General features: G+C 38.0%; 1 protein-coding gene and 1 long non-coding RNA gene across 2 annotated transcripts; both read right to left on the bottom strand.

The window, feature by feature from the left end:
• Positions 1 to 40,788: 40,788 nt before the first annotated feature.
• On the bottom strand, positions 40,789 to 50,597 carry LOC133784871 (uncharacterized). The gene is made up of 8 exons (XM_062224143.1): positions 50,541 to 50,597; positions 49,508 to 49,586; positions 49,061 to 49,137; positions 48,346 to 48,896; positions 47,495 to 48,193; positions 46,908 to 47,423; positions 42,311 to 43,505; positions 40,789 to 41,832 (listed from the first exon to the last, which is right to left on the bottom strand). Exons 1-8 carry the CDS (start codon positions 50,595 to 50,597, stop codon positions 40,939 to 40,941), a joined length of 4,068 nt encoding a protein of 1,355 aa, XP_062080127.1. The 3' UTR covers positions 40,789 to 40,938.
• An 8,500-nt stretch (positions 50,598 to 59,097) lies between these two features.
• On the bottom strand, positions 59,098 to 60,274 carry LOC133783911 (uncharacterized). The gene is made up of 3 exons (XR_009871018.1): positions 59,982 to 60,274; positions 59,872 to 59,898; positions 59,098 to 59,768 (listed from the first exon to the last, which is right to left on the bottom strand). It is a non-coding gene; the product is annotated as an uncharacterized LOC133783911 (long non-coding RNA).
• Positions 60,275 to 72,089: the final 11,815 nt, after the last annotated feature.

Below are 72,089 nucleotides of genomic sequence, written 5' to 3'. Positions count from 1 at the left end.
TTTGATGTGTTCTTGCTAATCCCTTGCCAATCTTCAAGTCTAGCTTAGGATCCTTGATGCTCAGTTTACCCTAGCTCACCACTGAGCTTAGCTCCAAGAAAAAATGAAGGGAAATGGTGGAAGAACCACAAACCGTTCCTTTGAAACAAAAACCCCTCTGTTTTCTCTCTTTTCCTTTTTCTTCCTTCTTCTTTCTTTTCTACAACCTTATAACTCTTTTTCTACCAAATCCACTAAGTATAAAGCTCCCTTTAGCTTATCTCTAAAAAGCCTAAAGACCAAAATGCCCTCCCTATTAATTCTAAACCTTTTTGTCCATGTAGGGCCATGTTAGTCATTTTACCCAATTCCCACTAATTCCTCGAGTGTCTCTAATAATTTCCCGTTTGCTACCCAATACCTGATTAATCATCAAGATTAACCTCAATATATTTTCCAAATTCCCATTTAAACTCCCCAGGCTTAACCCAAGCCGGGTATAAATTCCCGCTTTGACTTTTCCGCTAACCCGCTCATTCTAGGATCGTCTCGAGTCACAGATCACAGATATCAACACAGTCATGCCCAAAATGGCCAAATTACAATTATGCTCTTTCTAAGACAATCAGGTCTACATGCATACTAATACACATAGTCATGCATCTCAAATAGTCATATAACATGCATTAAATCATAATCATGCATTTAACTCATTAAAGTCACACACAAAATCCCATTATGCCCTCCAGGCACACTATTCAAGGCCATCAAGCCTTAATAGCGAATTTGGGTCGTTACAACTATCCCCTCCTCATGAAAATTTCGTCCTCGAAATTTACCTGAACAACTCGGGGTACTGCTCCCGCATATCTGACTCCAGTTCCCACGTCACCTCTTCCACCTTGCTATTCCTCCACAATATTTTAACCAAGGCGATGGTCTTGTTCCTCAAGACTTTGTCCTTTCTATCAAGGATCTGAACATGCTTTTCTTCGTATGATAAATCCCGATCCAACTCCAAGTTCTCATAGCTCAACACATGAGTAGTATCCGATACATACTTCCGGAGCATGGATACATGAAACACGTCATGAACCCCTGATAGAGCTGGAGGCATTGCTAACCTGTAAGCCACCTCCCCAACTCGTTCTAGAACCTCAAAGGGGCCAACAAACTTGGGACTCAGCTTGCCCCGAACGCCGAATCATTTTACTCCTCTCAGGGGTGAAACCCTGAGGAATACATGATCACCGACTTGAAATTCCACGCTCCTGCGTCTCTGATCTGAATAACTCTTCTGGCGACTCTGGGAGGCGAGCATACGAGCTCTAATTTTCTCAAGTGCCTCATTGGTCCTCTGAACCATCTCAGGACCTAAATACCTTCTCTCACCTGCCTCATCCCAGTGAATCAGTGATCTGCACTTTCTTCCATACAGCATCTCATACGGAGCCACTCCGATAGTCGCTTGATAACTATTATTGTACGAGAACTCAATTAGAGGGAGATACCTACTCCAAGATCCCCCAAAATCCAACACACAAGCTCGTAACATGTCCTCCAGTATCTGGATTGTCCTCTCAGACTGTCCATCCGTCTGAGGATGATAAGCAATACTAAACTGAAGTTGTGTGCCTATTGCCTTCTGTAGGCTCTTCCAAAACTTGGAAGTGAAAGTGGGGTCTCTGTCGGACACTATCGACCTCGGAGCCCCATGAAGTCGAACAATCTCCTTCACATAAAGCTCTGCATACTGCTCCACAGTATAAGTTGTCCTCACAGGCAAGAAGTGGGCGGACTTAGTATACCTGTCCACAATCACCCACGCCGAGTCATGCTGACCCACGGTCCTTGGCAACCTAACCACAAAGTCCATGGCAATATCTTCCCATTTCCACTCGGGAATCCCTAGAGGCTGTAATAATCCTGCTGGCCTCTGGTGTTCAGCCTTAATCTACTGACAGGTTAAGCATCTAGCCACATAGTCCACCACGTCCCTCTTCATGCCTGACCACCAATACCAAACTTTCAAGTCATGGTACATCTTCGTAGAACCTGGGTGCAAGGAGTAGGGAGTGGTATGAGACTTGTCCATAATCTCTCTCCGAATGTCTGGATCAATTGGAACACAAATCTGTCCTTTGTACTTCAATAAACCCATCTCAGAAATAGAGAAGTCCTTAGCTGCTCCAGTTAGGACATTCTCTCTACGTTCAACTAACTGGGGATCCATTCCTTGTGCTTCCTTAATCCTCTCGAGGAGAGTTGACTGAAGAGTGATGTTGGCTAACCTACCAACCACTAACTCTATACCTGCTCTGGTCATCTCTCCAGCTAGTCTGTCAGATATCTGCCTCGAACTATACAGCTGTCCTGGGCCCCTCCGGCTCAATGCATCAGCCACTACATTAGCCTTCCCAGGATGGTATAGGATATCGCAATCGTAATCCTTTACCAACTCCAGCCACCGCCTCTGGCGCATATTCAAGTCCTTCTAGGTAAAGAAATACTTTAAACTTTTGTGATCAGTGTATATCTCGCATCTCTCACCATACAGATAGTGTCTCCAAACCTTAAGTGCGAATACCACTGCAGCTAACTCCAGGTCATGCGTGGGATATCTCTGCTCGTACTCCTTTAATTGCCTTGATGCATACGCTATCACTTTCCCAGCCTGCATAAACACGCATCCCAGACCCTGTCTAGAAGCGTCACAGTAGACCACAAACTTCTCATCATCTGTTGGCAGGCTCAGCACTGGTGCAGTAATCAATCGTCGCTTCAACTCTTTAAAGCTGTTCTCACATCGATCTGTCCACACATACTTGGTCTTCTTCCTTGTCAATTCTGTCAATGGAGTAGCAATTCTGGAGAACCCCTTAACAAACCGCCGGTAGTAACCTACTAGTCCAAGGAAACTTCTAACTTCAGGAACACTGCTTGGTCTAGGCCAATCTCTTATCGCTTCCGTCTTGCTTGGGTCGACCAGTAACCCATCCTTACTGATAATATGGCCCAGAAATGAAACTTGCGTTAACCAGAACTCGCATTTGCTAAACTTAGCATATAGCTTATGCTCTCTTAGCCGCTGCAACACTAGGAGTAGATGATGCTCATGCTCTGTCTCTGACTGGGAGTACACTAGGATATCATCAATAAATACAATCACAAACTTATCCAGATAATCTTTGAAAATTCTGTTCATCAAATCCATAAATGCTGCTGGGGCATTGGTTAATCCAAAGGATATAACTAGAAATTCATAATGCCCATACCGTGTTCGAAAAGCAATCCTTGGTACGTCCTCTTCTCTGATCCTCAACTGATAATAGCCTGATCGGAGATCAATCTTTGAAAACACTATACTCCCTTAAAGCTGATCAAATAAATCGTCGATCCTAGGCAATGGATACTTGTTCTTGATGGTCAACTTATTCAACTCCCTGTAGTCAATGCACATCCTAAGCGATCCATCCTTTTTCTTAACAAATAATACTGGAGCACCCCATGGCGAGAAACTCGGTCTGACAAACCCCAAATCCAGTAGTTCCTGCAACTGAATCTTCAATTCCTTTAATTCTGCCAGAGCCATTATGTAGGGTGCCTTGGACACTGGCTCTGCTCCCGGAACCAACTCTATGACGAACTCAATCTCCCGCTGTGGCGGCAATCCTGGCAGATCTGCTGGAAACAAGTCTGGAAACTCACAGACCACTCTGGTTTCATTCGGTCCCACTGCCGCCACCTTGGAGGAATCTACAATACTCGCTAGGAATCCTATGCAACCCTCCTGCTGAGATCATAGGCACCCGCGGTCCATTCACCACTCCCACAAACACAAAGGGTACCTCGCCTTCTGGTTCAAAGGTCACCATTCGTCGCTTACAGTCAATTGTTGCTCCATACCGCGTTAACCAATCCATTCCTAGTATTATATCAAAATCATCCATATCTAGTTCAACCAGGTCAACAAATAATTCCCTACCGCCTATTACTACTGGTAATGCTCTAACCCACCTCCTAGAGACTACCAGTTCTCCTGTTGGCAATAAAGTCTGAAAACCCCTAGCATACAAAATACTAGGTCTACAAAGCTGATCAATCACCCTAGCAGATACAAATGAGTGAGTAGCACCCGAATCAATCAATGCAGTATACAAAGAACCGGCGCTAAAAATCTGACCTGTCACAACTGAGGGACTGGCCTCCGCCTTAGTCTGAGTCAAAGTGAAAACCCTAGTAGGAGCGAGGCTGTCTCCCTGCTTTGGCTCCTCTTTCTTAGCTTGTGGGCAGTCTTTCTTCAAGTGATTGGTGCTCCCACAAATAAAACATGCCCTGGTCCGGCACTCGCCCTGATGCCGTCGCCTGCATCGAGGACACATCGGAAAGCTCCTCCAGTTGTCATTTCTGCCCTGACGGCCACCAACAGAACCGCGAACCCTCCTATCAGAACCATAAGGAACAAATGAATCTGGTACTCTTCTTTTCTGCTCACTGGGGTCGCTACCCCGACTAGGCCCAGAAGAAGGAGGCACTGTCCTCCTGGTATCGCGCCTAGCAGCGCTATCCTTCCAGATCTGATCCTCAGCCCTCTCAGCAGTAAGGGCCTTATCCACCACTTGCGCATAAGTAGTCTCTGAAGCCAATGTAATACTCACATCACGGGCGATCATCACATTCAATCCCCGTATAAACCTATCTCTCCTGGCCGCATCAGTCGGCACTAGCTCTGGCGCAAACTTCGCCAATCTGTCAAATATCAGGGCGTACTCGGTGACGAATAACCTGCTCTGAGTCAGGTTGATAAACTCATCAGCCTTCGCAGCTCGAACTGCTACACTGTAGTATTTCTCATTAAAAATGCTCTTGAATTCTTCCCAAGTCATAGTTGCAGTATCCCTTCGCTGCCTTACTACATCGCACCATATTCGTGCATCATCTCTAAGCATATAGCTGGCACAATCAACCATTTCCTTTCCTTCAACCCTCATGAAATCCAAGATTACAGAAATCATATTCATCCACTGCTCAGCCCGCAGTGGGTCTGTTCCACCCTCAAAGGTAGGAGGTTGCTGTTTTCTGAATCTTTCATACAGAGGTTCCAACCTGTTCTCAACCATAGGCTGAATCGGAGCTGGTGCTACACTCGGCTGTAGTGGTAACCCGGTGACTGGTGGAGGAGCCTGTTGCCTTAACTGACTAAGTTCTTCCTTTGTTTTCTTCAATCTAGCCTCCATTTCGGCTAATATCTGCTGCCAGTTCTGAGGAGCAGGTGGAGGGTCCTGACCCTGATTGTCATCCTCGGCCCGAATGCCGCGGAGTCTCGATGATTGCCGAGGCATTACAACTAAAGGCCTACAATCAGTGACACCGCTCATCAGGCATGATAACAAGATCCAATTCCACCTCTCAATCTCAACAACAACCAAGATCAACAATCCAAATAACATACAAATATCATACAGCACACAACGGGCCTTGCCCTGGCATCATGCATATGTTATTTCACTCATCATGCTCATAATAACCTAAGCAGGCACACAAGGCATTCAAACACATAATCAGATATATTAATCAACCATACCAATCAACCCTGAGTCGAGCTTTTCAATGGCAGCATGCGTACATGTTTGGTCAATCTCGAGAACCAATAAACCTTGGCTCGCTCTGATACCAAGTTGTAACGCCCTACTACCTTAGAGCCGTTACTAAGTGAGTTTAAAACGGAAATTGTGCATTTAACTGACTCTACGAGGTTTCTAAAACCAAAAGTGTGACTTGATTAGAAATTAAGGCTGTAGTCTTTGAAAATGTTTAGTTTCATTGAAAACATTAAGTATCAAACATCTGGGATCCCAAAAATAAGGTTTACAAAATATTTACAACTCAAAAATAGATTTACACCAGGTTAACTATCAAAAGAATAAGTTAATACAGCCATATACAAAATGCCCCCAACCAAAGCAGTCGGGAAGGCCGAACATGTACGCGCTGCCCCCACGCTCTCCATACTCATGGCCGGTTGACTGACTCTTTGCTTTTACCTGCCACACAGAGCACCCGTGAGCCGAAGCCCAGCAAGAAAACTCATACAGTATATAACATATGCATAGAATATAGCTGACATATAATCCATTGATAAATAGGAAAACCATCAGACTGAACAAGCATGGCCATGCCGCCCCAGAGGCCTTACCAAAGCCTGGGGTCTCGGTCCTTACCGTAAGGATAACTCATGTATCCATTGGGTCCACCCTGGCTATAAGCACTCCATGTGCTAAGTGTTACTTCCGGCCCCAAGGTCGTTCTCGGCCTTCGCCGCTCTCGGCCTTAGCCGTTCATTTCATTATAATCACACATATAGTACATTTCGAAATAATCATTCAAACATATAATAATTCATTTAAGGTTATACATTCGCACGAAATACAATCTAGGGCCATGCCCTGCAATAACACTGTGGGCGCATGCCCTGTTCTCGGGTACTACGGTTTTCTTACCTTTCAATTCGATAGCTTTGATCACCAGACTCCTCGAGCCCTAGCGCTCACCTAAACAAAATCCATAAGTCAAAGTCATTACCAAACCTCAAGTCCAAAACCTAGCCTCGGGACCAATCCCGAGCCCTCGGGAAGTCCTAGATCCACAAAACAAGGTGGTGGAATCGAGCCCCGAACCCTAGGTCAAAATCCCTCAACAAAAGCCCAAAAACCCCTTTCTGTGAACAGCGCAGTGCTACAACGCTCTTAAGAGGGCACTGTAGCGCTACAAGCAGAACCACACATCCCCAGAAACAGGGCCTAGCGCTACAGCGCCCAAAGACTAGCGCTGTAGCGCTAGTTGCAGACTGGCATCACCAAAAATCGTTTTCTGCGATTTCTTTCAACCATTTCAACCCCAAACTTGTCCAAATCTTTCCCAAACCTAAAAACAAACTTATCAACACCTCACACTCATCCCAAGCATCCCAAGAACTCATAACCCAAGCTCAAGCAACCCAAAACTCAAGATCTACCATAATGAACCTTAAACCCAGAAATTCAGTCAAACATCAAAGTTAAAGACTTAGAAATCATACCGTGGATGGAAATTCGACCTTGAGTTGAACCCTAGACCTCCTTAGCTTGCTCCTTCTCAACCTTGGCCTGATTTCCCCAAAAATCCCCATCTATTTAGCTTAAATACACAGCTCAAACCAGTCAAACCCTAAAACTGAAATTTCTAAAACTTACCTCAATGTTTGATGTGTTCCTGCTAATCCCTTGCCAATCTTCAAGTCTAGCTTAGGATCCTTGATGCTCAGCTTACCCTAGCTCACCACTGAACTTAGCTCCAAGAAAAAATGAAGGGAAATGGTGGGAGAACCACAAACCGTTCCTTTGAAACAAAAACCCCTCTGTTTTCTCTCTTTTCCTTTTTCTTCCTTCTTCTTTCTTTTCTACAGCCTTATAACTCTTCTTCTACCAAATCCACTAAGTATAAAGCTCCCTTTAGCTTATCTCTAAAAAGCCTAAAGACCAAAATGCCCTCCCTATTAATTCTAAACCTTTTTGTCCATGTAGGGCCATGTTAGTCATTTTACCCAATTCCCACTAATTCCTCGAGTGTCTCTAATAATTTCCCGCTTGCTACCCAATACCTGATTAATCACCAAATATCTATCCCTCATCATCAAGATTAACCTCAATATATTTTCCAAATTCCCATTTAAACTCCCCAGGCTTAACCCAAGCCGGGTATAAATTCCCGCTTTGACTTTTCCGCTAACCCGCTCATTCTAGGATCATCTCGAGTCACAGATCACAGATATCAACACAGTCATGCCCAAAATGGCCAAATTACAATTATGCTCTTTCTAAGACAATCAGGTCTACATGCATACTAAAACACATAGTCATGCATCTCAAATAGTCAAATAGTCATATAACATGCATTAAATCATAATCATGCATTTAACTCATTAAAGTCACACACAAAATCCCATTATGCCCTCCAGGCACCCTATTCAAGGCCTTCAAGCCTTATTCGCGAATTTGGGTCGTTACACAATATATCGATATAGTGGATACATTCTCTTTGATTAGGGGTATCTCTATCAATAGATCCCTTAACCATTCGGCACCTTTGTCGGTAGCAGCTAGAGCTATAAACTCTGCTTCCAAAGTGGAATGAGATATACATGTTTGTTTCTTGGAACCCCAAGAAATTGCACCCCCACCAAGTTTAAATACCCAACCAGTTGTGGACAAGTTGTCTCCAAGATTGGATATCCAACTTGCATCTGTATATCCTTCTAAGATTGAAGGAAATTTGGAGTAGTGAAGGCTTAGTCCTTTGGTTTTCTTGAGATTACCTAGGACTCTTCCAATAGCCTTCCAGTGATCCACACTTGGATTACTTGTAAACCTACTAAGTTTACTCACCGCAAATGCTATATCAGGTCTAGTACATTGGACAACGTACATTAGACTCCCTATAGTACTAGCGTACTCCAATTGAGACACTCTTCCTTCATTCTTCTCTAGTTTTACACTATGATCGAATGGAGTATTGGCATCTTCAACCTTGAGATGGTTAAATTTGTTCAATATTTTCTCAACATAGTGGGCTTGCCCCAACGCAAAACCCCCACTATGTTTCTTTACTTTGATACCAAGTATGGTGTCAACTTCTCCAAGATCTTTCATCTTGAAGGTTGATGATAGAAACCTCTTCGTTTCTTCTATTCCTTTCATGCTATCACTTAGAATAAGCATGTCATCCATATATAAGCAAAAAATGATCACATATCCATTACAATTTTTGGAATACAAACACGTGTCTCCATTGTTATGTCTAAACCCATTAGACATGATGGCTTGATCAAATTTCTCATGCCATTGCTTAGGAGCTTGTTTCAATCCATATAAGGATTTTACAAGTCTACATACTTTATGTTCATATTTGGTAGGACAAACCCTTCGGGTTGTTCCATATAGACCTCCTCATTGAGGTCACCATTAAGGAATGTCGTTTTGACATCCATTTGATGAACATACAAGCTGTGTATAAAGCGAACAAAATTCTTATAGAAGTTGCTCTTGCAATAGGCGCATGGGTATCGAAATAATTGATACCCTCTTTTTGCCTAAACCCTTTAGCTACTAATCTAGCTTTAAAGGTTCGGCTAGTGCCGTCAATGTGGTATTTTCTCCTAAATACCCACTTACACCCAATTGGCTTAGATCCCGGTGGGAGATCTACCGATTTCCAAGTGTTGTGGGAAAGAATGGAATCAATCTCATCATTGATCGCTTCTTTCCAAAATGCACTATCTCTTGATTGCATAGCTTCTCTATAAGTCTTAGGATCATCTTCAACGAGAAGTACAATAGGAATTTTCCTAATGACTTCCTCTCTATTTCCTTTTACCATGTAGAATGAAATTCGTCGAGAATCTATCTCATCCACTACTAGACTTTTCTCCTTTTTAAGCCTTTGACTTCTTCTAAGTTCAAAGGGTTGCTTTACATTCTTTTGAGAATTCTCCTCTTGAGAATCAACTTTGGATTCAGAAGCTTGAGAATTGTTCCCACACACAAAGCAAGGACCTTTCTCGCCCTTAAACTTGTTTGGGTTGGTTCTTGGACCCAAGGATTTCTCGTTACCCTTTTTTACTTTGTGTTTTGGGATGTTTTGGTTGTGACACCGCATTTGCTTTGGAAGTCTCACCATTAGACCCCTCCACAAGTTTATCTCTACATATTAATTCCTCCTCGATTTGAATATGTTTTTGGATTTCCTCCAAAGAACAATCCTCATTTTTATGAAGGATTCTTTTCCTATAGCTCTTCCAAGTTTGTGGTAATTTAGCCACTATAGCACCAACTTGAAAGGCCTCGGGAAGCTCAATCTTTAACACTTTAAATTTGTTAACAATTATGTGAAATTCATGTATTTGAGGAAGAATAGGTTTATCACCAAAAAATTTGAAATTAAAGTATTGAGATATCAAAAACTTTTTGGTACCTTCCTCTTCCGCCTTGAATTTTGTCTCAAGTGTGTCCCATATCTCTTTTGCCGATTTGGTCTCGGTGTAGAGGTCATAGAGTCTATCAAAAAGCGGGTTGAGGATATGACCCCTATAAAGGAGATTGTCCTCCTCCCTCTTCCTTCTTTTCTCCACCTCCTTGGGAGTGTCCTTGTCGGATGGTGTTCGGAGAGGTTCTAGAGTGGACTCTAGAATGTAGGGGATTTTGAGAGTGGTCAAAAGGAATCTCACCTTGTCTTGCCATCTAGTGAAATTTGACCCATCAAACCTATCCAATCTCACTAGGTCGTGATTCATAATCTTGATGGTCTCACCTTCCATTGAAACAAACAAAGGGTAAGCTTTTAAATGTTAGGAAAAATATATTTCCCTCAATGGAAATTGGTAAGAAAATACAACTCTAGAAAAAATATTACAAATAAATAATGATTGATTAAAAGTGTTACAACTCTATATAACTGAAAATACAAATAAATAATAGAAGAAATAGAAGAAGAGAATAGAGAAATACAATTCTAAGCAAAAGGATACAAATAAAGTAAAGTGTTTGAAACAAAAGAAATAAAGATTACAACTCTAAACAAAGATACAAGTGAATAGAACAAGAATGATGAAAAGAAAAGTAATAGAAGAAAAATAAGAACAAGAACAAAACAATAAACTCTCACTCACACAACCAAAGTGAAGAGTGTTTGGGATCACCAAATTGAACAAGGTTTGAAACCTTTGTCCAAAAGCTTATTTCCCCCTAACTCAAGCACTAAGGGATCTCTCACGGATTTTGGAAATGCTTTCTGGAATAATCAAGCATCTAGGTGTTTCTAGCCAAGTGCTCTAGTGGATAGAAAAATTGTGTCTTACAAGTGAGCAATATGCTCCTATTTATAGAGTTTGGAGACACCCTTTAAATTTCAAATTCCACCAACCCCCATGGATGTTTCCAATGATTAATTGGATGTTTATGGAATTAAAAATGAGATTTGGCAGTTATTTGGGTTTTTAGAACTGTTCAAAAAGATTGGAAAAAACTGAAAATATTTGGTCAGAAAATGCACCTGTGGCCGCAGGCAGGAACATTAGTGGCCGCTGACCATTTTCAACACATATTTTGTGTTATTTTTCCAAACGATTCCAACACCCTCCCAATTGATTTTGTAACCCCCAAAACACATTATTAGGGTTAAAATCATATCTCTAACAGCCATTTCATATATGGCTTTAAGAAATTCATCTCAATATTGTGTAACAACAAATTTACACAATAATGGGTAATATTTGGAAGTTACAAATTTGTAGCAGAATTTGTAACACCAAATATGTTACATAATTAGATATTTCTCATATATCTAAATATTGTAACTCTCTATTATATGTTACAATATGTAACATTATTTGTCACGTTTATTTAATCTACAACATTATATTATAAAATAATATAACAATAGTTATTAGTTGTCGGTGTTGGTCTCTATGCCTACAGTTATTAACTGTCGGCGTAGAGTCCCGCTAAGCAATTACGACAGCCAACTCTGTTGATTGTCATGGTTAGGTGTCGATAATGCGCCATTTTGTAGTAGTAACTAAACTTTAATTAGAATTATATTAGTAATTATAAGTTCAAAACATATAGAAAAATTATACTATATATAAATTATGTAGTTGTATATTCATTGTTACATGTTTCGATAAGAAATGTTTGATATGAGGGGCATTTATAAGTACATTCTTCATCATCGGCATACCCTAATATCCACAGTCAATATTGTTTGATTGTTTACGACACTAAAAAGATTGGCAATACATGTAAAAATCTTAGTAGTAAATATCTTAAACATCTTTATGTACACATAAACCCATATACAAACCGAAAAATACGTTGGTTGGAAATACAGTACTCTCGCTAGGCGTTTGTTGATCTTTTTACATGCTTTAATTCTTTTCATGAAATACTTCTCATATGCATATGGATGGTCTCCTTGATGGCAATCTTGCTATCTAATTTAGCATTGAGAGGATCGAGAAAACAACAATAATGCCAATTGGGATATAATAAAATAACATCCAATGCTTCTTGTTAAAAGAACAAGTGTTACAAAGTTTTTAACTTTAGATTCTATTTTTTGGTATCAATGAAAAGCATACTAATTAAACTTACCCATCGTTATAAGGCATAACTATCCAATCATAATTTTTAGACGTGTATTATATCATCCTATCACATAAAAGCTCGAGATTGACTATTTCTGCGAGTCATAGAAGTAGAAACCTTGTTTGGATTCATAAACAACAACGATCATCTGTTTTTCTCGTCTAATAACAGCTACTGGTACAAAATCCTAACAACAAATATCATTAATTAAAAAGGAAAGTTACACTACTTCAAAACTGGGCTTTCCTGACACCCAACCACGACAGTCAACTGTGTTGATTGTCATAATTGCTTCGCTTGACTCTACGGTGACAGTTAAAAACTGTAGGCATATAAACCAACGCCGACAGTCAATAACTGTCATTGTTGTTTTTGACTGTTGATATTGACCCCAACATCGACAGTTAATTTGAGACTAATAATGCTGATAGTTAAAAACTGTTGTAGTTGACCCCAACGTCGACAGTTAATAAAAGCTCAATAACGACAGTTATAAAATGTCGTCGAAATTCAAATAAAAAATTATCTAAAATTATAATTAATGAACAATATAATTTAAAAAATAAACAAAATTATGTAAATATATTTATAAAAATTATTTATTGATTAAAAACTTTAAAAGCTAGATTTTCTTTTGTTTCTCAATTTTTAATATTATATTAACTTTTCATTTATAATAATTTATATATCAAAAGTTAAATCATTATGATATAATGAATAATATTGTTTACCCAAAAACGGCTGCTTATGACGTGGCAGGTATTTCTCACATGTGGATGACACAAGGGAATTGAAATAAGGCAGTGTTATTCGGTTATCGACCAGCTACACATTGCTTCATCAAGACTGACTATTAGGTACGACCAGGCTGGTCGTATGATTCAGTTTATTCCCTTATAAGATTGTGATCTTGTAATAATTATATTTATTATTTCATATTTATTACCTTGATACACGGATATTAAGGAGAGTTAAGGCCCAATGGCCCATGTAACCCCCACCGAGCATATAAATATGCATGAAATAGCTCAATGAGGGGACTTTTGATCTTTGAATCTTTTTCCGGAATATTGAGAGAGAGAGAGCTTATAGTGCGATTATCCATCGTCTTATTGTAATTCTCCCAAGGTTTGTGAAACTCAAGAACCCTAGTTCCTTGATCATGACATTGGGATTCAATATCAATAATAGCACTAAGTGGACGTAGGTCATTACCATTCATTGTGGCCGAACCACTATAAATCGTTGGTGTTTTCTTCTTTACCATTAGATTAAACTCTTAATTGTCGTCTCATTTCCTGTTGTATATTTGACTCTGTGTCGTTGGCCAAATCGAGGGTCAACATTCTGGTGCTTTCATTGAGAGATTGATAAAAAAAAAACTGTGAGAAAATCTAATGGTGAAGACATCCAAGAGAGGTGGACAGACCGTTGGCGCTGCATCATCCCAACCTCCTCCCCCAAACGTGGCTGAGAATGAACCACATATAGAGTTCGAAGAGGAGGAGTTAGATTCAGAAATGTTGAGGGCAACATTGGGGGTGTTGCAGGACGAGTTGGCTAATTTGAGGGCCAATTAGGAGAATGCTGCGGAGACCATGGCACTGCAGTAGAGAGAAATAGAACACCAGTGCCAAGAGCTGAGTGAGCGGCAAGCAGACATGGACCGTCAGAGGGATGCCATGGCCACTCTTGAAGCAGTAATCCAATTGGCTCGGAGTTAGACTGTGCCAGCCTATAAGCCAGATCAGCCACCAAATGCGCCACCTCAGAGGGCTCCCAATCCTAGCCCTCCGCTCCAGCCAGCAAGCCCTCAAAGGCCGGAGCAGCCACCTGTGGCTCAGGATTATGTCCCAGCTATGGGATCTTGAGTAACAACTTCCATCTTAGGCTGGTTGAGGCAATCCCCAGCGCCCGAGGCAGAATAGGACTGGGCAGCCGACCCGCAGCCCTAGACGCCCAGGGGACGAATAGCCGAATTCACCAAGCAAGGGACAACTTCCTTCTACCAACAGAAGGAACATCGAGTCAGGGTCTGCAATCAAGGGCCCCCCACGGCATAACAATGCACGGGGACCCAACGACCAGCGCAGGCCTCCCTCTGACGCTCGGGAAATTCCAGCCTTAGGAGGAAATAGCGTGAACAATAGGTCATGCCGTAGCCGGCCCCAGTTTAGAGACAGCCACGATTATAATGAAGCTGACTCTGGAAGAGGAAATGCTGGTCGGAGGAATGAGGAAAGAGGCGGAGGCAGAAGCCCACTGCCTAGAGAAAATAGGCCAGCTAGCCATAATGTTGGGGGGCAACCCAGGTAGCAGAACGTCTTTGATCAACTAGGAGTTAGTAAGCAAAGACGCAGGGATGATGATTTAAGGGACATACTCAATGACCATTGAGAAAGGCATGATAAGTACGCTCCCCCGGCTCAGGTCGCCCCTACGGTATCAAAAGCGGTTCAGGCCCTGATTGATGCTCTAAACCAGGTAGTACAAGAGCTGGTCGGGGGACAGACGTCACACATAGAGTACGATAGGAGGAGGAGCACTCCATTTGTACAAAGGATTGCTGCGGCTGAAACCCCCAGTAAATTCAAGATGCCAACACTGTCGAACTTTGATGGGTACGGAGACCCAATATCTCACGTTAACAATTTTGAGATGAGAATGGATATACAAAAAGTGTCAGAAGACGCCTGCTGCCGGATCTTCCCCGCAACACTGTCTGACACTGCCTAGGAGTGGTTCTTTAAGTTCCCTCCTGCTAGTATAGTATCTTGGGAGATGTTCGTAAATGAATTTTATGGACAATTCTATGTGGGTCGCGTACACCCCACAGAGGCCAACCAGCTAGTCGAGATACGCCAGAAGGAGGGAGAGCCCTTAAAAGAATATGTCCAATGCTTCATGCGAGCAGCAACTAGAGCCAAGATACTGGGTGATGAAGGCAAGATGGTGGCCCTAACTGCTGGGGTTAGGCGTCATTCACACCTCTGGAGTAGCCTAAGAAAGAATGGGTTAAGGATTACCCATGAGTTTTTGGATTGGGCTGATCGATATATCAAGCTCAAGGACGCGATTTCCAATGAGGGGAAATTGCCAACGAAAGACAAGGGGCCAAAGGAAGAACCCGCCAAGGCCTCCAACGGGTCGGAGAAACCCAAAGGCAACGGCAACGGGAATGGCAATGGTAGGAATGGTGGAAAATGGGCAAACAATGAGTCGTCAGCCTCTGACAATAAATGCTCCAAAGGAAATCGATATGAGCCAAGATTCACCAACTACACGGCCCTTGTCTAAAGCCGAGCGGAAGTCTACCAGGCGACCAGCTCCAACGTGCCTTATAAATGACCCGCACCTATAAGGAAAGATATCTCCAAGAGAGATACGATGAAGTTCTGTCGTTTTCACAACAACTACGGGCACGACAATAATGAATGCAACCAGTTGAAAGACGAAATTGAGTTCCTGATTAGGCAGGGACATCTAAGAATGTATGTGCAAGCCACAGGAGGGTCTCAGCGAAAGGCTCAAGGTGGCAACGAGCAGGCACCTGCACGCCAACGCTCGCCACCCCTACAGCCAGCTCCTGTGGCAGGCACTTTACTCACCATCTGCGGTGGCCCACACCTTGCAGGGGATAGTGGGAAGGCAAGGGAACAATACGCTCGAACCCTACGCCATGACCAGGACATTGAGATGATGAGTGTGGAGGATCGAGCACCAAAGAAGGCTCGAATAGAGGAGGAGTTAATAATCTTCTCTGAAGACGATGCCCAGCACGAACGATTCCCACACTCTGATTCGCTGGTCGTAGACGTGCAAATCGCCAACATGATGGTGAAGAGGGTGTTGGTTGACACAGGAAGTTCGGTCAACATCGTATACAAGTCTTCACTGGAGAGAATGAAGCTGTTCATCAAGGACCTAGAGCCATGCAACCAAACCATCTATGGTTTTTCCGGCGAAGGGCTCACCCCAACTGGGTCGATTAGGCTTCCAGTTACAGCAGGTAATGCACCTGCTAACAGGACATTACTCATTACTTTCATAGTAGTTGATTGTCCTTCGGCATATAACGCTGTAATTGGGAGGCCAATTCTGGTCGGCCTACGAGCTGTCACTTCAATATGGCACCTTGCCATGAAATTCCCAACGGACGTAGGAGTAGGATGCGTATTAGGAAATCAGCGGGAAGCAAGGGAATGCTACAATGCCTCGATAACCAAAGCAAAGAAAGGTATGTCAAAAGATGGCCCGGAAAAGAGTTGCAAATGGTAGTTGATGTTCAGGCCCAGTCAGGTGATAATGTCACCAAATAGGGTGTTTCCCAAAGCGAGGATAGAGACTTGGATCCTCGCTTTGGTGATTGTGAGGAAGAAATAGGACCCATCGAGGACCTTGAAGAGCTCCAACTCGATGAAGAAAATCCGACCAGGGTTGTGAAAGTCGGTAAAAACTTAGAGACAACAACAAAACAAGCACTGGTGGAGTTTTTGAGGAAGAACCAGGAAGTCTTCGCCTGGTCACACAAAGACATGGTTGGAATAAACCTTGCAGTCATTAGCCATGTCCTGAATATCGACAAGAGTTTTCTACCGGTGCAACAGAAAAGAAGGCTGCTCGACAAAGATAGATCAAAGGCCCTAAAAGAAGAAGTCGAGAAGCTGAAGGAGAATGGGTTCATCAGGGTGTTGTTTTATCCATCATGGGTCTCTAATCCCGTGTTAGTTCCCAAGCCGAATGGCAAATGGCGAACATGCGTGGATTTCACAGACCTCAATAAAGCCTGTCCCAAGGATTGTTTCCCACTCCCTAGGATCAACCAACTGGTCGATGCCACTACAGGGCATGAGATTCTCTCTTTCATGGATGCATACTTCGGGTATAATCAGATTAGTATGCATCCTCCTTATGAGGATCACACTTGCTTTCGGACTGACACTGGGCTTTACTGTTACAAAGTAATGCCCTTTGGTTTGAAAAATGCTGGTGCGACTTACCACCGACTGGTCAACCACATGTTTAGGGAGCTGATCGGCACAAACATGGAGGTTTATGTCGACGACATGCTGGTTAAGTTAAAGAAGGTAGAAGGGCATATAGAGGATTTGCAAGAGTGCTTCAACGTCATGAACAAATATCAGATGAAGCTGAATCCCTTCAAATACTCCTTCAGGGTAGGATCAGGGAAGTTCTTGGGATTTATAGTTAACTCGAGAGGAATTGAAGCCAATCCCGAGAAGATCAAAGCCCTGATCGATATGAAATCGCCAGCAAAGATTAAGGATGTTCAAAGTTTGACCGGAATAATTTTCACTCTCAGTAGATTTATTTCAAAATCAACGGACAAGTGCGTTCCATTTTTTAATCTATTTAGAGGCAATAAGAAATTCGAATGGACAGAGGAGTGCAAGCAGGCTTTTCAAGCATTGAAGACTGATATGTCACAACCACCGATCCTATCAAAACCGGTTGATAAAGAAACTTTGTTCATCTACCTAGCAATCACAGAATATGCTGCCAGTGTTATCTTAGTAAGGGAAGAAGAAGGCGTGCAGAAGGTTGTTTATTATGTAAGCAAGAGGATAATTGGAGCGGAGCTACGATATCCAACAATTCAAAAGTTAGCCTATTGCTTAATTTTGGCCTATAGGAAGCAGCGTCTTTACTTTCAAGCTCACCCAATCACGGTTTTGACCGACCAGCCTCTACAATGAGTTCTACAAAAGCCAGAGGTCGTGGGTAGATTGTTGAAATGGGCGGTCGAACTAGGGCAGTTCGATATCTCTTACTTTCCGTGAGAAGCGATAAAAGGGCAAGCCCTGGCTCACTTCATTGTAGAGTTCACTGAACTTACAGATAGCGAGTAGACCGAAGAGCCTGAGTCTCAACACCAACCTCCCTCATGGAAGTTATTTACAGACGGCTCTTCCAATGATCATCATGCAGGGGCGGGGGTGATCCTAATTACGCCTGAAGGGCATTGATTTCATTGTGCAATCAGGTTTGACTTCACTGCTTCCAACAATGAGGCCGAGTATGAAACGTTGCTCGCTGGGTTACGATTAGCCAGGGACATGAATGTAAAGGTACTTGACATCTACAGTGGCTCTCAGCTAGTGGTAAATCAAGTCATGGGAGAGTAACAAGCCCGAGGTTTAAAGATGGTTGCCTATTTAAACAAAACAAAGGATCCATTAGTGTAGTTTGACAAGTACACCCTTTAGCAAGTACCTCGCGACCAGAATTCAAACGCTAATGCTTTGGCCAAGTTAGCAAGTGCGAAGGATGCTGATACTCTGGACATAGTGCCAGTTGAACGGCTACTTGTGCCAAGCATCCAAGCAGAGGAGACCACTCTGGTGATCGAGGTGGCGGATACATGGATGGCACCATACATAGAGTATCTGACGCAAGGCGTGTTACCAACGGACAGAAACAAAGCTAGGATTCTTCAGCGACAGGCTGCTAGGTAAATCTTGGTCGATGGAATCTTGTACCGAAGGGGATACTCAATACCAATCCTTAGGTGTATTTCAAAAGAGAAGGCCAAGGAATTGATGGAAAAGGTACACGAAGGCTTTTGCAGGGACCACGCCGGGGGGCAAATCTTGTCGAAAAAGATCCTGAGGCAAGGGTATTTTTGGCCAACAATGAATGAAGACTCAATGGAATTTGTACGAAGGTGCGACAAGTGCCAGAGGTTTTCCAAAATCCATCGAGCAGCCCCTAATGAACTGAAACAGATGCAAAGTCCGTGGTTGTTTGCAGTGTGGGGTATAGATTTAATTGGATCTCTGCCCACAGGAAAAGGCGGCGTCAAGTTTGCTATGGTTGTCGTCGATTACTTCACTAAATGGGCTGAAGCCGAGCCACTCGCAACCATAACGACCAAGAAGGTGCTGGATTTTGTGGTTAAAAGCATCGTTTGTCGCTATGGGTTGCCAAGGAAAATCGTCTCAGATAACGGCACGCAGTTTGATAGTGATTTATTCACGGACTTTTGCGAACGACATGGGATTATCAAGAGCTTTTCTTCAGTCGCTCATCCCCAAGAAAATGGACAAGTCGAAGCAGTCAATAAAATGCTAAAGGATACCTTGAAGAAACGACTGGAAGAAGCTAGAGGGGGCATGGCCAGAACAATTGCCTGAAGTCCTTCGGTCATACAGAACGTCCCATCGAACAGCAACAGGCCATACTCCATTCTCTTTGGCTTATGGGTATGAGGCTATGTTTCCTGTGGAGTTAGATCCACCCTCGAATCGCAGAATAACGTACGATCAAGGCCCTAACAACCAACTATCGATGGAATCCCTAGACTTGATCGATGAGAAATGTGAGCAAGCCCATTTTCGAGTAGCTGCATACCAGAAAAAAGTCACCCGATATTTCAACTCTAAAGTATGTGAAAGAAAATTCAACGTTGGAGATTTAGTGCTTCGAAGAGTTTTCCTAAACATCCGCGACCAGACTGCTGGAGTACTTGGACCTAATTGGGAAGGGCCTTACCAGATTGAAAAAGTCCTTCATCCAGGCACCTATAAACTTGCTCGCTTAAACAGAGATCCCATTCCTCGCTATTGGAATGGAGAACACCTATGCAAGTACTATCAATAAACAATTCTTCTTAAAGGATTGGCTTGTATTAATTTTACTTTTTACAAGTTATGAAAAAGGGTTGGTCACTTTATATGACTAATCGCTTATAAGTGTAGGATCTTATTGATCGCTCGTACATACATGTTTTGTCCATTTATTACGAGAAATATAAGGGACTATGTGCAACCAGTCATTCTTGCCAAATATTGTACTTATTACAAGTATTTGCTCATTACGTGTGTTGTTTTGCTATATTATCGTTTTAATTCCTTTATTCCGAGCAGTAATGTTCGAACAGGTTTTGGTCAAGGCAAGTGACTAAGGACCTAAATCTCCTCAATCACTTGGGGGGCATATAAGGCATCTAGTAAGCAAAGCATATCGAAAGATATGTAAACACATGAGCAAAACAAGTGAAAGCATGCTAAGGTACTTAGAGTATTTTTCAAAATTTTGTAATTTGTTAAATCAATCCAAAGTACTATGCTAAGTTCGGTCATGCAAATAGATGTTATAATAAAATGCAGGTATTATAATATCAAAAGGAAACCTTTTACACCGCGAGCAGTGTTGCTCGGATGTAATTGTTCGATCAAAAGAAAAAAGTTGCCCATGCAGCAATAAAGTAAAAACATCAAATTGTTTTTACATCATGACCCGTAGGCGATGTAATTCAAAAGTAAAATAAAAAGATAAAATTATAAGGTTGCCGGGGGGTCTTGTGGCGATTTCTGCTGCTGCTGGTCGACTGCATCCCCAGCCTCTTCTCGGGCGCCTTCGATGCCGGTCGCTAAAGAAATTTCTGGAGACCGTGGAAGTGTTTCCTCTTCTAGACAAGCAATACACCTAGCTAACTCTACCTCCATGATATGGTTTGGAAGATAGGAGAAATTAGCATTGGGGTTGTTTCTCCAGAACAAGTAGAAACACTCGAACGACGCCCCTTCATAGTCTTCAAGGTTGCGGGCATTCTGTTCCTCCAGTGCAGCAACTTCCTTGCGGCTCATCTCCAACTCATCTTGAAGCTTCTAGGATTCCTGGTAATTTATAAGCAAAGTCTTCTTATATTGTTCCTTGGATGGAGTGATCTTGGCAATACTCACATCATTCCTTTTCAGCTCTTCTTCATGAGAAGCGATTTTGGCCTCGGTCACCTGCACCGCCTTGAGGTGTTTCACCTCAGCTACGTTAAAGGCCTTGGTATGCTTCGCCTCAAAATCCCTAAGCACCTCATTTTGCTTCTCCTTGACCGCCTCTAGTTGCTCGCCATTGGAAGCTTCTGCGGCCTTGAGTTGCTCGGTGTATTGAACCTCAGCAGCACTAATGTAATGCCCCGAATTCTCTGATGTGGTTTAATGGCGAGATTAGTAGGCCAGGAGGGCAATACTTGTTTAATTATGCTATTAAATGATTATGTGCATGTTTATGTGAATTATATCATAATATAATGTTATATTCATGCATGTGGGTCCACATTTGTTAATTGAACTGTTTTGGCAATTTGGCCAGTTTAGGGCATAATTGTGTATATGGGTGCAAATTGTTAATTATGAATGAGATTCCATCATTATGGAGATATATTCGAGCTAGTTGACATGATATGGTCATATATAATGGATTAGTGGTTTCGGCATAATGGGGTCAAATATGGGGTAATAAGAATTTTATTTGATGATAAATTGGGAGTATTTGAGATCAGGAGGAAATTTAAGAGGTTTTGACTATAATGTCCTCGGGGGTGTTTTCGGGGTCCTGAGCACTAGGTTTTATTTGAGGTTACTTAAGCATGAAGTAGCTTATCAGATAGAACGTACGTTAGAAAACCTCTCGTTCTCCTTCGTTAGTTCATTTTTGCGATCCGAAGCATTTTCGAAGAAATCTCGAGTTCTATGAGTCAGAATCGAGCGAGGATCAAGGCCTAGCAATCCTAGGAAAGATTAGAAGCTTCTTAACCGAAGGATTTGATGGAAAACAACCCAATCGAAGGTAATCAAAGTTTAAAGTTTTGAGTTTTTAGAGTTTCTAAGCTTTGAATTAGACTTTGTGAATCGTTGAGTTTTTGGTTCGATTGAACCTTCGGTTTTGATGGTTTTGGACCATTGGGAAGCTTGGGAACTTTGATTTGATGATTGGGGAATGTTTAGGTATGATTTTGGAGGCTTTGGGATGTTGAAACGTGTTTGGGAATGGCCCAGGGTTGGGGGCCGCGACCCTGTTCTTGGGGTGCCACGACCCTTGTTCGATGAAGCAGCTCCCTGAAATTGCACTGTCTGGGCACCGCGGCCCTTGCTTCAGGATGTGCTGAGGACCGCGGCCCAAGGTGTCAGGGCCGCTGTCCTTGGTCAGTTTTCACCTCGTTTGCATGTTTTGACCCCAGGAACATAGTTTTAGGCCTCAGGATTGTTCCTACTACTTGGATTAGTTTGGATTGATCTCTCAGAGGCTAGATAATTGTTTGAAAACCTATGATGTTCATTTTATTGATGGTATTCCTTATTTGGTTATGATTAGGTGACTGCTAAAGGACTTAAAGTCAGATCATTCTCAAGGGTCATTCTTTTACTCATTCTAGCTCGAATCTGAGGTAAGAAAACAGTGTAAGAAACTGCACCCCAAATGAGACACGCATGGTTATATTTTGATGCATGTTGAATGGTTAAATGTGGACAGTGATAGCATATTGAATGCTTAACAAGCTTGCTCATTTGCATAAAGATATCATTAAGGCATGCCATGAATATTGACTATGAAATTTTTCAGAGCTTGAGTCTCTGTGTTTGTGCATGATCATTATTATGCTAGCAACTATTAAGTAAGCATGATGAATGCCCATGTTTATATATTTGATCTATGATATATACTGGTAGCATTGCTTACTTGTGAATGGCACTGACTCATTAGTCAGGGCATTGACTCATAAGTCAAGGATGGTTTTAGCATGTTTAATGCAAGCCAACAAAGATTAGATCTAATCGACATTTGCATTGAATGACTCAAATGAGCATTAATGCCGGACCGACCTCAAGTTCGATGAATATTAAAAGTGCTTGTCTAGCCCAAGGTTATAAATCAAGAGCCAATGCCGGAAAAGGCTAAGGTGACCCACAGGTCACATGGCTAGGAGGGTATGGGACCTCCAGAGCGTGGCTCATTAGTCACCTATCCAAAGCGTGGCTCATTAGTCACCTATCCCGAGTGTGGCTCATTAGTCACCTAACCAGAGCGTGGCTCATCAGTCACCTGTCCAAAGTGTGACTCATTAGTCACCTGTTCATCTGATGGCTAGAGACTTATCCAACAATCATTCATCAGTTTTGAGCTATAAGCTCTGTGCGATGTAATTACATCATCTGATATTGTTCACATGCAATATTGTGTTTTCTTGCTGGGCTTTGGCTCATGGGTGCTATGTGGTACAGGTAAAGGGAAAGAAAAGCTCACCCAGCCTTGAGTAGAGAGCGGAGGCGACGCTGTATACATATGATGCCGCTTGACCACCACGGCCAAGGAGTTCTCAGAGGAACTAGGGGGTTTACCCTAACTTTTGCTGCTTAGGTCGGCGGGTTGTAAATTTTAAATAGTAATGGCTATTTTGAGATGTAAATAACTTGTAAATGTTCTGGTGGGCCCATGAACATTTTTTTAATAAAATATATCCTTTCCTTTTTATTGATTTTCACGCTAACCTAATAATGACATTACAAGCATGTTTTTAACCAAAGGACTCGGGCAACGAGTCAAATTTCCAGTTCACCAATCACCATCGCGTGTCCCGGGGCAGCCAGGGCGTGACAACTTGGTATCAAAGCTGTGCCAAGGTTAGGGTTCCTATAGACTGGCTGGGCATGTACACATGTCACTGAAGTCAAGCTCAACTCATGGTTTGGTAATTATTTATGTAGTTATATGTATAACTGCTTAAATATATTATAAATTCTTTACCTGTATGCATGAGACACTATGATTTACCTATGCCCTAAATATTATATTCGCAGCAACTGTGTGCAAATTTGTAACGAGATTGTTGGAACATACTCATTAGTATTGTTTGTAGTGAGTTATTATGTGATACATGTTAAGTGCTAAATGCTATAATCGTGTATCCATCTGCATATATGTATGATTGTGGAATATGTGTGATTATCTGTTTGTTCTTGGACCGTAAGGCGACAAGAGGATTAGTCATTACTACTGACTGGCCGTATTGAACATTGTTTTCAGCAAGGTGTGAAAGATAAGAATGAATCCAAATCAGACAGATATGACAACTGGCCAAAGTGGTCAAGGCCAGAATAATAACAGTCAAGGTCAAGAGAATGACCAAGGACAGATTCCACCGCCAGCTCCTGAAAACTGGCAGCAGATACTTGCAGATCTGCAGGCAACAATACTAAGACAGGGGGAAGAGCTTCGCCTCCTGCAACAACAGAAAGCACATGTTGTAGCCAGTGTGTCAGAGGCACCTCTTGTGTTAGTGCCAGAAGCTCAGCAGCAGCTTGAGGTTGGTAATAAATGGGAGCCTCTCTACGAAAGGTTCAAGAAGCAATAACCTCCTGTTTTTGAAGGTAGTGCTGATCCTGCCAAGGCTGAACAATGGATGAGTATGATTACCACCATCTTGGACTTCATGAGGGTGACTGGTAATGAGAGGGTGGCCTGTGCCACTTATATGTTTCGAGAAGATGCTCGAATCTGGTGGGAGGTTATTACCCAGACCAGAAATGTAAATGCTCTGACTTGGGAAGAGTTTCAGACTCTATTCAACGAGAAGTATTATGATGATGCTATCAGGGCGGCGAAAGCTGAGGAATTTATCAGGCTACTTCAGGGAAGTTTATCAGTGACTGAGTATGCCTTGAAATTTGATCGTTTGGCAAAGTTTGCCATGGAATTGGTACCCACTGATGGGACCAGGATGGAGAGATTCCTTTAGGGGCTACAACCTAGATTAGCCTGAGATGTTCACATCACCACCATGGCTGGAGTGACAACTTATGCACAGATGGTGGAGAAGGCACTCACTGCTGAGAGTACAGAAAACAAGATCTGGCGTGACAGTGCAGCCAGAAAGGAATTCAGGCGGACAGGTCCTCCATTTGTGGGTTCAAGTAGGGGTGGAGGCCCCAATGATCAGAAGAGGAAGGTTCCTGATTGTAACAACCCAAAATCGCTAATAAGGCTTAAGGGCCTTGATTAGTGTGCCTGGAGGGCATAATGGACTTTATGTTTGATTTTAATGAGTAAAATGCATGATTATGATTTAAAGCATGTTATATGACTATTTGACTATTTGAGATGCATGGTTATGTGTATTAGTATGCATGTAGGCCCTGATTGTGTTAGAAGGGCATAATTGTAATTTTGGCCATTTTGGGCATAACTGTATTGATATGTGATGATTGTTGAGACCGCATTGGTATGTGGATGTATCTGTGACTTGTGACTCGAGACGATCCCAGAGAGCAGATTAGCGGAAAGTCAAGGAGGAATTTATACCCGGCTTAGGTTAAGTCCGGGGATATAAGCAGGAAATTTAGAGAATATATATTGAAGTTAATTCTGATAATGAGGAATACATATTTGGTGATTTATCAGGTATTGGGAAGTAAGCGGGAAAATATTAGAGACATTTGAGGATTAGCGGGAATTGGGTAAAATGACTAAAATGGCCCTACTTGGACAAAAGGGTTTAGAATTAATAGGGAGGGCATTTTGGTCAATTGGATTTTTAGAGATAGATTAATTGAGGCTTTATATACTTAGTGGGATTGATAGAGAGAGTTATATGGCTGTGGAAAAGAAAGAAAAAGGGAGAAAAAGAAAAGAGAGAAAACAGAGGGGTTTTGTTTCAAAGGATCGGTTGGTGGTTCTCCCACCATTTCTCTTCATTTTTTCTTGGGGCAAAGCTCAGTGGAGAGCTAGGATAGGTTGATCATCAAGGATCTTAAAGTTAGACTTGAAGATTTGGCAAAGATTAGCAAGAACACATCAACTTTTGAGGTAAGTTTTTAGAATTTCAGTTTTAAGGGTTTGGCTGGTTTGAGCTGTGTTTTGAGCTGAGTTGATGGGAACTTTAGGGAATTTCTGGGCAAGCTTTGAGGAAGAGCAAGCTAAGGAGGTCTAGGAAATGAATCAAGGTCGAAATTGCATCAACGGTATGAATTCTAAGCCTTTAACTTTGTTGTTTGGCTGAATTTCTGGGTTTAGGGTTGATCATGGTAAATTTTGAGATTTGGGATGAATGTGCTTGGGTTTGAAGATTTGGGATGCTTGGGATCAGTGGAGAGTGTTTATAAGCTTGATTTTGAGTTTGGTAAAGATTTGGGGAAGTTTGGGTTGAGATTGGCTCAAAGAAATCGCAGAAAAAGAATTTGGGTTTTGCGTGCCTGCAACTAGCGCTACAACGCTAGTCTTTGGGCGCTGTAGCGCTAGGCCCTGTTTCTGGGGTGGTGTTGATTCTGCTTGTAGCGCTATAGCGCTCTATTTTGAGCGCTATAGCGCTACCCTGTGCCTAGAAAGGGGTTTTTGGGCTATTTGTGAGGGATTTTGACCTAGGGTTCGGGGTTCGATTCCACCACCTTGTTTTGTGGATCTAGGACTTCTCGGGGGGCTCGGGATTGGTCCCGAGGCAAGGTTTTGGACTCGAGGTTTGGTGTTGACTTTGACCTATGCTTGTGCTTAGGTGTGCGCTAAGGCTCGAGTGGGATCGTGCTCAAGGAGTCAAGTGTTGAAAACTATCAAATTGACAGGTAAGAAAACGATAGCACCCATAGGATAGGGCATGGGCCCATAGTGTGATTGCAGGGCACGACCCTATATTGCATTACATGTTAGGGTGAAAACTTGATTGAATTGATATATGTTCAAATGTTATTTGAGTTAGACTATCTGTGATTATAGTTGAATGAAACGGCGAGGAGCCGAGAACGGCAATGGAGCCGAGAACGGCGAAAGGCCGAGAACGGCAGTGGGGCAGGAAGTACCACTTAGCACGTGAAGTGCTTGTAGTCAGGGTGGGACCCCATGGATACATGTGATATCCTTACGGTGAGGACCGAGACCCCAGGATTTGGTAAGGCTTCTGGGGTGGCATGGCCGAGTCGCTTAAGACTAATGGTCGACCCGTTTATCTGTGGACTATCTGATATGATTAACTGTATAATTTGCATATGTTATGAACTGCATGAGTTTTCTTGCTGGGCTTCGGCTCACGGGTGCTCTGTGTTGCAGGTAAGGGCAAAGATTGAGTCGACCAGCCATGAGTACGGAGAGCATGAAGCGACGCGTACATGTTCGGCCTGCCCGACTGCTTTGGTTGGGGGTTTATTCGAGAAATGGCTGTAATAATCTGTGATTTTAATAATTAATCGACTGTAAACTTATTTTATGTTGTAAATAGTTTTCAAACCTTATTTTGGGATCCCAAATGTTAAATACTAGAAGTTTTCAAAGAAACAACGCATTTTTAAAGATTACAGCCTTAACTTTTTCTTAGCCACACTTTTGTTTTAAAAACCTCGGTTAGCGAGTTAATTGCACAAAGTTTCTTTTAAAAAACTCACTTAGTAACGGCTCTAAGGAAGTAGGGCGTTACACTGATACCTTCCCAGTTTCAGGTCCTGACAGGCGACCACGAGGTATTACAATGGGTCGTCCACGTGGGAGTGAGGCTTTGAAGACTCGTCCTGAATGCCCTAGATGTAAAAGGCGTCATTTGGGAGAGTGTAGGGAAAATGCCTGCTTTTTGTGTGGAGCAATAGGTCATTTTAAGAAAGATTGCCCTAAAGCTAGAAAAGAAGAACCCAGAAAAATGGACAGCTTGGCCCCAGCTCGAGTGTTTGCTTTGACACAAGCGGAAGCTAAGGCTTCTCCTTCACTTGTTACAGGTCAGATTCTTAGTGCTGGAACATTTTATAATGTATTGATTGATTCAGGTGCTACACACTCGTTTGTTGCTAGTAGAATCATTGATAGATTGTGTAGACCCTGTGATTTTTATGCTGTGGGGTTTGGAACCTTATTACCTAGTGGAGAATTGATAGTATCCAGGAGATGGGTTAGATCGTTGCCAGTGACAGTGGAGGGCAGAGAGTTGTCAGTGGATTTGTATAATAAAAAGAACTTGTTAAGTTTAGGAAACAAAGGCAGAGAAATTTAAAGTATAATACCCGAGCTATAATTACTGGTCGCTACACTATTTACTTTGCTAGTGCTACATTTACTCTCTGGCCTGAAGAAGTCTGAATTTAAAGCAGGAGGGTATTTAAAGTTGACATCCCCATCGAAGAGGTGACAAGGAATAGGCAGACTATCTAAAAGCGTAAAATCAGTACCATTCATATCCGACGCTCAAGAATAGGCTCTGAGGCTTTCTTCTTTCCCTTCCCTGGAGGGGCCGGTGCAACAGCAGGTCATGGGGCGTCAGTTGGTTTGTTGATGGTCACCCTAGTTGCCCTCCTTGGAGGAGATTGTGACACATGTTGTTGTTGCTCGGGGCTTCAGTGCTGGTGGCACTCCCCGCTGTAGATTCCCCCACATCCTGGTGAGGTGCCAGAAGGCTGACCAGTCTCAGATTGGCCTCCGTGACCAGCTATTTGACACTTTTCTCTATGTCAGTCATGTTGGCCAGGAGGGTTGATCGGACCTCCATGTCTGGAGTGGGATCTAGTCGCAACCAGGGGCCTGAAATGCACTAAATTTCCAAGGGAAATGCAGGAAGAATCAAAGAAAAAAATATACGACCAGTGGTGTAAAGACCTTACCTCCTAGTGTGAAGGCCAAGTTTTTTGCGACCATATCGGTAGTCAGAAAGTACTCCAGATGGTACTTCCCCACGTTCGAGATAAAAGTGGTGTCAGTCAGGAAAGTGCGATCTGTTTCCTGGTGGCAAAAATAGAAGAACCCCGTGTTTTCTTGGTTGGGGTTGGATTTTAGGTCGAATAGGTAGTTGACCTCGTGTGGCATGGGGACCGACCACTTCTTATGACTATAGAGGATATAGAGTGCAGAGAGCATTCTATATCCATTTGGGGTGATTTGAAAAGGAACGACCCCAAAATAATTAGCCACTCCTTGAAAAAAAGGATGGAGAGGCAGGATCGCTCCTGCCTCGATGTGATATCTCGACCAGGTGCTATATGCGCCTCCAGGTAGATTCGCCCTTTGGTCTCTAGTGGGTCAGACTAGCATCACCCCAGGAAGCCCGTACTTCTTGATATAATTAGCGATCATCCTAATCGTTGCTCGACTATGAGGGGCGACTTACCATTCAACATCTGGTCGAGTGGCATTTCGGAGTTGGGCTTGAGCTTGGATTCCTGGCTCGGGAGTACTCTCAGCTCTACCACTGGTCGAGGGAATTTCTGCATGTGGAGCAGGCTGGTTTGCAGGAGGTTTCGAAGGTTTCTTTTTCTGGGCAGTGGATTTTCTCTACCCATGGCTGAAGGGTTTGAATAAGGCCTGCTAGGTGGTGTTCGAGAAAAGGGAATGTCCAAAATAAGTAATGACGACTGTTCTTCGTCCACGAGTAGTTGCACGAGCAGGTCATCGTCGATTGGTCTCTCACCTCCCCACTGATCTAGCATGAAAAGCTGCAAACAGAAAAAAGGGGAAGATGAGAACTTGGCTCCTATAAACTTGTGTTGAATGTAGGAAGAACGTGGCTCGCGTATAAAAGTTAAGCTTTTATATGACCAACAACATTCTAGCAAAAACACTAAGTCTCTTACGAGCAGTTTGAGAAACGGATTAAAAAGTGGAAGTAAAAAGTTTTTCAGAGAAAACTTTTTTGACTCCGAGAGGGCGGGAAAAACCCAATTTTTCAACTAGCTTAAAAATTGAATTTTTTTACTTCGATTTTATGCCCTAAATCTGCAATCTCGACTACTAAACAGACTCCTAACTCCTATGAAGTGTTATTTCATTACCCTATCAAGCATTAGTCAACATGCCCATTTACCCCAAGACAATTTCGGTCAAGAATAGTCAAAAACTCAAATACGAAACGAATAAAAAACGACTTTGCATGGAAACTCAAACAACTGAAAGGTTCGTAAAACTTACTTGGATGAAAGGTGGATTATGAACACGGAAAACTTTGAGCATCTGAATGGAAGTTCCTAAGATCAACGATGAAAGCTCCTGGGATTTCTAGGTTCTGAAGGTTGAAGTTCTTTGGAGTTCTTGAGAAGGAGATGACGAGTGAAAAGTAAAAAGTTAAATGTGAATTCGAGGTATTATTTATAGTGATTGTGACACCATAAAAGAGGTAATCATGAATTAATGTTTTCAACGTATGGGGAAGTGTAATAGCCATTAGACAAGTTTTTGGGAAACTGAAAAGACTTGATTGGACATGATTGGTTACTTTTTCGAGAAGGCATGGGCGGCTCTGACAGATTTGGTGGGGTAAGCGAAGGGTCAGTTTCCTAAGTTTACTTTATGCTGGTCGTAGTAAAGCAAATTTGGGGGCCAAATGTTTACCCAAAAACGGCTGCTTATGACGTGGCAGGTATTTCTCACACGTGGATGACACATGGTGAAATTGAAATAAAGCGGTGCTGTTTGGTTAGCGACCAGCTACACATTGCTTCATCAAGACTAACTATTAGGTACGACCAGGCTGGTCGTATGATTCAGTTTATTCCCTTATAAGATTGTGATCTTGTAATAATTATATTTATTATTTCATCTTTATTACCTTGATACATAGATATTAAGGAGAGTTAAGGCCCAATGGCACATGTAACCCCCCTTGAGCCTATAAATATGCATGAAATAGCTCAAGGAGGGGACTTTTGATCTTTGAATCTTTTTCTTGAATATTGAGAGAGAGAGAGAGAGAGAGAGAGAGAGAGCTTATAGTGCGATTATCCATCGTCTTATTGTAATTCTCCCAAGGTTTGTGAAACTCAAGAACCCTAGTTCTTTGATCATGACATTGGGATTCAATATCAATAATAGCACTAAGTGGACGTAGGTCATTATCATTCATTGGGGCCGAACCACTATAAATAGATTAAACTCTTAATCGTCGTCTCATTTCCTGTCGTATATTTGACTCCGTGTCGTGAACCAAATCGAGGGTCAACAAATATACTTAAATTTTATTTATTTAACATATATGACAAAATTAATTAAAAAAGAGTTATTTTATTGATTGGTTAAATATTGTAAAATAATTTTAAAATTTCACTAATAATATTGGTGTTTTTATATTTTTAAATTCATGTTGAAAATATTTGAAAAAAAATAAGCAATAGTTGAAAGTAAGTTATTTATATATGGTGAAATGTTTTAATAATTTTTTAAAAAAATTATAAGTTGTTAGTTTTTAAATATAATTAGAAAATAAAAACTAATAATATATCATTAATATTTTATTGTATTCTTTTTTCTTAATATCATTATATTTTTTTATTTATATATTTCTATGATAATAACTATATTTTTTTAACAAACAATAATAATAATAACTAAACCCTATCAACCCTCAATCTCAATCTCACTCTTTCTCGTTCTTTTCCTCAAACCCAACCAGCTGTAGCAGCCAGCCCCAATTCTCTTCCTCAAACCCAACAAACCCTCCTCTATTCCTCTTTGACGGCGTGCATGGAGGTCTTCGCGCACAGGCGAGGCAGGCGACTGGTGGACGGATGACGGTGGTGGGCTTGACTCTCTCACTCCTTCGTCTTCCCATCTCTTGCACAGGTTAGTCTTAACAACGACTGGGGGTTTGAGGGCTCAACAGCGGGTGGGGGCTCAGGGGGTGGGCTTGACGGCGGGTGGGGGTTTCGGGGGGTGGGATCGATGACGCAAGGTCGGGGCTGGCTGGACAGTACACGGTAGCGCGGGTTTGCAGGCTACAACATGACAGGTAATCTCTCTATCTCTTTTGTTTTTTTACTCTCTCTGTTTCATTCTCTCTCAATGTACGTGTTTTCTAAAATTTTCTATGTAAGTGTCGTGCTTGCTGGGTTTTGTTTCTTAGTGCTGATTTGTTCAATCGAAAGTTTGGATGAACAAAATTTTGAGACGACACTGACAAAAAAAGATAAAAAGAGATGATAGGAAAATAGAGATATAATGATTCATTCGTATGACCCTTGTAATTATAGATAGCATGGTTTTATCATCAATACAAACAAGTCCAACCTATTGGTTTTGAAAAGTTAAAGTTTAGTACATATATGAGGCCTCTAGTTAAAACTCTTTCTGGGTGTAGTTATTTATATGTACCCTTGTACTTTGGCAGGCATATATATATATATATGTATATAGTTTACATACTTCGATCTATAAGGATTTTAGTGACCATCCAAATCCAACTACCTCCACTCAGACCACTCTAGTCCAATTCCACTACCACCTTTCCCCGGCCCCCTTCCTTGGCAACCACCGTGCTGTGCTTATTTCCCTCCTCCTTTTTCTCTTCCTTGGCCACCATTACCGCCCCTTTTCCCTCCTTGGCCACCCCTGCCTCCTCCTTTTCTTCCACCTTGGCCACCACCTCCACTACAACTGCCACCACTTTCTTTCCCTTCTCCTTGACCACCATTTCCACCACCTGGCCCATGCCTAAGGTCCCAATCCAAAAGAGTCAAAATAATAATAATAATAATAATAATAATAAAAGAAAAGAAAGAGTTTTACATAAAAATATCAAATGATCTAATTGATAGAATCTTTGCTCTGGCTGATAATAAGACTCGTATAGTAAGGATATAATTAGGTGCCGATTGTACCTATATAGTGGGATAACTTCAGATCCATGGCAACAAAACCAACATTTATGTACCCTCGGTGGTTACATGTCAGCTTTCTAGTGCTGGAACCTTTTATATTGTTCTTATTGATTCGGGTGCTACACATTCCTTTGTTGCTAGTAGGATTATAGATGGGTTGTGTAGACCTTTTGATTTCTATTCTATGGGATTTGGTATGATATTGCCTATTGGGGAGTTAGTGGTATCGAAGAGATGGACTAGGTCACTACTAGTTACAGTGGATGGTATGGAATTATCAGTTGACTTGGTGGAGTTGGAGATGAACAATTTTGACATAATTGTGGGTATGGATTTGCTAGAGAAGTAAGGGGCATCGATAGATTGTAGATGAAGATGGTAACCTTTGAACCGGAGGGTGAGGATCCCTTTGTTTTTGTTGGCACTGTGCATGGACCCCGTATACCTATGATATCAGTAGTTAGAGCTACAGACCTGTTGCAGGGAGGATGCATTTGGTTCTTAGCTAGTGTGTTGGATACCACTCAGGTCGTCCCAGTGGGACCAGAACAGACTCAGTTAGTCTCTGAGTTTTTGGATGTGTTTCCAAAAGACTTTCCAGGGTTACCTCCACACAAGGAGATTGATTTTGTGATTGAATTGGCGCCAAGGACAGAGCCAGTGTCTAGGGCACCTTACAGGATGGCTCCAGCAGAGCTGGAGGAATTGAAGGTTCAACTACATGAGTTACTGGACTTGGGTTTTATTAGGCCCAGTTTCTTGCCATGGGGTGCACCAGTTCTTTTTGTGAAGAAGGACGATTCTCTGAGGATGTGCATCGATTACAGAGAACTGAATAAGTTGACTATCAAGAATAGATATCCTCTGCAAAGGATTGATGAATTATTTGACCAGTTACATGGTATAACGGTATTCTCTAAGATAGATCTTCGATCTAGTTATCACCAGCCGAGGATCAAGGAGGAAGATATACCGAAAACAACTTTTTGCACTCAGTACGGGCATTATGAGTTATTGGTGATGTCATTCGAATTGACTAATGCCCAGGCGACATTTATGGATTTGATGAACAAAGTGTTCAAGGACTACCTGGACCAGTTTGTGGTCATCTTCATTGATGATATACTCATATTCTCTCGAACGAAGACAGAACATGAACATCACCTCAGATTGGTTCTACAGAGGTTGAGAGAACACAACCTGTACACGAAGTTCAAGAAGTGCATGTTTTGGTTGCCACAAGTGACTTTCTTGGGTCACATAGCCCATAAAGATGGTATCAAGGTGGATCCAGCGAAGGTTGAAGCGGTTAGAGATTGGCCAAGACTGAAGAATGCTTCAGAGATAAAGAGTTTCTTGGGTTTAGCAGGATGTTACAGGCGCTTTATGGAAGGGTTCTCCAAGATTGCGTCACCACTGACATAGTTGACATGCAAGAATCAGAATTTTGTTTGGTCGGACAAGTGTGAAGACAGTTTTCAGAAGCTCAAGAAGATTTTGATCACCGCACCAGTTTTAAGCCTTCCTACAGATCAGGGTAGTGTGTAGTTTACTGTGATGGTTCAAGGCAGGGTCTGGGTTGTGTACTTATGCAGACGGGAAAGGTGATTGCCTATGCATCACGTCAGTTGAAGGACTATGAGCAGAGATACCCCACACATGACTTAGAGCTCACATCAGTTGTTTTTGCACTGAAGTTGTGGCGGCACTACCTGTATGGTGAGAAGTGTGAGATATACACTGATCACAAGAGTCTGAAGTACTTTTTCACGCAGAAGGATCTGAACATAAGGTAGAGACATTGTTGCAAATACCTTTAACTGGAAGGGGCCGAGACAGTTTTATAGTGCCAGACATATATCGAGGTAGTTAGCTGATGAGATGACTAGACCGGCGATTGAGTTAGTGGTGGGCAGGTTGGCCAACTTAACTTTACAGTCTACTCTCTTAGAGAGAATCAAACAGAGGCAGTTAGATGACCCACAGTTGGGGCGGGTTAGAGAGGACGTTCTAGCTGGAATAGCTAAGGACTATACGATATCGAGTATGGGTTTACTGAGGTATAAGGATCAGATGTGTGTTCTGATGGGTACCGAGATTAGATGAGAGATTCTGGAATGAATCTCACACTACCCCTTATTCTCTACAATCGAGCACCACGAAGATGTATCGAGATTTGAAAGTTTTATATTGGTGGCTTGGGATGAAGAGTGATGTGACCGAGTATGTGGCAAAGTGCCTGACCTGTCAGCAGGTCAAGGCTGAGCATCAGAGGCCAGCAAGATTATTGCAGGCTCTGGATATTCCAACATGGAAGTGGGAAGATATCACGATGGATTTCGTGGTAGGCTTGCCCATGACAGTAGGCCAGCAAGATTTTATTTGGGTCATTATTGATCGATACACGAAATCAGCTCATTTTCTACCAGTAAGGATGAATTACACAGTTGACCAGTATGTAGATCTCTATGTGAGAGAGATAGTTTGCCTTCATGGGACTCTGAGGTCTATCGTGTCTGATAGGGATCCTATTTTTACTTCCAAGTCTTGGGGAAGTTTGCAGAGGGCGATGGGTACACAGCTGAAGTTCAGCACAACTTATCATCCTTAGACCGATGGTCAGTCAAAGAGGACTATCCAGATATTAGAGGACATGCTAAGAGCATGTGTGTTGGACTTTGAAGGGTCTTGGAATAAATATTTTCCTCTAATAGAATTTTCTTATAATAACAACTATCAGTCTACCATTGGGGTGGCACCTTATGAGATGCTCTATGGTAGGAAGTGCAGGTTGCCGATTCACTGGGATGAGATAGGTGAGAGGAAATATTTAGGTTCGGGTGCAGTTCAGAGGACCGCTGAGGCTATTGATAAGATTAGAGCTCGGATGCTCACTTCTCAGAATAGGCAGAAGAGTTATTCCGACCCAAGGCGGAGGAACATAGAGTTCCAGGTGGGAGACTATGTCTTCCTTAGAGTTTCACCTCTAAGAGGGGTGAATAGGTTCGGAAAGAAGGGCAAGTTGAGCCCTAAGTTTGTGGGACTCTTTGAGATCCTAGAGAGGATTGGGTAGGTGGCCTACAGGTTGGACTTGCCCCTGCACTGTCTAGTGTGCATAATGTATTCCATATTTCCTTGTTGAGGAAGTATGTGTCAGATGGAACTCATGTATTGAGTTACAAGGATCTGGAACTGGAGACAGACTTGTCTTATGAGGAACAACCAGTTCAGACTTGTCTAGTGTGCATAAGCTATACCTTTGGTTAAGGTATTATGGAGCAACAACAGGGTCGAGGAAGCGACCTGGGAGCTGGAGGTAGACATGCGAGCTCAGTTTCCTGAGCTATTCAAGTAAAATTTTGAGGACAAAATTTCTATAAGGATGGGATAGTTGTAATGTCTCAGAATTACCTAATAAGACTTAGGACCTTGATTAAGGGGCCAAGGTGGCAATATATTGAATTATGTGTTTAATTGTTATATTAATTGTAATTATGTGAATTATGTGATAATAGGACTAGTTGTGCATATTTATGGGTATTAAAATATGAGTTGACCCTCAATTTGGCCAACGACACGGAGTCAAAAATACGACAGGAAATGAGATGATAATTAAGAGTTTAATCTAATGGTAAAGAATAAACACAGATGATTTATAGTGGTTCGGCCCCAATGTATGGTAATGACCTACGTCCACTTAGTGCTATTATTAATATTGAATTCCAATGCCGTGATCAAAGAACTACGGTTCTTGAGTTTCACAAACCTTGGGAAAATTACAACAAGACGATGGATAATTGCGCTATATGCTCTCTCTCTCAATATTCAGGAAAAATATTCAAAGGTCAAAAGTCCCATCCTTGAGTTATTTCATGCATATTTATAGGGTCAAGGGGGGTTACATGGGCCAATGGGCCTTAACTATCCTTAATATCCGTGTATCAAGGCAATAAAGAGGAAATAATCAACGTAGTTATTACAAGATTACAATCTTAGAAGGAAATAAACCGAATCATTCGACCAGCCTGGTCGTATCTAATAGTCAGGCTTGATGAAGCAATGTGTAGTTGGTCGATAATCGAACATCACTGCCTTATTTTGACTCGGCCACGTGTCAACCACGTGCGAGAAATCATTGCCACGTCATCAGCAGCCGTTTTTGGGTAAACAATATGCATGTGGGCCCGCTTCTTATTAGAAGGGCGATTTTGGTAATTTTGCCCGTTGCGGGCATAATTGTATATTTATGTGCATATATGTGATATATGTGGGAGACCACATTATTATGTGGGTTTATTTGAGTTACTCGGTGCAAGGCGATCCTAGGGAGCAAGTTAGCGGGAAAGTCATAACGGGACCTAATACCCGACACGGGGAAAGTCAAGGGGTATTTTGGGTATTAGACATTTAATTGGGCTATCAGGTTATTGAAATAAATAATTGGAGATGTATTTGAAGTTAGAGAGGTAAGGAGGGAATATTGGGGAAATTTACTATTTTTCCCTCGGGGATGTTCTTGGTACCCCGAGCCTCGGGATTAGAAGTTAGATAAGCTTAATCAAATAAAAGACAAACAACACATACACTTAGAAGCTTTCTGTCTAACCGACTCTCTCTCCCTCAACTCACTCTTTTCTTTTCTCTCAAGACATTCTTCAAAGTTAACTATTAAAGCTAAGGGGATTTAGTGGCTAGAAGCCATAGAATTGAAGCTTGGGATTGGGTTTCAGATTTCTTGAGGCTAGAAGGTCTTCTTCTACAGCTAAGGTAAACATCTTAACTCTAATTTATGGTTTAATATATGATGAATCCATGGTTTCTTGAGGTTATTTTGAATCTCTTAACTCAAGGATTCAATTGAGGATTTAATGAGTTTGAGACTAGAATTTGGTTGGGTTTTGTTGATGGGAATGTGTTAGAGTGATTGGGATAATTGAATTATGTTTTGGAGTGATTTTGAGTTAGTTTGGCTTGGATTTATCTATTGAAAATGGAGGGAATTTTGGGTTCGAGGGGCCAAGTCAGGACTTTGTTCTTCATAAGTCGCGACTCAGCCTAAGCTCAGGCACCTAGGGAGGCCTCTGCCTAGGGGTGTGTTGCAACCTGTTAAGCCAAGTCGCGGCCAGTGCCCCTGGACAGAGGGGAGGATGAGGCTGCTTTGAGGAGCGCGCCGTGACCCATAGGGGGAAAATCGCAGCCCGCCTTGGCATTTTTTCCTTGGGGAGTTTGATTTGAATGGGAACTTTTCCTTAGGGATCGTGATTGTTTCCACTACCTGGTTTGGTGGAACCCGAGGCCCCGGAGGCTATGTCTTGGTCCGGAAGCCTTTGTTCGCTCGTTATTAATAGAATCCTTCTTTGTGGTTGTGACTTAGGGTATCACTAGGGGATCGGAACTGGGATTGTGCTCGAGGGTCATTCTTGTTTATGCTTACTTGGACCTGAGGTAAGAAAATTGCACCCAAAATGTGTTATATGTGATTAGGGCTTGGGTCGACTGTTATATATTAATATGATTAGGGCTTGGGCCCCAAATTTTTTTTTTATGCTAGGCTATTGTTCCAAACGCTTGTTGATAAATGTTTAAGTGCTTATATTTGTCGAATGAATTCTATGGTTAGGGCGTGGGGCCATGTTATATGAATATGTTTAGTATTGTGGAAATGGTTGTCCAAAGGGATTATATGATTAGCATTTATATGTGCTTAGTTTATCGGGATGTGCCTATTCACATCTGTTTTCTGGATCAGGGCTTGACTTATGAGTCAAGGACGGCAATAGCGCGTTGTGCGCGAGGCATAAGCCTAAATAAGTAACGTACTATTACGTTGGTCGACCTTAAGGTCGATATTGAACCAATGAGGTTGGGCTAGCTTTATGGCTAGTGAGATAAGGCTAAGGGCGAGGGCCCAAGTGATTCTACGGTCACGTGGCTAGGGCATAGGCCCCGAGAATTGGCTCTAAGGTCAATTGGTTAGGGCAGCGGCCCTAGGTTAATCCAATGATCATTTGCTTGAACGTGAATGATAATATCTATGGATTGTTATTGCTGGTTGTGTTGAATGAATGATTTAAAATTGATATTCTCTGTTGTTGCACGTTCTGTTTACTTGTTGAGCCTCGGCTCACGGGTGCTTTGTGGTGCAGATAAGGGGAAAAGAAAGCTTGACCAGCCATGAGTTGGAGAGCTTCGGTGGCAGCGTGTACATATGCGGCTTCTCGACCACCGGGGCCGGGGTTTTCTCAGAGGAACTAAGGTTATAGCCTTGTTTTGCTGCTTAGGCCGGCGGATGTAACTTTTGATGCGTATTTACCCTTTTTAACAGTTTTGTTGTAGTATTTTGGGATCCCATGTTTATGTGAAACTTATTAAATAAAAGTCAACGGTTCTTTGACCAAAGTTTTAACCCTAACCCTTGTCACTAACCTTAGTTACACTTTTTCAACCAAATGACCTGACTAGCAGGTCTGACAAAATTTTAAGTACATAGTGTAACAGTCCTGAATTAGGAGGACATTACAAAAAGTACATGAACGACCTCCACAAATTGATGCATTGATAATGAGGTCAATTTTATTTTTAAAATTATGTTTCTTAAATTTTCAAGTTCAAATTATTAAATTTTTTACATCTTTAATTTCTTAATGTAGTGCATACGAAATGGCTTCTTCAAATTCCATGCTTTGGAAGTTTACAAAGATCGTCAATATTCATTGCCCAAAACAACCAAAGAGTCATGAATGTGGTTTCTATATATTAAAATACATCTAAGATTTTGTAAGGGCATCAAATGCGGTGGGATTCCTAAAATATAAAGTATGTTTGCTTATATTTTTATAATTAATTATGGCTTATGATAAACTATAAAATAATTAGTATGCTAATTAATTTTTATCTTTCAATTTTACAGTTTAATGGGAAAAATGTATACAATGAGATCAATGACCTCCTCCCAATACAACATGAATGGTTAGCAATATTGACAACTTTTATTTATTGTTAGGTGAATTTAGTTTTATAGCTACTTATAATTATATCAATTGGTATGAATTCTATGTCTTTTTTTAGACAAAAGAATGAATGTTTAGTATATGAATGTTTTTATAAGATTATAAACTTGTTGAATTTTATTTATGCAAATGATAAATTAAATCATAATAATGCTAGTAAAGGAAATAAAACATTATTTATATTAAACTAAATAAGATTTCTAAATACTAAATCTAAAATAAATATTTGGTTATATAATATGAAACAAATATATATATTTCGGTTATTACAAAACAAAATAAAAATTTTTAAATAACCATTTAACTTCGGTTATTACATAAAAACAGAAGTATATGCATACCTTTAACTTTAACTTTTATGTAATAACCAAAATTTTATGTAATAACTGAAGTTAAAATATTAAAATATTCACGCTGGAACCCTTTAACTTCAGTTATTACATAAAAATTGAAGTTAAATGCAAGAATAGATATCGATTATAATGTAATATGCGAAGGCTATTCTTAATTTTTAATTTCAATTATTATAAGTTTTAACTTCGTATAGATAAACTTTGGTTTCTATTTCGTGAGAACCGAAGACTATTAGCCTAATAAATATAAGTTAAATGCTATTATTGTAGCAGTGCTTGTTGTTGAAGCAAATTGTAGCTTGGCATGTATGCTTTCAATTCTGACTTGTGTTTTACTTTTAACTCACATTATTGAGCAGGTTGTCACCTATTTTTTTGGTCAGGTCTTTCTTGTGCTAGGTTTGGAAGGGCATGCATGCTATAAATATGCACAACATCAGACCAGGATCGTCAATGTTGGTTTTAATATATGCAAAACGATTTTTCCTTTTTTATTTGTCTTTTACTATGTTGAAAGAAAAAAAAAAGTAATTGCTTGAATAATGCCTTCTAAAAATACTTCCACTTAGAAATCTAAAAAAGAGGAAGAAGAATGAAGTAGAAAAACAATGATAAAATACAAATGTAAGGAGAGCCTAAAATTCAAATTAGATTATTTAAAATATATATATATATGTTTCTGATCGAGCTTATTTATATAGTTTTACAAATGTTTTTTAATGAAAGTATGTTCAAGTTTAATTTATTAATTTTCAATCAATGTGCATGATTTGAAAAAGAATAAAAATTCAGTTACACTACAATTCAATATAATCATCCCCCTTTTTTTTTTTTTTTTTTTGTAGGATTGTTTTCCAATAATATATGTTAAAACGAGTTTCCCATATTTAAAGCAACTTATTTAATTAAGTAAAATCAACAAAGCTGAAAATACCATCTTTTATTCTTAATAATAACCAAACAAATGGCCCAGGAAATAAAAGTAGTGAAAACATATATAGAAACCAAGTACACATGAAACATTACAATATATATATATATATATATATATACACATGCATGGTATATATATTTAGGTGTCACATTCACGGCCAACCTCCCCAGCAGTCTTCCACATCAGTTTCAACCCCTTATTCAAGCGTTCCTTCATGGATCCCTTACTCAAAGAAAACTCACGAAATTTATTGAACTTGTCAAGTCTTTCTTTGTACTCTGTCACTTCCTTTTCTAGCTCAGCCATCTTACTATGTAGCAGTGTTGGAATGTCCATGCCAAGTAGTTTACTAACTTGTCCACAGAAGAAAACTTCTGTTATCTTCTCTAGAGATGCTTCCAAAAATTCCACTTTAAAGCCCATAATCTCTTTGGACAGTGTTATGTAGGAATACCAATCTTGAAGAAGATGTTTAGTTATGTCTGTATTCAAAGTCGAATGCATCTGTTTAAGCACTTTACATATGAAGAAAACGCCTATGCTCTTCATGGCCGGGGAGGAGGCAGAAGTCGCACCAATATCTCCATATTTTTGAAGAAGACTTCTCAGAACAGAGACCAAATTCAAAGGTATCGAATAACTTTGAAAAGGAACAATTTTCAATGATAAATCGCTGGATTTTATTTCAAACTTTGTTTTGCAGAAGCTGGAACGAAACTCATCAAAAAGTACCGACATAAATTGCTGACTCTCGGTAAATTTAGAAAATCGTAGAACTTCGTCAGCAAGCTCAAGTTGAGTGGTTTTGTTATTCGCTCCATTATCTCCTCTACTGTCCTCATTCCACTGAAAATAAGCCATTAGCGTTTCTAACTCATCTTCAGATAATTGGTATAATAAATCTTTGAAGGTGGAAAGGGAACTGCCCTGCTTTTTCTCTGGAACCCATACACTGTCTAACTCGTTGGGTGATTTCCAAATATCTTCTCCCACTATTTTCATCTTCACATCTTCATTAATTAAATTTATAATCTGATCACATTCAAAAAAATAAAAAACAGTAGAAATATAACTCAGGATCATTTATAATGTGGCTATATGCACTCAAATGATCAATATAAGCAATCAGAATCATTTTGAGATGAAAATATTAGGAAAAAAAATCTTAACAAATGTTTGGAAAAAACATCATTTGGATAATGGATAATTAATTATACTCTACTTGGGAAAGTAAAATTTAAAATGTAAAATTGTTTAGTACATTAATTTACTTTTAGAGTTGTTATAACTTATTAGAATAGAGAAGTTATTCTTATATAAATTATTCAAATGTAGAGGTTTAATGATGTATGCTCTTTTAATTGACAAACAATATAAGAATGTGTCATAATTAGTGTTCTAATTATTTATTTATGGTTAGATGAGTGTAAATAACTTTTTCTAAAGAAAACTCATAATCAACCATGGAAAATAAAACAAAACTAGAGTAATAATGAGTGATTAAGCATACCAGAGGAGTTAGACAGTGGACGTGAGCAACGAACTTGCAGTCTTGGCAAAAATATACACAGTATCGTGGATCTCTTTCACTTTCACAAATATCACAACCGTATTCTCCATGGTCATTCTCGATAGCCAAGTCAACAAGAAGAAGAGGATGTATGTGATATTCATATTTAATAGTGCTAGGTAACATACCACATAGCATGTGGACTTTGAAATTGCATTCCGCACAGCAAAATATGTATGAATTTGTATGATTGAATTCGTCGGCATCAATGAGAGCATGTCTTTTACAATAGGAATCATAGCCATCACACTGGACGAGATTAGGCTCTGCTGTTTCGAGGAAGTAAAGAGGATGCTCGTGGTAATCAAACTTTACAGTGCGCGTGATTGTAGTGGCACATTTCACACATAAAGCAAAGCTACATTGAGGACATTCATAAGTGAAGATAAAATTGTCTTTTTTGCATGACTTGCAAGCACGGAATGCACGATTAGCAGTATGAAAGAGTAAAGGGTGTTTACACGGTTGAAAAGTGCAACCATGGATTTGAGGTGGTAATTGTGCACATGATTCGTGCAAATAATACTCACAACGTTTGCAACCATAGATTTCACCTGATGATGAGCATTTCAAGCCGCGGCAGATGAAGCAATTGATATCATCAATTCCATCCCTTACAAGTGGCACCATCCGATGTTGATGAGTAAAATGTTGTATGTGCTTTCCATCAAGATTTTCGAAATCATACCAGGTTGTCGGGGGCATGATCACACATTTGACATCCATAAAGAAATCACATCCATCACTACACGTGAAATACATATCAACATTTGCATGCATTTTGTGGCAAGAGTTGCATATAAAGCTCTCTACTCCTTTCGTACGCAATATAAGTGGATGAGAGGAATGAAAAGGATGATTGACTTGATGATCTTTGCCCTTGTTGCGATAGTAATTGCAAACTTTGCACCCACCAGAAGAAGAGCCTTCGTCTTCGGAAATATCTCCATCACATATACGACATTTCTTGTTGTGTCCCCTTTGTTGTAGGTTCAATCTCTGTTCTAGCTCCAGTCTTCGTTTTCGCTCCAATCGTAGTTCTCTCTCCAATCTTTGTTCTTCCCCCCGATTTTGTTTCAACTCCCACTCCAATCTTTGGTCTTCTTCCTGTAATCTGTAATGATATAGTCCAAGGCTTCATCCAAACTTTGTTCAGGCTCGGGCTCCAGTCCTGTCGCCCTTATTTTGAACTTAGCTCTGTTTATAAATTCCAAGAATGATGGGTCTATTCCTGGTGCTTTTGTAGTCAGAATTCTAGGTCCCATTTTTTAAAAAGGCCAGCCACACGTATTTTATAAACGTCAAATTTCTTTTGGAAAAAGTTTAATGCAAGAGAGTAGCAGGAAGTAGTTTAGGGGTGAGCCAATTGATATTAAATGTCCTCTTTTTATACAGACAAATGTAGTTAACAGAAGGAAACTATGCATAAATCTATAAAGCAAGAGAATATCTTCCAAATCTAACGTCCACGAAAAGAAAGGTAGAATAATTTTTGAAAGCGGAATATATAAATCACCTACTCTACAAGCAAGGAAAATAACAAAAAGAAAGCAAAGAAAAAAAAATTAATGAAAAGATTTAATTATTTGCTATTTTTCAAACTATATGTATAAGTTTGATATTTTTCAAACTTGCTGTTGGGAATTTGCAGCTTCCAACTCCAAGATACAAATTAATACACAAATAATATTTATGGTATTTTTGCAATTAATTCATGCGTCCATGAAAAATGGCAAAATTGAAAACCCAAAAATGTTTAAGGCCCAGTCCAGCCCAATAACGATTTCACAAGCAGAACAAACACTGAGTTTTTAACTCAGAATTTCATAAATCAATAAAACCCCTTTTATCTCAAGAACACGGGCACACGCACGCAAGAATAACAAAACATTAGGGCTAGAGTTTAAGAGAAACAAACAGAGAGTGAGAGCCAAAAACACTAGAAATTGATCTCGGAGTTCACCTCAGAATGATGGGCTACGTCTCCGTCAAGCTACCTCAGAGTGCTTGAGCATTCACTAATCACAACAGGTAATACACAGTGTTTGCTTCAGATTTTGAATCACAATATTTGATTGATAATCTGATCTTTCTATCTCTCTGACTTTTCTTTCTTTCCCTCACTCTTTCTAACTCTGTTTCTATTCTTTCTTTTGCATGTACAAAACAACTGAGCTCCTCGGAGCTTCTCTCTCTAGACTCTCTCACTAGCTCAGCAAAGGAATGGACAAAAATGAAGCTTCGTATCTAGTAGTTCTTCTTTTCTAACCTGATCTTCTAAATATATAGATGTATATATATACTGAAGAGTTAGTTTAAGTTGTTGAGTTGTAATTAGTTAGGCTTTCTTGATTCTGTTTATTCTTGTTGTAACTGAAAAACTGTTGAAGTTCGAGTCTTTCTGATGAGTCTGTACTGATATTTGGCCTAAGGGTAAAATTGTAAATTTCTCTGTTGTACCTTGAACTGAGCTTATAAGGAGATTTACTTAACACTTGCTACTGAAGCGTCCAATAATTAAAGGTTTAAATAATTTTTAGTCCTGTTTTTTAATATCAATTTGGACTCTCAATTTTAAAGAATTATATACGAATCCTCATTTTTGTAAATTGGTAAAAGAATGACTAGTACTCTTAGGTTAATATATAATTTGGGTTCTTCCTTCTCATTTTGTTCTCTCCTCCCATGATTTTTAGTCCACCTCGGGAAATAGTAACAAAGATTTAGACCATTTTTAAATTTGTTGTAGAGCTAGGACATGCATTTCACCTATTCTATTATCAATTTTTTTTACTGCATGTTAATGTTTTTTGAAATCATATTTATGATCGAGTTTGTGTTGATGCAAATAAATACACGTTGGAATCTTTGATAAACAATAAAATGAATACGACAAAAAAAAAAGGAGTATGATGATTTATGTCCACCAATTGCCTACAAAAAATGGTAAGCAAGTGAAATTTTAAAATCTCACAAGGATCTTTTCTTCACAATCTTCCTCTAACCGCCAAAATCAGATTAATGGCAAAAAGAAGCCTAATTTCGCATCTAATTTATTAATATATATATAATAGTTACAAGTAAAGTGCAATGGAGATTTACTTAGTATTATTAATAACATTTATTAATTATTTTAATTAAATTTATATTATTCTCATATAAATTTTAAATAAATAAACAATATTAGTAAATAAAAGAATGATAAACATATTAAAAAAAATTAAATCAAAATATTATTTATAATTTTTTTTTAAAATATATATAATATGAAAAAAAAATTAAATATAAATGATAATTTTTTTTAATAAAAATTAAGATTATGTATTATATATTATTATTATAATGATATTTTATAATATTAAAATTTATTTTAATATAAGTATTAAATATCCAGTTTTCTATTAAATATTACTATAATAATAATATTTTATAGTATTTAAATTCATATTAATTAAAATATAAAAAATTAAGATTATATTAATATAATTATTAAATATCTAGTTTTATATTATATATTATTATAATAATGATATTTTATAATATTTAAATTTATATTAATATAATTAATAAATATCTATTTTAAATTAGTTTTAAATGTATAATACCTTAAATATTTAGAAGAGACAATATGTATATATATATAGAGAGAGAGTGTTTGATCTGTAATAAGATATCAATATTTTTAATTTTCATGATGTTTTGGTAAAGAAAGCCAAAATCTGAATCTATAATCAATATATACTTTCAATGGAAAAAGTTTAAAGAAAGAGAGTAGCAGGAAGTTTCAGGGGATGATGGGAATTGATATTAAATATAGTCTTTCTATATAGACAAATATAGTAGAAAATAGAAAACGAAGCATAAATTTATGAAAGAAGTTTCCAAATAAAAGGTATACACGAAGAAGGTAGCAAATAATACTTGAAAATGGAATATGTAATTACAGACTGACTCCGCAAGCAAGGAAAATTAGAAAGAAAAAAAATAAGGAATAAATAAAAAATATAATATTCCTTTGAAAGTCGAATCAAAATCGAATGCATCTGTTTAAGCACTTTACATATGAATAATAAGAAAACACCTATGCTTTTCATGGTTAGGGACGAAGCAGAAGTCTCACCAATATTTCCATATTTTTGAAGTAGACTTTTCAGAACAGAGCCCAAATTTAAAGGTATCGAATAACCTTTGAAAGGAACAACTTTCAATGATAAATCGCTGGACTTTTATTTCTAGCTTTGTTTTGGAAAAGCTGGAACGAAACTTGAAAGAAATCACAAGAGAAAGATAGATTGAATGAAAAACCTCATAACAATGCTATGAAAACTTAGCATTGATGTAGTGAGTAGCACTTTTATTTATATCCTTAGTTTTTCAATACAAGGACAAGAATTCTGTTATAGCATAAATTGGTTACAATCAAGTAAATGCACAGTATAAACTATGCTAAAACCAACTAACAAATATGTTGGTTATCATCCCCCTCAAACGAAAAGGGGTAGAAACCACTTGAAGTTTGTTCTTTATGTAGTGAAACCTGTCCTTTGGAAGAGGTTTTGTTAAAACATCTGCAATTTGATCCACAGAAGGGACATATCGAACAGAAACTTCATTATCCAAAGTCTGGTCTCGAACAAAATGCTGATCTATTTCAATATGCTTGCATCTAGCATGGAAAACAGGGTTTGCAGCTAAGGCAGCAACTCCTTGATTGTCCACCCCAATGATAGGTATGTCAGCAAGAGTAACTTGAAGTTTTGTTAACAGAGAAAGTAACCATTTGATTTCAGCTGTTGTGTTTGCTAAGGCTCTGAATTTAGACTCGGTAGAGGATCTGGCAACAACATGCTGCTTCTTAGCAGACCAGGAAATGAGATTAGAACCTAAGTATACTGCATAAACACTAGTGGAACGCCTGTCATCAATACAACTTGCCCAGTCAGCATCAGAATATGCTTCAAGAGACAGCCGAAGGGCAGGCCTAAGGAGAAGACCCTCTGAGAGAGTGCCTTTTAGGTACCTTAGCAAACGCTTACAAGCTTCCCAGTGTACACTGGAGCATGAATAAATTGAGAGAGCTTATTGATAATATAGGCAACATCAGGTCTAGTAAGGGTCAAATACTGTAAAGCACCAAGTGTGCTACGATACAGAGTTGGATCTTCAAATGGAGTGTCTTCTGTAAGAGCAAGTTTATGAACACTACTTGTAGGACTAGAACAACTCTTAGCACCATCCAAATGCACTTTGACTAATAAGTCAGTAATGTACTTACTCTGAGATAGGTACATTCCGTCAGAACTTCTATGAATTTCTACTCCAAGAAAGTAGTGAACTTGACCGAAATCCTTCAAGGCAAAAGCTGTGTTGAAATCAGTAATGAGTTTCGGAATTAGCAGAGTGTTGGGACCAGTAATCAAAATGTCATCTACATAAACAAGTAGAATAACAAGAGTATTAGAGGTTCCATAAACAAAGAGAGAAGTATCTGCTTTAGATGCTAAAAAACCCCAGCTAAGTAAGGTTTGTTTCAATTTGTCATTCCAAGCCCGAGGTGCCTGCTTAAGACCATAGATAGTTTTGGGAAGATGACAAACATGAGTTGGTTTTGATGGATCTTCAAAGCCTTCAGGCTGAGTCATGAAAATTATTTCTTGTAAAGTACCATTGAGGAAGGCATTTGAAACATCTAACTGTCGAACTTCCCATTTGAATGACACAACCAAGGTGAGGACCATTCTAACAGTAACAGGTTTTACAACCGGACTAAAAACGTCTTCATAATCAATACCAGGCTGTTGTAGATACCCCTTTGCAACCAACCTATATTTGAATCAGTCAAAGGCCCATCTGCCTTTAATTTCACCCTATAGACCCACTTATTGCCAATGAGGTTCATATGAGGCTCATAAGGCACAAGAGACCAAGTACATGGGGCAATCAAAGCATTGTATTCTTGCTGCATAGAGGCAAACCAGGTTGGATGTTGAAGAGCAACCTTAGTAGATTTTGGTTCACTAGGCAGAAGGGACTCAGACAATGGATGTTTAGTTGCAAAATAGGCCTTCAGTTTATAAATGCCATTTTGAGCCCTGGTGACCATAGAGTGAGTCCTTGGAAGTCGAATAAGCGCAGGAGCTGATGTAATAGAACCTGAGGAAGATGGGGATGGTGAAGCAGCATGAATGGGATAAGGTAGAGAAGAGGTATTGGTTGTTTGCTCAGTAGGTGAACTTGCAATAGTAGGAGTATAAGCTTGAGGAAGAGTGACTGTAGTTTGTGCTGAGCTTGATGCATTAGTAGTATTGGATTGGTGCTCAGGTGTAGCAACAGAGACAGCTGGGGAAGTATTTTGATTAGCACCAGATTTAGTAGTGTTGGTAAAGAATTGAGCAGAAGGATAAGAAACAGGAGTAGAAGTTACCTGAGTAGAAGATAGTTGTTGAGATGCTGGAAAATAGGTTTCATTAAACACCACATTTCGAGCAATAAACATCATGCCTGCAACATTCTCACAGAGATAGCCCTGATGTTTGGAAGAATAGCCCAAAAATATACACTGTGCAGACCTAAACTAAAGCTTGTGATGATTGTAGGGTCTGAGATGAGGAAAACAAGCACATCCAAACGGCTTGAATATAGTATACTTAGGAACATGGTGGAATAGACACTCATAAGGACTGATATTACCAAGTACTGGGGTAGGCATTCGATTGATAGATTACACAGCACATTGAAAATCATACCACCAATAAGACATGTCCAATCTAGATTGAGCAAGGAGAGTCAAACCAGTTTCAGTCACATGTCTATGCTTCCTCTCTAACTATAAAACTTGATCGCACTAATTTTCTGGTGTAGCACTTTTATTTATATCCTTAGTTTTTCAATACAAGGACAAGAATTCTGTTATAACAGAAATTGGTTACAATCAAGTAAATGCACAGTGTAAACTAAGCTAAAACCAACTAACAAATATGTTGGTTATCAAAACTCATCAAAAAGTACCCACATAAATTGCTTGCTCTCTGTAAAATTAGAAAATCGTAGAACTTCATCAATGTTTTTATGTTCAACAAAGTCAAGTTGAGTGGTCTTGTCGATGTAATAAATCCTTCAAGGTGGAAATTGAATTACCCTGCTTTTTCTTTGCAACCGGCCATACATTGTTTAATTCCTTGGGTAATTTCCAAAGATCTTCTCCCACCATTTTCATCTTCACATTAATATGATCACATTCAAAGAAACAAAAAGTTGTCTTTAGTAGAAACGAGAATAAGCATGTGATATATATATCAAAGTGGAAAGAGTCATAATCATTACTTAACAAAATGAATAAAGCAAATAATAGTGTCTATTTATTCAAACACTTATTGTCTTGGGAGAATTATTATTATTATTTATTTTATATATTATTATTATTAGAGATATTGGTTAGATATATAATTTATATTTTGTTTGTATAGTTTATATATTCTATATTTCTGTTTTAGCCACAATAAATAATACCTAAGGTTATCAACAACAATGATTTCGTTTCTAGCTTCTCTATTTTCACTGTCAATTGCTGACTCAGCAGACACGTGTCAGCTTCTTATTGATATGTGTCTCTCCGTCAGTTACAATAAGAAGTTGACACATGTCTAGTTAGTCAACAATTAATATAGAAAAACAGAAGAGGTAATAAGAAATCATTATTTATTCGAGTTACAAGGATGCTATCAATGATGTCTCATCCTTCACGGGAGTTGGTTCGAAGTGATGTGCTGCTCTTTATAGTCTCAACGTGTTGTCTAAGCTGAAATTACTTACATGGTGGGTCTATTTTGACACTTCTTTTAGTGTAATCGCTTGGGTCGAGAGGGATTTGGTTGTTTCCAAGGTACTTTAGGTGCAGAAGTGATGTCAAGGCAGCTTGTCATGCATTATTTGTGTCTCCATATTCAGTTGAACATAAATGCCACAATACGCTCCAATAGAGGTCTTATTGGCTTTGGTGTGGTGGTTCACGATGATGGGGGAGGGTAATCTTTTTTCGCACTCAATCTACTTTGTTTCAACCTCCTTTTATAGCAGAGTTGATGGCCTTCTTAGAGGCTTTAAAATGGTGTCGCTGAGAGAGGTCAAGAATCTATATATGGGAAATAATAATTGTGTAGTAGTGGATTACCTGATTGTGAGTAATGTCCCTCACTTTCTTGTTCTTTGCGATGTTGGCTTCTTCCATTTTTGTTCCTTGTTTGGGGAATAATCTGGCCCATACATTAGCAAAACTTAATATTCATGGCAATTAATTTCAAGCAAACAAAGAGAGATTCTTTTTCAATTTTGTTGTTTTGGATCCAGTCATAAGCCAACATTAAAATCAGTTACAACTTACACATAACAAACTCTCAACAGAATTTACAACAACTTTTCTACCGACTCTCTACCTATCTCTTAGACAAGTATATATATATATATAAGAAGGAGAAGAAAAAAAATATAGAGTTATACTGATAAGAAATTTACCAAGCGAGTTTCAAGAACCCAGCAAAAGCTTTCTAGTTTGTGTCCTTGTTTTAGGAGAGAGTGGGGTTTTGGTTCATGTAAAAGAAAGAAACAGAGGGAAGTGAGATTAAGAGAAAAGAAGTAAAAAGAAACAGAGTGTTGAAGAGAAAACACAAAGAGATTACCAATTGTTCTTCTGTAACTTGGAATCTCATAAATTCGATGTAAATTTCCATTGATATAGTGCAGAAGCTAGCCATTCTCTGAGGCGAGCTCCATGAGGACGTAGCCTAGTTGTTGGGTGAACCTCGATAAAACTCTTTGTGTGCCTTCTTCTTCTTCTTCTTCTTCATTTTACTGCTTTGATTGCTACCTTTGATATTGTTGTGTATATTGATTGATTGCCCTAGAACTTTCTGGTGTCGAGAACCTTTGCTGTTTTCAGAGAAAGAGTAAAGTAGTTGATTAAATACACATATAAAAAATATAAACATATTTACAAGGTCTGTCTTCTTGTGTGTATGTGTAAGGTCGATATTGACCTTGGTGACTAATATTGTGACTCAATGTTATAGATAGGGGTTATATTGTAAAATATAACAGTGGTATCAGAGCAAGGTTCCGACTAAGATAACCAGTCAGAAGTGATAAGGAAGAGGAGAAATATTGGAGGAACAAGATCCTCAAGAAGCAGAGTACAGGGCAGAGGAATTTGTGGACGTTCCATTAAATGATCCAATAGAAGACATTCAAACTCTATCTTTCTTGAATTATGATTTTTCAGTTATGAGTAATCTAAAAGTTGACATTGACAAATTTGATGGGTCTGGTGATTACAGGATATGGAGGAGAAAAATCAGGTCACTACTTGCTTAGCAAAAGTTATATAGAGTGATGGAAGAACCAATATAATGTCCATAATATACTTCAAAGATTCAACAAGAAGAGTTTCTTGAAACAGCCACAGGCATCATCATATTCAATTTGTTAGATTCAATAATTAGAGTTGTGGATAAAGAAGAGACTCTAGCCAAGATTTGGAAGAAACTTGAGTAACAATTTTAGGAAAAGTCTCTCACAAATAAAATCTTCTTGAAAGAGAGGATATTCAGATATAAAATGAGTCATTCAAAGACTTTGGAATAGAATTTGGATGAATTCATAAGGATGCATATCGAATTGGAAAATTCAGGAGGGAATGAAGCTCTAAGTGATGAAAACCAGGCTATAATAATCCTTAACTCTCTACCAGAATCCTATAGAGAGGTGAAGACTGCCATTAAATATGACAGGACTAAAATTACACTGGAAGAGGTTATTTCAGCTCTGAAATTGATGGATTTGGAGATGAAGAATGACAAACAAGGAGGCAATGGTGATCTGAATCTAAGCCGTGGAAGACCAAGTACAAAGAAACCTTGGAACAATAGAGGAAGAAGTCACAGTCGTGGACCAAATAGAGGTCACAATGGTGGGAAAGGCAAATCACAATCCAGGGGCACTAAGGATCCTAATGGTTGTTTCTATTGTGGCAAACCAGGGCATATGAAAAGGGACTACTACCTATGGCAAAGAAAGAACAAAGGCAGGAATGAAGGAAAAGATAATGAATCCTAGAACAGTGATCATCAATCAACCAACCTAAGTAGTGGTTATGACAGTAGGGAAGTCTATATGGCAGTAACATCATCCAAGGATGATTGGATTATTGACTCGGGATGTACTTTTCACATGCCAAATAATAAAAAATTTCTTGCTGATTTCAGGGAATCAAAAAGAGGAAAAGTCATGTAGGGAAACAATCAAACATGCCAAATTGAAGGCTCGGGTACTATAAGTTTCAAGATGTATGATAGAATTGTAAGGTCACTCACTGAGGTCAGGTATGTACCTAATCTTGCACGAAATCTAATTTCTATTAGTGTTTTAGATGACCTTGGTATTGTGAGTAAAGTGGAAGCAGGTACAATAAAACTTAGCAAAGGCTCAATGACCATCATGAAAGGGCAGAAATATGAAGGCCTATACTGCTTGAAGGGAGAACCTGTTACAAGCTGCTAGAATACTTCAGTAGCTATACCAGAAGATAAAAAGGCTGACTTGTGGCATAAAAGGCTTGGGCATATAAGTTAGAAAGGACTACACCTAATGAGTGAACAAAACTTACTAGGTAAGGACAAGGTTAGTAAAGTGGATTTTTGTGAATCATGTGTGTTAGGTAAACATCACAGATTGAAATTTAAAACTAGTATTCATAAAACTAAAAATATTTTAGAATATGTTCACTCAAATTTATGGGGACCTGAAAAAGTATCCACTCATGGAGATTGTTCTTACTTTATGTCTATTATTGATGATTACTCTGGAAAAGTATGGATTTTTTTGTTAAAACATAAAAATGAGGCTTTTGACAAATTTAAACAATGGAATGATTTAATGGAAAATCTTACAGACCTTAAAATTAAAACATTGAGGACTGATAATGGATTGGAATTTTGTACTGAGCAATTTGACAATTATTGTAAGGAGTATGGTATACAAAAACATAGGACAGCCTGATTAACACCACAATAAAATGGTGTTGCTGAAAGAATGAATCATACTCTCATGAACAAGGTGAGTTGTTTACTGATACATTCTGTTCTAGGAAAAGGATTTTGGGGAGAGGGTGCTCTTACTGCAGCCTATCTAATCAATCGGTGTCCTTCTAGTGCAATAGGTTGCAAGACACCTGAGGAGATGTGGTCAGGAAAACCCCCTGACTTGTCACACTTGAGAGTATTTGGTTGTGCAGCCTATGGACACCAAAGTATTGGGAAATTGGAGCCTAGAGCACTCAAATGTGTGTTCTTAGGTTATCCAGAAGGGACAAGAGGGTTTAGACTGTGGGTAAGGGAAAAACCAGGGTTTAAGACTCTTATTAGTAGAGATGTAATTTTTAATGAAGATATTTTTCCTTGTATAACTAACAGTGACTCAAGTGCAGGTACCCCTAAAGAAACTAACCCTGCAGGTACATCTGTGAGCTATATTCCTAAAGAAGATCAACATGACACCACTCTACAAGAACTAGATCAAGTCCAACACCATACTGAACATGTGGACCCTATTCAGGTGGAACCAAATCAGATGGAACAAATGTCTGATGAAGAGACCAATACAGAAGAAAATAAGCAAAGACCTGAAGGGTTGGAAGACTACCAATTGGCAAGATATAGATACCAAAGGTTTCCAAAACCAAACCAGAGATTCAATTTTAATGCTTGGGAAGAAGTTCTAGCCTATGCTTTTGTTACTTCCATGGGATTGGAAAGAAAGGAACCAGCCACCTATGAGGAAGCTATTAGTGGGAAAGAGTCAAAACAGTGGTTAAAAGCTATGAGTGAGGAGATGGGGTCCTTAACAAAGAACAAAACCTGAAAGTTGGTACCAAGGTCGAAAGGAAAGGGTGTGGTAGCTTGCAAATGGTTGTACAAACTAAAGGAAGGTACAAGAAATGAAGAGCCACCTAGGTTCAAAGCTAGACTAGTAGCTAAGGGATTCATTAAAAGAGAAGGCATTGATTTTACAGAGATTTTTTCTCCAGTAGTGAAGTATAAAACCATTCGAATAATGCATGCTTTGGCTACTATTCACAACCTAGAAGTAGATCAAATGGATGTGACTACTACATTCCTACATGGTGAATTAGAAGAGGATATCTACATGGAACAGCCAAAGGGATTTAAGGAAAAAGGGAAAGAAAAATTGGTGTGCAAACTGGTTAAGTAATTATATGGTCTCAAGCAGTCCCCTAGACAGTGGAATAAGAGGTTTGGTGCATCTATGAGTACTAGAGGGTTTACTAGGAGCTATTATGATACTTGTCTATACTTCAAAGGAACCAAAATTGAAGAGGTTATCTATCTACTCATATATGTAGATGACATGCTCATAATTAGTAAGGAGAGCTCAAACGTAGAATTAATGAAGAGATGCTGAAAACAGAATTTGAAATGAAAGACCTAGGTGTTGCTACTAAGATATTGGGAATTAAAATTTAGAGGGATAGAGAAAAAAGTATACTTACTCTAACTCAGAAATAATATACTGAAAAGATTATTGAGAAGTTTTCTATGAAAGGTGCTAAGAGTACAAAGCAACCTATGACTAACCAGTACCACTTACGCAAGGAACAATGCCCCAAAATCCAAGAAGAAATAGAAGCTATGTGTAAGATACCTTATTCTAATGCTGTAGGGTCTATTATATACCTAATGGTCTGTACAAGACCAGATCTAGCCTTTGCAATCAGTGTTCTCAGTAAGTACATGTCTAATCCTTGGAAGGAGCATTGGAATGTCCTGAAGTGGGTGTTCACGTATCTTATAAGGTCAATAGATGTTGGCCTAATGTTTAAAAGACAAGGTTCTAGTCATATTATAGAAGGATACAGTGATGCGGATTATGCAGGGGATGAAGACAATAGAAAATCTACTTCTGCCTACTACTTCTTAATTGGGGGAAACTACATTAGCTAGAGGGTTCAACTACAACTTGTAATTGCTCTATCTACTATAGAATCAGAATATGTAGCAATAACTGAGGCTATTAAGGAAGCTGTATGGATCAAGGGTATCATGGAAGAGCTTAAACTACACCAAGGTACTCCTATAGTGTATTCAGACAGCCAAAGTGGTATACACCTGTGCAAAAATTATGTCTTTCACGACAGGACTAAACATGTGGAATTAAAGTATCACTTCATCAGAGACAAAGTAACACAAGGCATTGTAAAGATCAAAAAGATACCCACTGATGAGAATCCTACAGATATGGGTACCAAAGTTGTATCCCTTAACAAGTTCACTCACTGCATGGACTTGTTAGGGATCGATAATGGTGGATGACCATTACACAACTAGAGTTAGGATCCTCAGAGACTCTGGCACTATACTAAATGGATTATGAATGAATCCAGGTGGAAATTGTTGTTTTGGATCTAGTCATAAGCCAAGATTAAAATCAGTTACAATTTACACATAACAAACTCTCAATAGAATTTACAATAACTTTTCTACCGACTCTTTACCAATCTCAGAGACAAGTATATATATATATATATAAAAAGGAGAAGAAAAAAAAAGAACGAGATATACTGATTAGAAATTTACCAAGCGGCTTTCATAAACCCAGCAAAAGCTTTCTAGTTTGTGTCCTTGTTCCAAGAGAGAGACGGGTTTTGGTTCATGTAATAGAAAGAAACAGAGGGAAGTGAGAATGAGAGAGAAAAAGTAAAAAGAAATAGAGTGTTTAAGAGAAAATACAAAGAGATTACTAGTTGTTCTTCTGTAACATGGAATCTCAGAAATTTGGTGTAAATCTCCATTGATATAGTGCAGAAGCTAGCCATTCTCTGAGGCGAGCTCGACGAGGACGTGGCCCAGTTGTTGGGTGAACCTCGATAAAACTCTCTGTTTGCCTTCTTCTTCTCCTTCTTCTTCATTTTACTGCTTGATTGCTACCTTTAATATTGTTGTGTATATTGATTGAATGCCCTATAACTTTCTGGTGTCGAGAACCTTTGCTGTTTTCAGAGAAAGAGTAAAGTAGTTGATTAAATACACATATAAACAATATAAACATATATACAAGGTCTGTCCTCTTGTGTGTGTGTGTAAGGTCGATATTGACCTTGGTGACTAATATTGTGACTCAGTGTTTTAGATAGGGGTCATATTGTAAAATATAACAAATTTCATTATAGTGTTTCCTCCAACCAAACATGATTTAATAGTATATGGAAAATCCAACATTACGTTAAAATTAAATTTATTTTCAAAAGTAGGACGCCACTTAAAAAAAAAGGTGAACTCTGTTTCTTCTCTCACTCCTCTTTTCCTTCTTTCTTCCTTTGTTTATCTTCTTGTCTAACTTAGATCAAACACTAGCCAAAATTCTATTGTCGACACACATCAGAGTTATAGCACCACTGGACGAGGACGGTCTTTCTGTCAAAGTGTCGTGGCCATCTAACAAAGTACACGTCTGTACGCTAGCTTCAAAGTTTTTTCCCTCAAACTTTTAATGCACTTTCTAACCAACTTCGACCACCATTTGAGGAGTGTCTAGTATCATTGAAATTTACATTGTGGGAGGAACAAAGCCCAACCATCCACTCTGACGAACTCATTGCCTCTTTGTGACAAATTCATGAGTATCTTTGCCTTTTTAGGAGCTTTTCTTGATGGCACAATGGTCGTTTGGACTCTTGGATAACACTAACTGCTGGGAATATATGACTTTACTCTTTGCAAATCAACAATGAATTATGATAATAATACAATATTCCAAACCCTAAATGTTGATCAAGATTCAAATTCAAGGTATCACTACAAGAAAAAACAGTATTCATGACACTTAAAAACTGCTAACTGGAAGTATCCATAACACTTCTCAAAATGCTAACGTATCCCCTGTTATTAAAAGTACCGTCTTTTCTATAACAGTTTTCGAATGTTATGTTCGATGTTATCTTAAAGTATTCAATAATACATTTTTAGTTGTTATCATATTAAAATAATAACATTTAGTTAGAGTAATTGGTTATAAATTTGAAATTTAATCTTAAACTTTTTGTATAACACTTTTTCAACTGTTATAATTGGTTATTTTTATAGCATTTTTAATTTGTTATGTTATATAAATAATAACGTTTTGTTACACATATTAAAGGTCCAGTAATAAATTTTTTTATTTTAGTCTAGTAATAGATTTTTAATTGTGTTGTGTAAAGATAAGTATATGTTTTTTTTTTAAATTAAAAAGTTTTTATTATAGTATTTTGATAAAAAATTATCAAAATTAATCACAAAAGGTAACATTAAATAGATTGATAAATCATAAGTATTACATTAAACAAGAACTAATTCAAACCATGACTGTGGCTACTTCATGAGATCTTGGTTCTAACTTAAGTTTGAAAGCATACATAACAAAGTTCTATAATCTTGAACATCTTTTACTTCAAAAATGAAAAACAAATACATAGCAAGATATACAAAAAGTAAACCATAAAAGTTGCTCCAAATTATTAGTATATTTGTTGATCAGAACCAATCACAATCACATATGCCTTTCGTGAACATTGAGTCATTTGTGATTCCTCATTTTATTCTTTATCCTTGTTCCCCTTGAAAATATAGATTCCATGATCCAATATCTGCAAGACAAATTTACAAATCAAATACTAGTCAAGCTCCAAATCTATAGAAAAACCCCCATCAATGACATTAAAAATGCAGTCTCGTTCTCTTTTCTTGTTCCACTTATAGTTACACATACACAGACCAAAACTCTTATACTAAATTGAAGACACTGAAACTGGTTATGACTTTAGATAATATTGGGTGCCTATAACCAGTAAATACCAATCACCATAAATTAAATTTATGTCAAAGTTAAACTATTCTAGTCACTAAATTTAAAGAGAAACCATGTGAAAAGAATGATGATAACAATATTGCTCAATGCAAGAATCAAAGTAAGAACCAAAGTATAAAAAAATTCAGGTCACTCGACTCCTAGACAAAACAATTGATAATTAAATAATAGAAGATGAATCGTGCATCCAAATCATTTATACTATATATACTTTAAACCAAATATAGTATCACCTTCATCTACAATTCCATGTCTCCAAAGTTGCGTTATGCATTCAAATCTTTGTTGTTAAATGATCTTTTGCCTTATTTTATATACAAATGTTCTTATGCATTAAAAAACCATCTTATTTATTCATATGACATAAGTGGTCCCTTATTTTGATCAGCCCTATATTGAATTGGAAAATAGCATAAAATTCGTGAAACTTCAAATTTCTAAGTAAACAGAACAATAAAAAATGATCTACATATGCACTTTTGAGTTTGTACTGGCATATAATCATGGACGATTATGGATGAGTGCATGCATATCAGCTCATGAACACATGTTAGAGAAAAGAGAAGAAGCATTCTACAATAAGAATAAAAAACTAGCCATTTCTAATATGGTATTGTCCACAAATAACTACTAAATGATATACTACGAAAAATACAAAGGTATGAAATTTTTAAAGCCATTAAAATTAAATATATTTTTTCCCCTCTCATTCATGAGCAAAGTGCAACTAAAAGTTATTCTCCATGATACTCAAATTAACCATACAGTAACATGAATAGTTAAGGAACTAGCACAATAATGTGGCTTGGAACCTTTCAAAAAGAAAAATGCGTGTTGGGAAAATCCATAGAAAAAAACATCAGATTTTAGAAATGTTGAGAATGTCACTTCTCTCCACTTTTTCCACATTCACCTTAAAATTATAATGCAAGACAAAAGATCAATATTATAAGACAATTGAGATACCTAAATCTAATTGAGCTTGAGCCTTGACAATCTCAAATATCAACCAAGCGTACAAAGAAATTGAGATAATTCAAGATGGCAGAAGATATACAGAATAATGTCATTGCTAAATATAATCTAACTTAAGCCATTCTAAACAGATCCATAAAAAAAAAAAAAGAGATCATTAACACATTTTTTTCTCAAACTGAGATGTTTCAAAATAAAAAAGAAAAGGAGAAAGAGAGAGAACATAAATGCAAGAATAACTAGAATAATCTCCTTTCTTACTTCCAAAAATAAAATGGCCAGTTTTAAGAATTGAATAACATGTTGTTATTAATATAAGACTCAATACAAGGAAAAATAAGCCATAATAATACCATGAATTATATCTAAGTAATCAGACCCATCTTCCCACACAAACCAACAAAAAAAAAATCGGAGAAAGGTCAACATGGCAAGTAACAAAATGTACCTCTGTGATTGGAGTATCAAGAACTCTGTCAGGGCCATACTTGTCCAAAAGACCTTTGAATATCTATGCAAAAGCATAGGGGAAATGGGCAGCATTAGAGAAGAATTTGTAAAGAATATTACATAAGAAAAAAAATTCATCTTTTCAATAAATAAAAAAATCAAACCTTGTATGCTTCTTGGTATTCCCCAACCTGGAATGAAAAACATTTTGAAGAAAAATGAAAAACAAAAAGAATGAAAGAGCACTAAGAAAAAATAAATACAAATTTCCCACCTCTTCTCCAATCAAGAGGACCTTAAGATCAACAACATTTCCTCATCAAGTACACAATCGTCTCTCACTGTCAGCTGCTTATATTATTATTTCAAGAAAAAAAAATTAATTGTTAGCTTTCCTTGAAATGCACAGTATATCATTTAGTAGAATGATGAATAATAAAAAAACATACAATTTTCTAGTTCAAGAAAACAGCACCTACTAGAAAGAAGAGTATTGCAAACTCTCAAAATATAATTAGATTAGCAGATTAATATCAATCACTTGAAACTTTAAACAATGACCCAGTAGCCTTGCCCAAAGACATGTTTCATTTTCCATTAGTTCTATCTTTCTTTTATTGTATTTGGAAGAGCGGGGATGGTATTACTTGCCTCAATCTTCCAAATAAAAAGAGGTACTATAATTAATGTGCTTTTGGAATTTGAAATTGAAAATTGACAACTCTTTTTGCTAACTAGCTATCCTTTTTAATATAGATAGCATATATATCATAAATTTTGGAAAAAACTAATAAATTAGAACACATGCTAATATATGCAAATTATATTATTATACTATCAGAGCCAAAAAATGAAATAAAGCTTGAGAAAAACAATTAGGATGATAAGAAGCCCTGATATATTCACCTGTACCAATGCTATACAAATGATCATCTAAACATATCACTAAACTTTGCCACTGATAAGTTCAGTGATCATGTAGGTCATGTTCTGTGAAACTAAAAAGGATTGGTGAAAGAAGTGACCTTACAGTTTTCATTGACTTCTTCCCAAGTGTTGATCTTGTAAACTTATTCATTCCTTGACATTGAGTCTTGTCTTTCCTTATTCATGCCTTCTTTCCTCTGTAAATATACCATACACACCATCAAATCCATTATGGCAAAAAGATGAGATTTCATAAAGAAATATATTTCACCATATGACTATTTTACCTTCCATAATTTTGTGATATTCTACAATATTTTTTGTGCTAGACTCTTTCTGTCCTGCCTCCTTTGCTTTAGCTGCTTCTGGAGGAAAATCTGGGCCTTCAGAGGATATTGTGGGCAATAGTGAACATCTACTACATGCTTATAACAATTCAAAGATAGGTGAGGCGGTTACAACAAAAACATTGAATAAATGTTAAAAATTCATGTATAAAAAAGATAAGGGGCAATATTCAATAACAATGTAATGGTTGCACCCTTTGGCGAAAGAAAATTTCACATAAATTCATTACAACTGGGCATCAATGAAAATTAGCTGCAAAACTTAATTTTAGAAAGGGAAAAAGTTGAATGAAATATCTTGAATCAACTACAGAAGACATCAATCTTGGACATTGTAATTTAATCATGAATCTTCATATGAAAATGGTTGTTCAACATCTGTATTATGATGATTTTACAATCACACACAAAGCAAATGTATAAGACAGATGGAGAATTGACAAGTATAGTCTATGTTTTTATTAGAATTACTCCCAATCAGCCAAAGAACCCCCAGGTTTTCGAAAGCCAATCTCTCCAATCCAGTCTAAAATTTTCCCAACAACCTCTGAAAGACCTGATCCTTTCCTATTTATATCTCACCCCAAGTATCTTGTCATTATCTAGTCCTTGGACCAAGAGACATCACTGAAGTGCTCATCCTAACTAAGCAAAACCAACAAATTTTATCATGTGTAGGCTGTTTCATCCCAAATTACAATTATTTTGTAATGCTGGACTAGGTATGGTAACAAGCAAATCATAGAGAAGCATGCATTTTTTATGATTCTTGGTGAACTTTACAAATCTAGTACTCATAACTGATATTTATTGCTAATGAACATGCTAAGCATATAGGCTAATGAACATGTTGAGAATAAAGGTTATTCCCAAAAGTAACTTGTGAATTAGAGTAGTAAAGTACAATGTTGGTTAAATAGTTAGATTGAGAAAAGGTTACTCAAGGGAAAATAAAGATTGAGAAGGTACCAACAGAAGAAAATCCTTCAGATATGGGAACAAAGGTGTTACCTCTCAGTAAGATTAACTATCACGACTTAGTTTCTTAGTAGTCATTGCCAATGAATCACGTTCATTAGAGAGTTTCATCTGGATAAAATAATACGCAAAAAAGTTACCCACAACTCTTAGTATGTATATTAAAAAAAGAGTCAGTGGAAAAAAAAAAGAAAAAAAACACCATCATTTGTACCTCTATAATAATTATATATAATTGCAGAAACACAGAACCATGAATGGATATCATTTTATCACGTACAGTCAATTCTGTCAATTTCCTGGTTCCCCTGCCATGATTCATCATAAATGTTTCTACATGAGTCATGTACTTTAAAAGTAAAATCTATAACTGAAACCAGAAAAAGAAATGTGAAACACTCAATAATGTCCACACAGAGAAAAAAACATAGATCGAATTACACAAGGAAAACCTTATTGTTAATTAGAAGAAAACTCATAATATTTAGTATCAACGTTCCTTTTGCCCCATTCTCTAGCTCTGTTGGACCAGAAGATTCTACAATCAATCCAGTACGATGAGTATAAAAAAGATTACCTGTCAGTTTTCTCTCTCTCTCTCTCTCTCTTTTTTATTCTTGAGTGATCCGTCATCACTAGGATCAGAACATACAACTTCTTCTACTGCTTATCAAGCAGATGTACTTTTCACTTTATTTATCTTTTATTTGTTCAACCTTAATTCCTTCGGAGGCAGGAGAAACTAGCAATTTGCTAAGTAGATTCCCACAAGAAAAAAAACTGCAAACCTCACAAGAGCAAATCATGACCCTAACCACAGGTTTACTGATATGGTTTAGTCTTATAGGTGTGAATGGATTATATATAACTCATTACACTGAATTTATATGTATAGTATACTAGATAGATTCATTATACCAGTTGTATGGACATGGACAGAGTGTAAGATTTTATGTTAAATTTGATCACACCATAAAATTTGTCTTAGTGTCAAATTCACATGACTAATTGTTATACTTTTGGTCAAACACAGAGTAAAACTTTCTATTCATGAATTTGCTTGGTTAGAGTAACCAAATTAAAAAGAAAAGGTGTGTACCTTGATGAAGCAGAGAATGGAGCCAATTAAAGAGCCCAACACCCCAAGTAGCGTCATGAACCGGCATCGATAAATAAGCTGCAAGAGGGTTGAAGGAGACGAATAAAAAAAATGTTTTATTTCTTTTTCTTGTTTTTGTAATAAAAAAGAAAAAGGTTGAAAATGTGAACCTTCTCTATGTTTTCCTCATACAATTGGGCTTTAGAATTGGGTTCAGAGTAAAGAGCCGGCGAGGAAGAGCGGGCAAATGCAGGAGGAAGTAGGTGGTGCCGGGGCAAAGGTCTGTAGTGGAAATTGGAAAATCTGAGAGCATGGGAGTGAGAAACCCTAGCCATGGATGATGGGAACAAAGGCGATGAATTTGGGAGTCGACTCAGGCTGAGACTGAGGCTCATCATGATTGTTGTCCGGCGGTTCTAAAAACATAGAATCGACAAGATGACTAGCAGGTAGAATTTGTGGAACTCCATTGTAGAGAGATGGATGGAAACTGAAAGAATGGGGCTTTTTCTGATCTATGGCTCTGCTAGAAGGATGATGAGTTAGGGGCGAGTCAGAAATTTCTCAACGCTACCAACCGATGTGGTGTGCTCCAGCAGCTTGCGTGAAGCAGAGAGAGCCGAGAGCCTAAGTGTGAAAGAGACTGAGAGTGAGGAGAGAGAGGAAAAGAGGAGAGCTAAGAGGAATTAGAGAAATTTCTGTATTTAATTGTTTTTTTTTTGTTCTTCTCGGGTTAGATCTAAGACTTTCATTTGGCGCCTAGTTCTAAACAATTCCGCGCCTAAACAATCCCGTGTTATTTTTTTATTTGAGAATTAATAACGCTTCTCAATATATGTAAGATTTTAGTGTAATATATAGTTAAAAATGTTGTAGTGAGTATGAATGCAATTCTTGATAATCAAATAAACATACTCATGATATGAATGTTAATCTTAAATATAAAGAACTAAATTATTAAATGATGATAAGATGAAATTAGATACATTTAATCATCAATACTAACAATGAAAAAACATTATAGAATTACAAAATACAAGATTAGGGTTAGAGAGATATAACCTTTGTATTGAGCAACTTGAATCTTCAAACTTGGGGAACTTCTAAGGCTTATACACAATAAGAATAGTGTTGTCCAAAATATCTATTTCAAGCTTTCTGACATTGCTTGAAGCTTCAACTAAGTAGAATGAGATTTGGTGTTGAACAAACCTTAAAACTCATGCAAGTCAAGCAAAACATGATGAGTTTCTTGGTGAAAACTTTTGGTCTTAAAAAGATAGAGAGAGAGTTGGAAAGTGTGATCAAGACTTTTCAACTCTAATAACACACACATATATATAGTGTAGGCATAATCATTAGTCCAACAAATAGGATTAGAGCATTTAAAACACATCATTTGGAGCATTTTACGTAAACTGTACGACCCTAAAAGACTGCCCAGGAGATGTATCACCTTCATGCAGGCGATACGTCGCCTACTAGTAGGTAATGCATCGCTTGCTAGGGCTTTTGAAGCCCTTCGCATTTTGGCGATGCTACGCCACTTAGGGAGCGACGCATCGCCACCCTCTCTGACTTTGGACCCCTCCATTGGTCCTAAAATTTCTCCAAATGCTACCAAACTTTTTGGGAATGTTTGGATACCTCATTGTATCACTTTAGACCCATAAAAGTCACTTTTAGATGCCTTTTACACAACCTCATATTTTCACTTCTCTTCAAGTGAAAATGTTAAGTGTTTTTCACATCAACGTGCAAACATCTTAACCATTATATTTAACCAATCTCAACATTCCCCCTCTTGCTTAAATATAACCCTCTCTTCTTAGCTTAACAATTTCGGTGCATAAAATAAAGTATCTTTTGGTTTGAACTTTACCTTAGTGAAAATATTACAAAGCCTTATCAAAGTCATAACACCTCACACACCTTCACTTGACCATTCATTTTCCCACTTTTCTTGCTTAGCACTCATATGGCTATGTGCTCATCCATTTCATGAACTTTTCGGGGAGAAACTCCAATTTCCATGAGAGGTGGCACCACTTATAAGTTCACATAGGTAAAATTCTTACATCATCTTTGCTACCTTTAGAGATGTTTGTTGCACACAACTGAACTTCATTAAAAGCCTTAGACTTAACTCTCACCCGGTAGCAACCAACACTAACCATCCATGGATGGAACTCATGACTTTGTTAGTGTTGAAACAATTCACACAATAATTTGTTCTTACCTATTGAACTATTTCCCTTGATGTTCACAAGTTTGGAGTTGGGTTGCCATTACTGGTGAATATATTATTCAAGGAGTTTTAGTCCCATTCCTTTTGAGGTGGAACTTACTAACCTCTTCGCAAGAGGTTTTGTAAATGAATCCACTAAGATCTCACTTTTTTTAACATATGAGATCGATATGATTCCTCAGTGAATTAATTGTCTCACATACTCATGTATTATTAGACTTATGTGTTTAGACTTCCCATTATATACACAATTATATGCTCTAGCCAATGTGGCTTGACTATCACAAAGTATCGAGATCGTCGATACCTCATCCGCAGAAATTAAGATGTCCAACATGAGGTCCCTAAGCCACTCAACCTTTGCTGGTTGTTGCTAGAGTTATAAATTTGGCCTCCGTGGTTGAGTGTTAAATATATGTTTGTTTCTTACTACCCCAAGAAACTGCTCCTCCTCCAAGCATAAACACCCAACAACTTGTGGAGAGATTATCTCCTACACTTGATAATCAACTCGCATCGGAATATCCTTCAAGTATCTTCAAGAACTTTGAATATTGGAGGCCTAGCTGCTTGGTCCTTTTACGGTACCCTAGAACTCTCTCAATCTCTTTCCAATGTTCCATACTTATATTTCTAGTAAGCCTACTTAGTTTACTAACCCCATATGCAATATCCGCTCTTGTACAATGAGCAGTGTACATTAGACTCCCTAATGCACTTGCATACTCAAGTTGAGCCACTGCTCTACCATTATTCTTTTCAAGCTTTATGCTTGAATCAAATGGTGTATTTGACTCTTTGATTTTGAGATGACTAAACTTGTCAAGCACTTTCTCAACATAGTGTTCTTGACTTAAGGCATAAGCCCCACTATTTCTTCTCACTTTTATACCCAAGATGGTATCAACCTCTCCAAGGTCTTTCATCTTGAAAGTGGAAGATACAAACCTCTTCATTTCCATTATGACTTTCATATCATTACTCAAAATCAACATATCATCAACATATAGACACACCAAGATGATATAGTCATCAAAAGTGTTAGAGTATAAGAACTTGTCCGCATTATTGTGTCTAAACCCATTCGAAATTATGGCTTTATCAAAATTCTCATACCATTTTTTTCAGAGCTTGTTTTAATCCATAATATGATTTAACAATTCTACACACTTTATGTTCATTTCCCTCTAGAACAAAACCCTCCGGTTGTTTCATATAAATCTCCTTAATCGAGATCTCCATTTAGGAATGTTGTTTTGACATCCATTTGATGAACATAACAGTTATATATTGATGATAACGAAAATAGTACTCTTATTGTGGTTGTCCTAGCAACCGGTGCATACATGTCAAAATAATTGATTCCTTCCTATTGTTTAAACATTTTGCCTACTAATCTTGCCTTGAAGGTTTGTAATGTGCCATCGGTGTGACATTTCCTCCGACATACCCACTTGCACCCAGTGTGTGGTTTGAAATAATTGAATCCATCTTATCATTTATTAATTCCTTCCAAAAAGTGGAGTCTCTTGAAGACATTGCTTCTTGGAATGTTTTGGGATCATCCTTAACTTGAAGAGCCATAGGAAATTTCCATGTGACTTCTTCTAGGTTTCCCTCTACTAGGTAGAGTATCTCCACTTGAGAACATGTGTCATTTGATCCCAATTCTTTAAGCCTTTGGCTTTTTTGAGGCAGTATAGGTTGCTCACCAACCTTTGGATATTTCTCTTTAAGAGATTCTCCAACACTTGTGGGTTCTTCAGAATTGTTATCACAGTATAACATATTCTCAAAGAACTCCACTTCTCTTGATTCAATTATCACATTAGACTCCAAGTCTAATAGTCTATAGACATTGCTATTTGAGGAATAGCCAACAAATGCACACTTTACGACACTTAGACCCAACTTGGTCCTTTTAGGCTCCGTGCTGTTGCAATAAGGCACCCCCATACTTTAAGATAGCCTAAGTTAGGCTTCTTTCCTCTCCATAACTCATATTGAGACACATTGTTCTTTTTCATAGGAATTCGATTTAATATATGACGCGCAACAAGCAAGGCTTCACCCCACAAATTATAACACAATTTAGCATGTAAAAGCATAGACGTAATAATCTCAAGATAAGTCCTATTCTTTCTTTCATCTATTCCATTTTTTTGTGGAGTGTATGGTGCAATGCATTCATGAATAGTGTCATGTTGTTCACAAAATATATTGAAACCATTTGAAAAGTATTCACCACCTCTATCACTTCTAAGAGTTTTTATTTTCATTTCTAATTTATTTTCTACTTCAAATTTAGAGATTTTAAATGCATTAAATGCATCATCATTACTCTTAAGCAAATACCCATAAGTATACCTAGAGTGATCATCTATAAAAGTCATGAATATCTATTTCCTTTTCTAGTCAACATGTCATTCAATTCATATTAATCACTATGTATTAAATCTAGCAAGTTTGAATATTTATCAACACTTAGAAAATGTTTCTTTACCATTTTAGATTTAACACATAATTAACATTTATCATGCTCATTCACATCACAATTAATCAATCCACATTTACCAATTCTTTTAATTGTGCTCTAACCTATATGAGCAAGTCTATTATGCCACAAAGTAATAGAATTAGAATTAATCATCTTGCAAGATTTAGATGCCATATCATTATTGTCACTATTAAGAGCACAAGGTTTGATCATTCCATCACATGTATAACCCTTTCCCACAAAAGTGCTCACAATTTAGTCAAAGTGAGTTTACCGAATTCAAACTTCATTCTGATACCGAATTTACTCAATAGACTTCCACTCATAATGTTTCTATTCATATGGGGAACATAGAAAATATCAATTGGAGTCACTTTCTTTCCATTAGTGAAGAACACATCAATGCATCATCTTCCAAGTACCTTGGATCTCTTTTCATTTCACATTTGGACTTCAAGTCCCACCTTTGCACTTTCAATGATTTTGAAAAGAGTTTTATCATAGGTTGCATGAATGGTGGCACAAGTATCATACCACCATCCTTGCACCTTTCCTTGGGTTGCATTAAATTCACTCAAGGTTGCAATGATCTCAACATCAAATGCATTGACATTGATAACTTTACTTATGTTTGCAATGATCCCAACATCAAATGCATTGACCTTAGTATCTTCACTTTCTTTTGCAACATTTGTATTGAGCAACTTGAATCTTTAAACTTGAAGGCTTATACACGATAAGAATATTGTTGTCCAAAATCTCTATTCCAAGCTTTCCCTTCATGCTTGAAGCTTCAATTAAGTAGAATGAGATTTGGGATTGAACAAGCCTTAAAACTCAAGTAAGTCAAGCAAAGCTTGATGAGTTTCTTGGAGAAAATTTTTGGTCTTAGAAAGCTGAAGAAAGAATGAGGTTAGAGAGAGAGTTGGAAAGTGCGATCAAGAATTTTCAACTCTAATAACCCATATATGTAGTGTGGGCATCATCATTAGTCTAATCAGTAGGATTAGAGCATTTAAAACACAACATTTGAAGCATTTTACGTAAATTGTACGACCCTAAAAGACCACCCAGGCAATACGTCGCCTACTAGTAGGCAATGCATCGCCTGCTAGGAATTTTGAAGCCCTTCGCATTTTGGTGATGCTACGCCACTTAGCAGGCAACGCATCACAACCCTCTCTGACTTTGGACCCCTCCAATGGTCCTAAAATTTCTCTAAATGCTACCAACTTTTGGGGAATATTTGGATACCTCATTGTATAACTTTAGACCCATAAAAGTCACTTTTAGATGCCTTCTACACAATCTCATGTTTTCACTTCTCTTCAAGTGAAAATCATTAAGTGTTTTGCACCTCAACGTGTAAACATCTTAGCTATTATATATAACTAATCTCAACACTAACGCGATGTAGCCTTCGAACGGAACGTTTCGGTAAATAGCAAGTCAAGCTCCACCATTATTATTGTACCATTGGCATCAGAAACAACAAGTCGCTACTGTGCATGACAAAGGTAAGATTTTTGGTGTATTCAAAAGAGTATTTTGTTGTATGTCATGAGACTAATTTTGAAAAATATATTATTATGATGATAATTATTTGTTCAATTAATGATTGTAGGATAAGATTAGTTTTGAATGAACTAAGCAAGTTGCTACTTAAAAGCATTTTTTGGACTAAGATTAGTGATCTTAAGGAGGTAGGAGGTAGGGGTTCAACTTAATTCTTCGACCTATTTCATGTATACTTAACTACTAGATACATATTCCAATTTTTATGATCTATAAAATGTTTAAAAATTTGAAAATTCAACCTGCATGTGAATCTGGACTTTTAAGAAGGTACGTCATATTTGTGGCATACAAAATATACTTTTATATGTGGTTTATGCATGTTATGATTTTTTGGATTTTTTTTAATTGTAGCTGTTATGCTCTCCAATTTTTTTTAAAATGAAATAGAATATGTTTCTTGCAATATTATTTTCTTGCATTTGGTAATACATGATGAAAACTATTGTTGACTATGTTGTATGCATATTGTTGCTTCACATTTTAGTATCTAAATTATCATAGCTTAGATGGGGTGGTAAGTCATCGCACTTGTAGGTGTAAAAACTTATAACATGACTTAGGGCAAATTCAAATTCAAATTTAATTACTTAATTACATATAACTTTGGGCTATTTGGTTATATTGACAAAATTTAATTTATCAAATTTGAGTCCAGAGTACCAAATATGTACAATTTCAAATTACAAAATACAAGATTAGCATTATTAAAATCATAAGGTACCAAGTATGTATTTCCATAAAACACATGATAACGTTATTTACCCTAAATATTTATATATATATATATTTATATAGCTTTGCTTACTCACTTTATATGGAATTTTCACTTGGAAAAAACTTTCTTGTACCTTCCCATACTTATGGTAACTTTGCATACATGGACAAGACTTGCTTGTAACTTTGCATGTCTACCATACAATAAATTCTCATTTCGAGACGACTTTCTTCTAAATTTACTCGATTGTCCACTAAACAAAAATATTATCACTTGAACAAATAATTCTTTACTTTACTTCATTGTCCACTATAATACAATACGACAGATCATCATCACTCGAACAAGTAACTCTTATAACAGTGCTTGTCCATTATACAAGGGATGGCTTCCGGGTCTTAATTTACTTGTCTCAGAAAATTCTTGCAAGGAATTTTCATTTGGTCAAGGATTTCTTCAAGGGTTATTCACTTCATTAGAAATTATAGTTTTTTTACTTGCGCAAAACATAATGGATTTTCCACTATAAAAGGCTCATTCACATCACTGCGATTTCTAGTTGTTTGGCTTGTCCAATATAATGGAATTTCACTTAGCGCAAGGATTTTCTTTCAAATATTATGGTATGTGGTAAGGAAATTTCACTTGGAAAATTATTTGGGCTTGTTGGGCATTGTTTTCCATTTTTGTTTTCAAAATTGTGTTTTCAGAAATGAGAATAGAAAACAATTTTTTGTAGTTTTCAAAATCAAAAGGTGTTTGGCTAATGTTTTCAAAAAATAAAAAACATGTTTTGTTACACCCAAATTTTTAGAATGAATTAGCAGCCTCAAAATATAGGCTCATAAGTGGAAGATCGAAAGTATTAAAAGTATTTGCATGATTACTTGTACAAGTAATCGATAAGTGCTAAGGAGCCACAACACCAACATTCAAGCATGCACTGTCAGCTCGAAAACAACAGTTTCCTTTGAAATGCAGTTTTAATAAATTAATCAAATAAGGAGGCAACGTAATTAGATTATTGAGCTTGAAACGACAAGCTAGCTCAAAAGTACATTTAAGCAACATGTGAATGCATCTATAAATCCCTATACATGTAGGTATAGTTAAAACCGTGGGTAAACAACCCTATCTTCAAGGGATATTTATTTCAATAATGTATTTAATTGTATTTATTTAAATTCATTTATATTTTGAATTCAAATGAGATATGTCATAACTTCCCTAAAATCAAGGGAAGAATATTCTGTAAACCAGGTCTATAAATAGCCTGGATTTAGTCATTTATGGCTCACACTCATTGCTTGTAAACAAAAACTCTGTGAAATTACTTTCAAAGCTTTAACATAGACAGATAAATAAAAGTGACTCGTGGACTAGGTATATTTAACTACTAAACCACGTAAAAAATCTATGTTCTTCTTTTCTTTCTTAATCATTCATTTGCTTAATTTCTCTTGTTTTTAGTTGATGAAAAACGTCGTCAGCAGTTTGGCGCTTTCGTTGAGTGTGTTGCGAAATTTTTAAGCTATGCAAGTGCACACAGTCGCAATTTGTAATAATATGGTAAAAAACAAGTATCGTCCTCAATGACTGAATTCTCAATTACCAGTCAATTAATTTCTCTTTCTATTTGATCAATTAGAATTCTTGATTCTTATAGACACAGCAAATGAAACTATAATGTTTAGAAACAATAATTAAAAATTAAATAAAATAACAGCTAATAGAAAAACCTTGGATTTAAACACTGAAGAAATAATTAGGATATTTAATCTCATCAACTATCCTCTCTATCATTTCCTAATGCAAAATACTAAATTCTTCTTCTCTCTGCCTAATTCAATTAACAAGTTGATAAAGCAGCCTATAATCATACTATGAATTATAAACTCAACCTAGATGAAAATTTCCTATATTTCTATGGTAAATTGAACCACAAAGGTAGCATTAATCTCGACAACTTAATAAACAGTTACACAATTAATAT

Source organism: Humulus lupulus, chromosome 6 (genome assembly GCF_963169125.1).
Source record: "Humulus lupulus chromosome 6, drHumLupu1.1, whole genome shotgun sequence".
Classification (NCBI taxonomy): domain Eukaryota; kingdom Viridiplantae; phylum Streptophyta; class Magnoliopsida; order Rosales; family Cannabaceae; genus Humulus; species Humulus lupulus.
Note: the sequence above shows the minus strand (reverse complement) of the source record. Positions and strands in the feature narration are given on the sequence as shown.

Coding starts and splice junctions, on each gene's coding strand:
- LOC133784871 (XM_062224143.1), bottom strand. CDS start 50,597: ATGGAAGAAGCCAACATCGCAAAGAACAAGAAAGTGAGGGACATTACT. Junction 49,138..49,507: donor GGTTGCAAAGAAAAAGCAGG/GTAATTCAATTT, acceptor TGCTCAATCTAG/ATTGGACATGTCTTATTGGT. Junction 48,194..48,345: donor GCTCTTCAACATCCAACCTG/GTTTGCCTCTAT, acceptor ATTCAAATATAG/GTTGGTTGCAAAGGGGTATC.